The sequence below is a fragment of the Genypterus blacodes genome, unplaced genomic scaffold (assembly GCF_046128005.1).
Source record: "Genypterus blacodes isolate CSIRO-AG114 ecotype Tasmania unplaced genomic scaffold, CSIRO-AGI_Gbla_v1 ptg000111l_1, whole genome shotgun sequence".
In the NCBI taxonomy this organism is placed as follows: Eukaryota; Metazoa; Chordata; class Actinopteri; order Ophidiiformes; family Ophidiidae; genus Genypterus; species Genypterus blacodes.
Genome location: NW_027466915.1, coordinates 7,468 through 77,168, shown reverse-complemented (window position 1 = coordinate 77,168; position 69,701 = coordinate 7,468). Strand labels below are relative to the sequence as shown.

Genomic DNA, 69,701 nt, shown 5'->3' with positions numbered 1-69,701 from the left:
GCGCGCGTGTTACTGTTATCAGTGATCCAGTTCCTCAGATTAAGGGGTCATAGGGGTCATAGTCACCAAATGTAGTGCTGGATAATAAGAAATTATATAAATCAACCACACACTGCTTACAGATCTTCATGCAGCTATTTAAGAAATATTTCCATCTAGTTTGAGCCAAAATACTTCAGAGTGTAGAGAAGTTCCATAATGGTCTTTCACCAGCCTCATCTCTCGGCGGAATGTCTCATCGCTCTGTTATGACACCTCAGCCAAGACATCCAACGAGTGACGCCACCATCTTTCATTTTGAAAATCATTAAATAACAAAGGTCAGCCATTTTCTAATACAGTGGAGTAGATTACTATCAAGCTTTGACAAATAACTCTACGCCAGAAAACAGAGTGTTATTTCTTAAACACTTTCTTCACATGAATCTGCGTTGTTGTACCGAAGTCTTCCTGTGTGGCAGCTTAGACGCGTCAACCTAAACATTTATCCTGGCTGGGTTTCCTCTCACATCCCTCAGATCTGAGGGCGGGGCCTTGATAGATATCCAAAACACTCTGAGCAGCTGTGTTTGGACAGAAATGGTCGAAGGGTTTGGAATAGTAAAATACCCGTGCAGTTGTGTAAATGGGCGGACTGGGTCAGATGAGGCAACAGGAAACGTCAGCCAGTGGCACACAGGTTCCACCACCAAACATCTTCCTGGGATTGGGGCTAAGAAGAAAATGAAGCACCAAACTACAATCAAAGACCAGGGGACTTTGTCATGTTTGCGTTGCTAAGCATCCGCCATACGCTGCGCTGTCCGGTCGGGCAGAATGTAGCAGTTAGCTGAAGATTTGAATACTCATTAAAAAAAGAACAGCAAATACTCAAAGATCTAATTAATATGTGGAAAGTACTGATAAAACAAATGTTTGTAATTGAAGGTCACACTGTCTAGAGAATCGGACGCATGCAGCTGTGTATGTGGTTCACAGAACTTCAGCTGCACACACCCACTGAGCAATAATGCCACATAGGGGCTTCACATGGCTCAATGTTAGGCCCCCTGTTGTTCAGCGTTTACATTAATGTTTCATGAACCATCTGTACAAATGTTAATATGCAGATGTATGCAGATGACACTGTTGGTTCTGCATATGCTGCTCATGCTATAGGCTAGGATTGTTTGGAAACGGTGCTGCACAGGGGATGACAAATGACACAAGTGGAGGGGGAGAAAAAGGGCAGAGGGTGGGGGAGAGATGAAAAACGGACAACCAAGTAGACAAGTTACACAAGGGGGAGGCAGAGAGAGAGATAGTGGGGAGGAAGAGCTATGAATGTGAGGAGAGATGAAAGAGGAAACCAGAGAGCGAGAGAGATGCAGAGGAGAGAGAGGGAAATGGAAAGTGATCAGGACAGGAAGAGAGAGTATCAGGAAGGGTGGGCAGAAAAAGTGTGTTTATCTTTCCGTTCAAATCCCACTCTCCTGATCCTTACTTATTCATTTCCTCTCACTCGTCTCCCTGCACTCCTCCGTATTCATAACTTTGAGTATATGAAAGTAGAACTAGAAAATCCTGAAAAGTGACCCCAAGTTCGTACTCTGTCCTTTTATGATCGTAAACTCAATTGTCACATCTGTCAAAACAACTCCGCCGGGTAGGAGCAACTCAAATAAACACAGTACAAAAGAGAGATAGAGAGAGAATAAGGGAAGGAAGAGAGGGGGATTGTGAAAGAGTGAAACAAACGCCTGGCTTTGGCAGAACTGGCTTTCAACATGTGTGACAGTATTCAAAGCACTATGAGTATCAAACACTCGTTTGTTTTTGATGTTATTTGCTCTTCCAGTATATAGAAAAAGTGAACCATGGGTTGCAATCTGAACACAGTTCACATTAAATTGCTTCTAAATGAGTCTCAGCTCAGAGTATTGACTCAAAAACGACTGAGGTCAAATCAATAAATGACAGACCATATAGGGTTGCTGTGAATTCCCCCTACAGGAGAAATGGCAGGGCAATAATGGAAGCACAGAGTGAGAAGCAGCAGGAAGCAGCGCGTAGATGCACACCGTGTTCAGGATTCAATGGGCCGCTTCTAAAAGAGAACAGAAACCTTTCAGAGAACGTCGTCGCAGACATTCTGTGGTTAATCAACACTGGCACTGAGTGTTTCTCACGTGTCTGGCAACTCTTCCTCCACCTCATAAGTCGATCCCTCCCCCAACAGAGATGCTGCGATCGATGAAGATATTGTATTTTGGCGGGATTAAATATTGGATTGAGGGGAAAGTGGCCTCCCATCTTATGTTACTTGACAGAGAGGGTGGATGACGGATGGCAAAATGGGAAAGAGAGGCGTGAAAGACAGAAGGTGAGACAAGAGGAATGGATGAAGGGCAGGGGAATGGAGCAAGGAGGATGATGAGGGATAGATAGGAGTGGTGCAGAAAGGAGGATGTGGAGCGAGGGGAAGGGAGGACGGGACAGCGACAGGATGAGGCTGGTGGAATGTATCTGGAAAGAGAAAGACGGATATGGAAATATTACTGTGCGCCAGGGCGAGAGAGAGAGAGAGAGAGAGAGAGAGAGAGAGAGAGAGAGAGAGAGAGAGAGAGAGAGAGAGAGAGAGAGAGAGAGAGAGAGAGAGACAGACAGAGACAGAGACAGAGAGAGAGAGAGAGAGAGAGAAAGACAGAGATGGTGTTATGTTAAGTCTTCTGTGGTCTTCTTCTCTGTGCTTTCTCAGTATCTCTTAGCTGTTGCTCTACTAACACAAACTGTGGTTTCCTCTGTGGGCATGGAGCGCTCTGCCATCACCCTGGGTGGCCCAGGTCACGCATCAGGCCTACAGATCAGCTGGAGGCGTGAGGACATCAAGTACTCAGAGTAAAAGAGGAAGTACTCTTGTACTGTATGTACTATAAAATGCATTGTGTCATTGAGCCACAACAAGGTTCTTTTATCGGGACATTTTTTTCTTGACAACTTTCACATTCAATGTAAATCTGAATTTGAAAAGTAAGTTGATGTTTCCTGTTTCGTAGCACCTCAGATACTGAAAGACTGAAGACTGAAAATCAGGAAAACCTCACAACACAAGAAATAGAACTGAGAATATTCAAATAAACACAAACAGAATGTGTCCAGCTTAGCATACTTCCACCTTAATGTACAGACGGTAACAGGCCGGATGGTGTAAACGAATCAGAACATGGATGCTGCCTCTTTCCTGTGGGGACATACGACGACTAAAGACTTCCTCTCCTCTAACTTTACATCTTGCATAACAAGCTGTTTTGCCTGTGTGTGTGTGTGTGTGTGTGTGTGTGTGCGTGTGCGTGCGTGCGTGTGTGTGTGTGTGTGTGTGTGTGCCTTTGAACTCTTATTTCATACATACAGAAAAGAGTATTGATTTGTCTGCATGAATGTGTGCAAGAACCGCAGGAATCGTGCTCGCACCTCAGGTCAAGGGTGAAAATGAGAGCGTTTGCTTTGTGTTTTAACTGGGACAGATGTGGTGTGTTTGAGCATGTGTGTGTGTTTGCGCGTGTGGTCTCTTTCGTGTTTAAGCCAGCAGCTTTTCTTCATTACACTCCTATTTTTTTTTGAGTTATTTAATAGTTTAAACCTCTAAATATTTTGGTATCGAAGGTATTTTCTGGAATGCAAAAATGAGCTGGTGCAACACTTCAAACATGTTACATTTAAGTGTCTTTTCCTGCTCATCGAACAACTTTCACATACATCCGTCATGGCGCCTCCTCCATTACGGCCGCCATTTTGTATTAAATTTCTTAAAGCTGAATCCGTGTTACATAAAGTATTGGACAGGTTTGGTATTAATATTTTGGTATGTCCATTTAACAACAGATAACAAAAATGTAACGATTTAACAACATAAACCGCATCCCATTGAGTCCGAAATTAATTAAGTGTATTTACTAAATTCCTTTAACTTTCGCACCTTTCACTACGCAGGTGAGTTGGCGTTAGCGAGTTAGCATACAGCCCTTTATATCTATATACACACTAATACTCTTACAACCCGTTTCTCTGAACAACATTTGTAACAGTCTCAAGTACACGTTCGTCCCTTAAACTCCATGTATGTAAATTACAATAAAGGCGTAGTTACTGACCTGTGATAAAGAACAGAAGATGCGCAGGTACAGGATAACTTCTTCGTCTTTTGCCTCTTCTACACCACTCGAGCAACAATGCGCCATCTAGCGGTCGGGGTTTGAAATAGCAGCGCCATGACGTCAAATGCAATGAAATAACACGCGTGAAACCAGTGAAAATAATGAAAGAAATACGAATAAATGTAAGATTTTTACCTGCTTTATTTATTTATTCAGTTAGTGACATTTGGCCTCTGTTATATCAATCATTCTACACTGGCATTGATTTTTTTCAGCTTTCTCCCAGTTTACGTCGCTATCCTACAACAATTTTCTCCTTTTTCTTTGTGACATTTGAATACAAAAAGGACACAGAGGAAGCGTCAATAAACCATTAACAGTAGATTTAGCTGTATTATCGACGAACTGCTGAAGCATGTGCTGAAACACACAAACACACACACACACATATGCCACATAAAGTGCATGAATGAATTGTGACGCAGTGTGTATCAATGAACCTGATCTGGTATTTAACACATTTGAGAGTTTCATCACCTGGAGGCCTTTGGAGTGATCCAGCTGCTGATATCAATGAGGGAAATGCAAAGGAGTTTTACTTCTATAACCCCTGTGGCCCAAAATAACTCATCACGTGTCACTACCCGATATCTATAGGGACACTTAAAGAGATACTCCACCTTGAAATCTTTGGAACATTTAGTAAAAAGAGGAGGATCACTACAAGCCTTTCTGGCGTCTTTAACTTTGCAGTAATCCAACAAGCAAATGAACCTTATACGTCCACAGAGAAAACACCCACATGACACACAAAGATACTATATGTTGGTGTTAAGGTGTAAATAAATACTGACCTTGTCCTGCCAACTTCTTCCATCTGCAGCTGTCTGTCAAATGTCTGCCTCCAAATATATTCAAACATATGGAGAGTAATGCAAAGAATTTTCAATATACAGTAAACTGCACCGATAATTACTTGCAGCGATGTGTTTGTACACACTGTTTGACATTTCTGGGGTTTTCTGTGGTGCTTTGTCCAGTGCAGCAGCCTGAACTTAACTTAACCATAAATCTGACTCTAACTTTATCCGCCACCGCTGTGTTGCTCAGTCCAATGAAAGGTTGTGTGTGTTTTTCAAAAATTATAGGTTATAGAATCCAGGTCAGAGATCGTTACCGTTGTACTTTATGTCCCTCAACTGCAGCAGCAGCAGAGAAAAAACAAAAATCTGCGGTTGCTCTGTGAAATAATGGAAAAAAGAGTTCAGGAAAGATTAACTGGGTATATAGATGAGAAAAAGCTTAAGTTTCCCAGAGGGCATGCAGGCACTGTGCAGTGCTGCACGCTGGAAGCCAGTCCTTGCTCTCTGATTGGCTACTGTCCTGCAGTGATGTCATCAGGGCTTAGCATATAAAAAGGCAGGCGACTCAGCTGCTGCAAAAGTGCAAATGTGGCTGAGAGCTGAAAGAGTGTGTGTGTGTATGTGAGGGTGTCAGGAAAAGAGAGAGGTAGAGAGAGAGAGCGTGTGTGCGAGACCCTAACCTGCTGACAAACACTACCATGATACTGTGTGTAGTGGATTTCAAAGCGTCTGGATTATCGAATCACTGGAATATAAAGCACAACACGGAGCTGAGAGGTAAGAAAACTAACAACAAACCTGAGTTAAAAAAAACATGTGCTTCCTTTGTACTTCTCCTTCATGCATACATGAACAACATTAATCGACTCATAATGATGTCATATATGCTTAAAAGAAACTTGAAACTGGTTCACATGATTGTTCAAGCATAATGCATAAAGTGCAAAGTGACACAGCAGGATCAAGCTCAATACCAAGCAGGGAAATCTGGGATGACGACGAAGTCGATTTCTCCTTTACTGAACTATTTTATTGGGGTTAAAGCTCAGACTGATATCAACATTCTCGCACTGTAGTTCAGTTATAAGCACTGAGGCCAAATGATAAACGTTAACATTCGCTCCAGCAGGAGCCTCAGAGATACATTTGCAAATACAGTTATCAGACCCAAACTGAAACTCTGAGACTCCAAAGGGCTCTAATCCAACATTACCAGCATTATTTCAGTAATGTAGTGCCACGCGAGGTTCAGAAACCTCTTCCTCTTGGTTTTCGTTATCCACTACTTCTCCTAAGCTCTGCAAGACTTGTGTTTTCAGGTGTGCATGCATCTGCCCTGTGTTTGCGTGTGTACCACAGTATTACCACACAAATATCCCCACCGACCCACCGACCCACCTCGCCCTCAACATGCAGACAACCTAAGTCTTGGTAAATCTTCAGTGTTTGATTATCGGCCTCAGAGTTGGTTAAGTTTCTACTTTGTGTGTGTGTAACTGATTAAAGAGCGTATGTGTGAGTAACTGTGTGACGGCGTGTGTGTGAGTGCAGCTGGACTGATCCGTGGACAATTACAAGAACAAGCAGAATACACAGAGTCTGGGTCAGCTTTAGATGTTTTTGACCGACAGGCTGTGCAACAAGTGCGCTCAAAGTTCATGCACACACACACGCACACACACGCACACACACACACACACACACACACACACACACACACACACACACACACACACACACACACACACACACACACACACACACACACGGTGACATGTGCACATAGAAGAACAAACCCCACATAGCTGGATGGCATGCAGAGCAGACCATCATCATTTGTCAGGAGGACTCTGGACCCCCTGCTCACCCTGCATAATGAAAAATTTACAAACAACCCTGCTGTTAATTCGGCACCAAATTCATCATTTGCGCAACAGTATGTCATACCGCACACACACACACACACATACACACTCACATCAAGTCACTGCATCAACATTGGCAGATGTGTCTCAAACCCCCGAGTCCCAAAGGGGGGGGGGGGGGGGGGGGGGGGCGTGACAGGGGGGTCAACAGTTGAATCAATGTGCCTCTTCACAGATGGCATTGACGCGGGGCGCGAGTGTTTGGATTGTGTTGGAACACAGCCAGTCTACGTGTAAATCCAGGTGTTCCTGCACCCAGAGGATCCATTACAGCCAAACCAGCTGTGAAAGGAAGCCAGGGGCTGCGTTCAAGAACACAACCACTGTAAATGCTGTCTTAGTCCAAATGTGTGAAAACAGAAGCACGTGCAGCTCTGTCAGTAAGCAGCTGTGTCTTCTTCATTTCTCTTTTATAAAACACCAGGTGCTCCCCTTCATTTTGATCTACGCCTCCATTTTCTGTTCATGATTTTGAGGCAAACTGCAAGCCGACAGGAAAGAGCCCTGGGAGAACTTGATTGAATCCTGTGCGTAAAAGCAATAAAACTTCTGTGGAGTCCTCTGTGCAAATTCGTTAATGCAAATGGGAATGCAGGTAAATGCAAATAAGTCAATTGGAGAGTTGTTGTCAATCCTGTCGGTGAACAGGTGTACCTAGCCTAGCCGGTCAAAGTTACGACGTAACTAGACCGGCTGGGCTAGGTCCACAAAATACTTCAGACCGAGTGAAAACAAACAACCAAACTGCTCCTGAAATCAAAGAATCTGGGCTGTACCCGTGTTACACAATAACATCCTGTCTTGTGTGTAAACTCGTCTGCAGATCATGGCACTTGCGAGTCCTGTGTCGGCACTGGCTAACCGATCGCAGCTCAACGACTCCTCGCTGTTCTCGGGGTTCCCCCCGAGGTCTTCGCCGTACAGCGATGCGGAGATCGTGTTGCTCGGCGCCGCCATGGCCATCCTGGTTCTGGCCATCGTTTTCGGTCAGTTGTTACACTACAACTGCAAATTGATTGTTTATTAATGATTGGTGGATGTGTGCAGTGCAGCATCTCCGTCAATACCTCCTTCTGTCCAGGTAATGTGCTGGTGATCATGGCCATTCTGCGGTTCCAGCGGCTCCAGACGGTCCACAACCTCTTCATCGCATCACTGGCCATCGCCGACCTCATCATGGGCGTGGTCGTTGTCCCCTTTGGCTCCACCTACATCCTGCTAGGATCCTGGCAATTTGGAAACTTCATGTGCGAGTTCTGGACGGCGACCGACGTGCTGTGTGTGACGGCCAGCATCGAGACGCTGTGTGTGATCGCTGTGGATCGTTACTTCGCCATCACCTCGCCACTGCGCTACCCAACGATGCTCACCAGGTACGCTGGAGACATTTGGCTCTCAAGTGATATAAGTTTGAAACTTCCTACAGACGTTCTTTGCCATTAACCACCATTTTGCTGATTCATATACTTAAAAAACTGTTGCTGTTTTGTTTTTAATGGGCTCCTCTTTTGCTCTCTTTCCGTCTGTTGGTCTGCAGGCGTCGAGCCTTTGCGGTGGTCCTGGGGGTCTGGGTGGTGGCCTCCCTCATCTCCTTCCTGCCCATCCACATGAAGTGGTGGGTATCCGAGGATGAAGAGGCGTTACAGTGTTTAGCTGACAAATACTGCTGTGATTTCAACACCAACGTGCCATACGCCGTGTCTTCCTCCATCGTCTCGTTCTACCTGCCACTGGGGGTGATGATATTCCTGTACACCCGGGTGTTCCAGGAGGCCCAGAAACAGCTGGAGAAGATCCGGAGCAGGGAGAGGCACTTTAACAACCTGCACTACACTGCACAGCTGGCTACTCCCAGCGACAGCCCCGCCATGAACGCAGCCAGAGCAGGCGGCGAGGTGGGAGGACAAGAAGGACAGGACAGACTAAACATGGAAACAAAAGGAGGTATGGATGCCAACGGGGAGGATAAAGGAGGAGAGCAGAAGCAAAGTGATGGTGAGAAAAGGCAGAAGGCAGACAAAGGTGAAGGTAAATACTCAGCCACGAAGCGTCTGAAGTTCTGCCTGAGAGAACACAAAGCTGTGAAGACTTTGGGCATCATCATGGGGACCTTCACGCTGTGCTGGCTTCCCTTCTTCATCCTCAACATCCTAATGACCTTCCTCAAGGAGGCCAACGTGCTGTTACTCTTCAGACTGCTCAACTGGCTTGGATACTCCAACTCGGCCTTCAACCCGCTCATCTACTGCCGCAGCCCCGACTTCAGGCACGCGTTTCAGGAGATACTCTGCCTGAGGGGCCAGAGGGGCGGCCTGGGCGGGAGGACAGGGTGGCCGTGGTGCAGGGACAGAGACTTTTACTCCAAGGCGCCGCGTCGGACAAAAGGGGAGGCGGAGATGAACGGCGGGAGGGGGCTGGACGCTAAGCAGCAGTTAGGGTGGAGGGGGAGCCTGGATTCCTCTCAGGACAGCGCCTTAATGCTGGCTCCTCCCACTTCGCACTCTTCTCACGAGCAGGTCTTAGAAATGAATGCGGGCTCTACAACCAAAGGCCAGCCGGCGAGCAGCTCCACTAATGCAGCCCGCCAGGACAATCAGGCCTCCATTGCTTGAACTGTTGGAGCTGTTAGAGCAGTAAATCCAACCAGACGGAGCTCATGAAGTTTGTTTTTTGTGGAAACGATTGCAAATTGGCACTACTTCTACTTTGTTTGGACATAAACAAAGTAATGAGACAAAAGGAAAACCATTCTCAATCATGCTACTGCCAAATTAGCAGGAAAACTGAGCATCATGAGCCTATAAAGAGGTACTTACTGCAGGTTTATTATATTTATTCTGCTATTTTGCATACACAGTGACACGAGTCAATCGATGACAGATGGGGGGCGCATAACGGACTGCATATTAATGGGTTTGCTACTGAACCACAGGTGCTCCAATAGATAGAAGTGTTAGTGTAGAGGCGTACAAAAGCATGAATACAGCACCATGATAACAACAAATACACAAACATAAATAGACATCACGCATGCCCACACATTCCAAAAAAGGAGGAAGTCAGACACAATGAGGTCGCTGGTTCCTCCTGACTGCCTGCAGACTGGGAGGTCAGGTGAACATGGTGCCAACAGACCTGACACTGATGTTTACTGCTGACTCATCTGTATTTTAGAAAACACAAATAATGAAACTTCAGTAAGCTTGTAGTCACGTCTACTTCTGATTGTTTGGATCAAAAAATGTTAAAATAAAACAGTTACAGGAAGAGATTTGACCCTCAGAAAAGTATTTATTTAGTTTTTTTACAATGATTGAACATCAGGAAGAACTATAGTGCCATGCCACCAAAATGTTTGCAGCCTTTTTCCGAATTTGCCTTGAACTGCCTCATTTGCATAAGTTTCTCCAGACACACCAGCATGTAAATATTTATAAGCAGGTTCATTGTGACGAGTGTCCACAGGTGCTCCTGAACAAAACAAAACAAAACACAGCCAGATGTTCTCCAGCTGATCAGTTGGGCACCTGAGCAGTAACATGAAAGGAGCTTCAGACGTGACAAATAGTCAGAAAGATGATTATGGGGAAAATCATTTTGTGTGAATTTGGGCTTTATAAGATAAAAATCAGATGGATTTGGATGAGTGAGGTTCACCTGAACAGACGCCCCCCCCCCTCTCTCTCCATCACTCCCTCCCTCCCTCCCTCTCTCTCTCTGTCTGTCTCACTCTCTTTCTCTCCCTCTCTCTCTCCCTCTCTTGCTCCCTCCATCCCTCCCTCTCGCTCTTTCTCTCGCTCCCCCCCCCTCTCTGGTTGGGGCCTGAGCTCGGTGTCTTAGGGCAACGGGGAACAAAGGCAGACACAGTGTAAACGCTGGAAGACCCCGCTGCTCTTGTCATACGATAGCAAAGAATCCTCTGTGGTCCCGTCGCTACAATGGACAAAGAGAAACCAAAAGGGCGACAAACTCACCCTGAGGTAAAGAAAACACAGATGTCCACACATCCCACGGTCATCACTGAAAAATGAGGTGAAACATCTGAGACGTTCCAGTCTGATATGTGAGCCTCTCCGTCACGTGAACCTGCTCGGACGGGTAAACGCGTGTGTTCTGTTTTTCGTTTCTTCCTGGCTCCCTTCTCACGTTCACATTTGTTTACTGGCGTGTATCTTCATCCCATAAACATCAGAGGCCGGAGCTTGTCGGTATCATGACCGTCTGTACTTCTTTGTTCTACTCCCTCTCTGTTTGCCTGGGCCTCCTCTCCTCCTCTGTAAACATCTCCGTCCACACCCGCTCTTTCATTTCATCTGTTTAGCTTTGTTAAAGGAAGAAAAAAGTACTGTAATCTGACAGACTAAATTGAGGAGCTGCCCCCCCCCCCAATCCCTTAAAGTATGTCCTCAGATAACAGAACAAGTTTTTATGATACTTGGAAACTTAGTTGGACTGAAGTAACCTCTAAATTAAATGTACTGCATGTGGTAATGAAGTTGTGAGTCATATCTGATCAAGTGGGATCAATAATTGGTGATTGTGTCAATGATATGATGCAACATGTCTGTGTGTGTGTGTTGTTGTGTACTTGTGGTGTGAACATTGGTTATTTGTTTGTGTTGTAAAAGCTTGAAAAACATCTTTGGGTACTTCTGGTCTACTGTGTGTGTGTGTGTGTGTGTGTGTGTGTTTGGCAGTGGGATTACCATGGGATTATTATTGTTTATGTGTATGAAATTGAATTCATCTGGTCCTCATTGTAAGTACTGATCAAGCAGCACTGAGTCGACACTTTATGTTATTTTACACTTGTGTATTGTGGCTACAGAGACAGATTTCAAACATGTTGTTCTGAGGAAATTGTGTATTAACGGTGTATTTTCTAAAAAAAAAAGGATTCTTCGTTTCTTTCTACCTCCACCTGAGTCACATTGTGATCATCTCGTCTCTGTGCATATTTATTTGTAAGTTGTGTGTATACGTGTGTGATTAAATGTCTGGAAACTGTACGGCTGTCTGGCGTCTTTGTCAGTCTGAGCAGCTAAACGAGCGCGTCTGACCTCTCAGACACACTCGCGTTCGGCTGATTAGACACCGTTAGTAAATCCAGCGTGATTTACTGAAGCCGCTGCAACTTTTCAGCCCATATACCGCCGCACTGCTTTGTCTTTGTTTACCCGCAGTGTCTGTTATGTAAGTTATGTAATCGATCCGACCGTTTTGTCTGACTGTCGCCTCCTGCACACGAAACACAAACATATCAGTCTTATTTATATATAATATCCGGGCGTTGGCACCCGCTGGACATACTGAACTCGGGTTATTTGGCACCGCGCCAGTTGGCTAACTTGTGACAGTCGACGGGATGCCTCATTAGTTATGGACGCTGTCGAGCAAACAGAGCGCTCATTTAAAAAGTCTCCCGAAAAAGGCGTCAACGAAATTTCCATAAATCTGATGCTTATAAACTCTGAGGTACTTTGCCTCAAAAGGCTCTTTGTCGACGAACGCAAGGAGTTTAAGAAATGTGATCACACAGGACCTGTAGCGTTTTTGTCTACGATTAGAGAGAGGCTTTTTGTGCAAATCCAGTCATCCAGTTATTCCTGAAGCCTCAGCTAGTGTGTGAATGTGTGTGTTTGTGTGTGTGTGTGGCCGTGATAAGCAGCAACAGGTGCAAGCGGTCACAGCAGCTGCCATTCGCTACTGAGGAAACACAATCAGCTATACTGTCTCAACACACACATATATACACTAACCTAACTATCCACAGAGGAAACAAATGTGTGCATGTTCATATATCTGCTTGTGTATTTGCATATTTGCAAACACAAACACAGTGTAGGTAAATACATCACATCCTCGCGCATGAACAGTGCTTCCTTTCTTCACAGCGCTTGTGTAAATGTCATTCATCATGTTCAGATATTTTTCCACAGGGCACTACAGTAGCACTTTAAAAACAATCAGGATCATTGTCCTGCGAGTTTGTGCGCTGCATGTTAGTGTCCGCAGTGGAAACACATCGGCGGTGCGGAGGAACCATGTGAAAGTCTCTTTTCCCCCTTGTGTCTCCATGTTATGATTAAGACCAATTGTTTTTTTTTCAATTAATACTGGGTAAAGCCTTTGATAATGAACTCTTTTATCTCTTCTTCTGGTTGTGTTATGAAAGCTGTTCTGTTGCTCTACAGGGATGATGAGGCCCAACACTCATATTAAAACCAGACATGTTCTCCTCCAGTCTCTCCGTTCCCCCGTTTTCTCTCCCTCTGTTCTCCTCTCTTGTGCCTCCTCAAAGCTTGGCTGGTATTCATGGAAAGAGCATTTTTGCATGATGTGATATTTTTAAATGATTGAAGGAGGCTGGACTGGGAAGTGTAAATATTTTGCATCCTGCATCCTGTCACCTTCCTCTCTAACATCTGACTGGGCTGTCAAACGTTTGTCCGGGCGTGTCTGTGTTTTATCCTGTTATGAGGTGTTATCTGGTACGGTAGCGCTGTCAACTCATAAAGACTCACACACACACACACGCACACTTACACATTGTTTACATGCATATTAACAAGAGGGCACAAACACACATGTACACACACCCCTGTTGACAGATGGATAGAATGTAATCCCTGCAGATCAAAGCAGAGACTATGAGCTTTATCTCAGGCGGGTGTGAGTGTGAACAGGGCTGGATGTAGGACTTCAATATGAATGTGTATTTAGAGATTCACATATGTACATCATACACATAATGCAGGCAAACACACATACTATATTCACCTTCGTATTTCCATCTCAGAGTGAATGTTTAGATCCTGCGCAGATACAGTGTCCCGAGGGTGTGTGTGTGTGTGTGTGTGAGCACTGAGTGCATCTTATGACCGCCGAGGTTTCCTGGAGTTCGAGATTGTGTCGCTGTCTGAATTATAGCTGACCCTGCATCTCCTGCTTTCTCCTGAGAGAGACAGAGAGAGCCGTCAGATACTCTGTGTGTGTGTGTCCTTCAAACTCATCGTCAGAAAAGTTCTATACACTCAAACAGGATGCAGAAACAAGTACCGCAGAGCGCTCACCACGCGTAAATGTGCAGGATGTCACATGATTCCTCAGCAGAACCTAAACAAAGTGACACCCAGTGCAGTATAGTCATTCTATCCCCAGTCGCGTTGTTTCCGTCTCTAAATATGGAGACTGTGATCAGTGTGTGTCAGTGTGAATCGGAGCTGCAGATCATATGCAGGTCACATTAAAGTTTCAGCTCATCCCACAATCAAACACAGAGCTCCAGTTTCACTACCGCTAAACACAGCAAAGTCCAAGAGTTTGGCAGAGCCGAGAGTCCTATTTTGTTTTCTTGAGTCATTTTAAGCTCAAGTTCCAAGAGATATATGAGTGTGAGTGTGTGTGTCTGTGGGTGTGTCCCTGGGTGTTTTGATGGAGGCGTCTGGGAGCCACTCTGCCGTGCACTATACTAAAATAAGACTCTGAAATTAGCGACAAAGGACAAAAACACACAAAAGTGAGTGCCATCTGCGGGCCAATTGGAAGAGCCTGTATCCACATAGTGTGACCGGAAGTGCTACAGCATAGGAAGCACAGGTCACTGAGTATGTTTTTTTGTAAGTTGGAGCATTACGTGATATTTGGTATGAACTCACCGCGTTAGTTACCGTGGTGATTGGTGGGTTTGCAGTCTGATTGGAGCGTAAAGGGAACGTGGAACATGATCCATTTTATTTTCTATGATAGATTTTGTTGTGGTCATATTTGTACTCGTCCTATTGATCCATGCATGTTCCTTTTATTTACTTTACTTTCTGTTTTGTAGTAGTAGTTGTTAATCTTTTTGTAGAGGTCAAAGTCAAATAAATGAAGATAAGTTTGGAAGTGTTTGACATCGTGTGCAAATATCGTGCATATATCGTGGCACTTCCTGTCACACATTTGTGGTTGGAACAGTGTTTAAGAACACAGTGACCTCTCACTCTCTCTCTCTCTCTCTCTCTCTCTCTCTCTTTCCCTCTGCGTGTGAGTGTGTGACTGCGTGTGAATACATATGTATGCTCAGGCCTCAGTGTGCTAAAATGAGGCTGCAGTAGTGGAGTGTTAGCAGCTTCTAAAAGCTTTGCAGCTCATTTACCAAAACTTGTTCCGCTGCCAACATGTTAACATATGGCATCACAGCAGCTTCCTGGGCAGCCTAACCAACATGCTGTGTGTGTGTTAGTGTGTGTGTGTGTGTGCATGTATATACTGTATGTGGATATTGTCACGTAATGTATGTGTGTAGATGTGTTTGTGATGTCTATGAGTGCAAGACTGGTTGTAGCCCAGGCAGGTTGTGTATGTGAGTGACAGCGTCTGTGTGTGTGTGTGTGTGTGTGTGTGTGTGTGTGTGTGTGTGTGTGTGTGTGTGTGTGTGTGTGTTCATAGTAGAGTTCATGGGACACTCAGGAGGGTAAATATTCTTGATTGTCTTGCTGTGTTTTTATGTCCCACATGGTGAGTCTGGTCCGTGAGCCATCTGACCCAGGGCCGTCGTATGCAGTCATACTGAGGGGGCACCAGCCCCTTCAGGCACGCACAGCAAATTAAAAAACCTTCAATTTAATCTTCATGATCTTTAATCTTTGATACCTGAGGTTAAGTCTGAGATTAAAAGCCCCAACAGACCATGACCACCAGTTCTTTAGGTACCACTTTGAACACAGGAAACAGTTGCTTATGGCTTCCAATTGATTTGATGGCAGCGTAACCGAAGTGGTGACTGGTGGATACACCTCAGATATGGATCACCACTCTCATAAATCCAATCACTGCGTATTACAGCTGACTGGCATTAAATCAAAGCCGATTAGATTTAATTAGATGAGGATTGGGTCGTCGCTCACACACCCTGTCTTCACAGGCAGACCAGTGCCGAGCTGACAAAGAGAAGAGACTCTCACACACTTTCACAGCTCACATCCCAGGCTGCCGTCGCTCTAATCGTTTCATCGTGACTTCTGTTATCCAATCGTGCCAGGAGGCGTCAGGAGGCGACGCTGGCACCGACTTCATTTGAATCATATCGCCTTTGAAAAATCTGGACAAAACATGAAAACAATCCAGGCACCCTTTGTAAATTCTGTGATGTGTGAAGATAATCCAGTACTAACACACATCACATGCAGGGAGAGAAGTAAAAGCACTTAAATCCTGTCCTGTGGGCAACATACTGAGTTGTGAGCGGAATCAGATCTTTAAAAAGCACACACAGAAAATGCAACACTGGGGCTTCAGTTGGTCTTATCGCAAGCCATCCGTTGGTGAAAATGTTTACGCCTCTTTAATCCCTCCTCTGTCAAACAGGAGGCGCCGCTGGTTTGTTTCATTTTGCTGCTAATTGCTCTTTAAGCTCTGCCAAAGCCTGCAGAATTTTTTCCACCACCAAGACACTGCACTTATGCGCTTGTGGAGAGAGAGAGAGAGAGAGAGAGAGAGAGAGAGAGAGAGAGCGAGAGCGAGAGCGAGAGCGAGAGAGAGAGAGAGATTGTGGCAAAACATACATGGATGAATAAAAAGGGACTCTACCTCTCCTCTCCTCTACCCTGTTCTCTTTTCCTCTTCTCTCTTCTCCTCTACCTACCTTCCTCCCCTCCCCTCTCCTCTCCTCTCCTCTCTCTGCACCTGTTAATATCCTATCAGTGCACCGGGGTCACAACTACGCGGCTTTGACTTCGATCTTTTATGCTCGCAGTCTAATTTCCTGCCTTTTTATTTCATGTCCAAGTTATTGCAGAGCAGAGATAATGAAACATTGCTCCTCTCAGATTCATCAAGCTGTCAAATATTACCAATCATGGTCGATATTACACTGAATGCCATCTCTTCTTATTGCTGCTGATTAACTCTAAAGTCTCTGTTGCAACTGGATCCATATTACAAGGTCTGTTCAACAAAACATCAGATTTAAGCTATTTCATGATCACGTTCATCAAAGGAGAGAAGACGTAAATCAGCCACTTTGCACTCAATATTAAAGGGATTCCACTGCTCCCTGATGTATGAGTTGCATAATTGCAGCATGAGGAAAAGTGGAGGTATCTTATTGGGCTGAATACATACAATAAGATGTGCCTGAATGAACTGATTTCAAATCAAATAAGTCTGTTTAGTGGTTCTGTTAGTGTGACTTTGGGTTCACACTGTTTTCAGCCACATTGCGGTAATTGCTGAAAGTAATCAATTTATTGCCTACAGCATAATAAAGGGTTCTATATTTTTATAGATCCTTAATGAAAACGAAAGCCTGTAATGGCATGTCTTGCTCTCTCTTCAGCATAGATGTCAGAGTCGGTAACTTTCTTTTAAATGTTGAATTAGAAAAGACAAAATTACAAAGTCTTACGTAGCCTGAAACTAGTTTGTGTCAGACTATAAAGCTGACAAAAAATAGTGATGTCATCCAACTTATAACAGTGAAGTCATCAAACTAACAAAGTTAAAACCATGATGTCAATTGGCAATAATACTTTTACTCTGACAGTCCAATTCAAAACAGTAAAAAATGTTCTTATCCATAACACATTAAGAATTTATATAAATCAAAAACTCTGAGACAGCACTGAAACAAAAACCCAAGTTTCTGTGTGAAAATAAAAGATGGATTCCTTTGTTCTTTATTCAAAGGAGCAACTTTGTTCTTGAGCAGGTTTGGTGTTTGGATGTTCTGACCTCTTTGGTTCAGACGTAAGTGGGCATAAATCTGATGGCGTTGAGGTTAGTGCGATACGTGCCGAGTTCAGTCTTTGATACACTTTGATACACACCAGGCCGGTGAGGTTATGCAGCGAGAGTGATGTTAGGCGTGAGTGAGGATGTACATACAGGGCAAAGAATTCAATGTAAAGGTTCACATCAATAAAGGAATTAGCCGTGTTTACAAAAGCATACGGATGGAGGCGCTGTTAGAAAGTGCAGACACGTACACATGAATATACACATGACAGAGGTTTGACATGATAGATTGGCACTACTTGTGGGATTGTCTGTGTGTGTGTGTGTGTGTGTGTGTGTGTGTGTGTGTGTGTGTGTGTGTGTGTGTGTGTGTGTGTGTGTGTGTGTGTGTGTGTGTGTGTGTGTAATGGAATGATAAAATATACGAAGCCACCAGTGCCGCCGCAGTAATGCCCAAAATTAGTAAGAAGAGGTCGATTCAACCGTCATTGAACATCTCTCTCTTTGTCTTTTTCTCTGACTCAAAGCAGAACACACACACACACACACACACACACACACACACACACACACACACACACACACACACACACACACACACACACACACACACACACCTCTCATCCAAACTGCAATTACACCAGCACAGGATTCATGGTTTGTTGTAAAAGTGACATCTCCAAAATGGACGTTTGTGTTATTGCCTGAAATTAACCTTTTTACGACATCGCTGTGGAATAAACTTCAGCACCAAGTGTTTGTGTTCTTGAGGCAACACTGGATGGAATGATGATGAAAAAGATGACGGCCAGGGAGGATGGACGTAAAGTGGAGGGGCTCCAACTTGTTAAACACAGAGTCAATACGTTATATGAACAAAAAGGGTGCTTGTTGTTTATACTTGTAGGATTTTGCAGATAAGGTTCTTTACATGAGAAAGAGGGCACTTGACACGCGGCGAAGAAGTGTGTGGGCGCTCTCAGCTGTAGAGAGGAGAGAACAATAAATAAAGCCACATGTAGGACAGTTCTTGAGGAGAACCTGCTTCAGAATGCCAAACAGCTTACACTGAGGCGCAATTTATGTTCTGAGCAGTGACCTCAACATGCAAAGCATTCAGCAGCGGCTTGGCCTCTGAGCAAGAATGTGGAAGGGCCTTGAGTCTGTGCCGAGGTTTGAATCCCACTGAAAACTGGGGTGGCTATTCTTTGATATGAGGAGGTGTTACCATGACGGGACAAATCTGTGAGGAATTACTGGAGAGTGTTCCCAAAAATCCAGATGTGCTAATCCGATACAGATGAATTGATTGTTTCAAACCAGGGAGACAAACATCTGCAGCATCCACGATGATCCTGAACAGAGGTTGGACACATCTGGGGTTCCAACAGTGCGTAACTGCTCACACTGAAGTGAAAACATTATGAGTTGGTTTGGCTTCATACACAGTTTTGCATATTTTGTCCATATATTGTTTCAAAACCAGAGAATAATGAACCTTCAGATCAGTCAATCAGCCTTTCAGACGCCTCTCAGACGCTAAGCAGCAGTGTAACGTTGGGATGCAACCTGGAATTTGTCTCTTAGCAAGAACGCCAACGTACTTTACAGCTGTTGTGATGAACCTTTCAGCATGGAGCCAGAAATGCTCAGAAGACGGATTTCTGCTGCCTCCAACTCTCTCCCTCAGTCCGTTTGATTTAAGTTTTATGCAGCTGATCGCATCTCATCACTGAAGTGTAAAACGGTCTTGACAAGTCAAAGAGAAAAGATAATAAGATAGGAGTTACCCTCTAATTTGTCCTCAGGATTAATTTGACCTGATTTTCTTCATGTCTGCCTCTTCCGCTTCTTCACTTTGTCTCTCTTTCCCACTTTCCTATCCCCCTCTCTCCATTACTACTCTTTGTTGTCAAGGTGGTGGTGGTGGGGAGGAAGCGGCGGGGGATTGCAGTCGACTCTGACAAGGGAAGTAATAGCAAATCAATGAAAGGACAATCAGCTGTGTCCAGTCTGTCAGCCTCCTTCACACACAGCTGGATGTAAACTAGTTTAAAAGCTCAGAGCAGCACGATCATGCCACTCACCATCAAATACGGTGTGTGTGTGTGTGTGTGTGTGTGTGTGTGTGTGTGTGTGTGTGTGTGTGTGTGTGTGTGTGTGTGTGTGTGTGTGTGTGTGTGTGTGTGTGTGTGTGGTTTGAACCAGGAGCATAGAGCCTGACAGATAACAGCAAATCAATGGAACCACTATCAGCCCTATCTTCCACACAGATGGTGCTGTTGAAGATCTTCAAACAGCCAGACAATTGGAACGGGCACAGATGGATAACCGGGCAGATGTGAGGCTGCAGACTTTGGGTCAGACATTTAAGAATATTTCAATTGCAAACCTATTAACCCCTCGTGTCTGCCTCGGTGTGACAGGGACGGAGGGAAGGAAAGTGTGTAGGTAGCGAAGGATGCTGCAGACGTGGAGATAAAGAGAAATGCTAGATTGACACCAAAAAGTGTGATGGAAAGCAAAAACCTTTGTCTTGTCTCCGCCCGAGAACAGAAAGCCTGCAGGTGTGTCAGGGTGCAGCTGAACTTAATTTGTGTCGTGAGGCAGTAGCTCAGTGGGTAGAGCTTCCGCTTGGTGGTAATGTAATGTAAGTCGCTTTGGATAAAAGTATCTGCCAAATGATCGTAATGTAATGTATGTGTCAGTGGTTGGCGAGAACCGAAACTGCCGCAGAGATGAGCTCCGTGTGGTGACCTGCAAACATAGGCACAACAAAATGGATTCATCTCTTTTAATGACTCGCTTACGCTCATGTAAGTGATGTCAAATGTTCCAGATATGCAAGTTTGGTCTCATCAAGGTTCCTGAGTCTGCTGCTCGTTCTCCAGCACCATCTACTGGCTGAACCGCGCACCAACACAGAGCGACACCTATTATCGCTACTCCCGGTTACAGCAAATATGAACTCCACTGACCATAATTAACAAGTCAAAGGCTCATCACTCAAACGCATCATAGGGCAGGAAAATGTGCTGCATCAACGAATCTGATGAGGTGGTGATGAAGTGCTTTATACTCTTGAATTAAGAGAGTTAAGCAGCTGTATCCAGGTGGTTGAATCAGAAAAATATTCAATCAAAATACTCACATCTTACATCTCTATGAAGAAGATGTCTCAGCCCAGATTCATCCTTTGAAAACATCAATAGCTCTGTTTTCAGACTGTCACCGATAACCACAGGTCTCTCTGGTGATAATGGGCTTTTACTACAATCCGACTTTGTGATAGACAAAAACAAACTATTTTATTTTCAATACTATGTGTCATTTCATTTTTCTGTTGAATACAAACAGCACTAGATGTGACTGTAGCGCTCAGAAATGACCTCATCACACTTTCCATGCCCCTTTAAGACAAAATCCTGGGTAACATTTTACAGCTTACAGTGACTTCTGAAAAATGGTGACAATTGTGATTTTTAAACACAAAACCAGACCGATATTGTAAATTGTCACAATCCCTTTTTCCTAAGGGTATTGTGCAGAAACTCCATTTATCAACTCTGCTATAAAGTATATGCCAGTAACTTATTACATCACATTACATCATGCATAATGCTTTGACGGTGCATTTCTGTATGTACTGTATCTTCTTTTGGCTCCTCGCTGGGCCAAATCATTGTAATTCCAGACAGTAGTGTGGTAAAATGATCCTCGCTATCCCCTTGCTGCTGTGTATGTGTGTGACACAGAGTGCGCATTAACACGTGTGTGTGTGTGTGTGTGTGTGTGTGTGTGTGTGTGTGTGTGTGTGTGTGTGTGTGTGTGTGTGTGTGTGTGTGTGTGTGTGTGTGTGTGTGTGTGTGTGTGTGTGTGTGTGTGTGTGTAACAGTGTGTCAGATTGCACTCAAGTCTCTTCAGGACAGTCCTAAAGATAGCGACCAGGCAGGAGGCTTTTCGTTCGGTATAACATTGCAGCGTTTGGCAGCAAAAATAGACGGCGTGCTGCTACGACGAGCACAGAGAGACAGACAAAGTAGGCAGAAAGAATAGGATAGAATAGGATAGAATACAATAGAGTGGTTTAAGTGTGTTTCACTGCTTGAGTCTGCATCGTCCTACTCAACTCGTAATTCTCCACCCTGCCCATACAGGCCGCCTGCTTGTTTCAGGACTAATTTAAATATTTTATAGATTACTTCTGGCTCAGGATTACATATCAGAAATACTCTCCCCTTACAAACATACACACAGAAACCTTTAGGCTGTTCCAGCAGCTACATTTAACACTTTAATAGCTCTGCTTGTGCTGCCAGGGCTTCTGCAGCCTGTAACAACCCGTCTCAGGCTCGCCGACATGCTTTTAAATTACGGATATTCTGTGTCAATATGGAAAAATAAATTCCTCCTGGTTTATATACATTGCATCTCAGGTTTTATGTGAAATTTGGTGGGGGGGTTTTGTCCCTTTAATTGCTGTTTGCAGTCTCTGGAACATTGGATTGAGTTCTATATAGAATGAAATGTGTTGGAACTATCACTATTCCTACAACAGCCTTTTAAACCTGATAAAAACATTGTTCAGGGGTCCGGCGTTAGCGTAGGTGCTTTATTCCATTTACATGAAATTAGCTGTTTCGTTTGCATTACAAACTTATAGTAGTGAAGACGTAGCTGGAACCTTGCAAACCCCATCACGACATCATAAATGATGTCACAGCTGACATGAATATAACCACCTATTCAACCCTTGATCACATATATTTAGAGAACACAGGTTGAAGATATCTCAAGCAAACAAAAAGCCAAGTTCATTTCCAAAGATACAAACCATTTGCATCATGCCCAAGGAGAAGCGAGTGTTTGTGAGCCGCACTGAAAGGCGTCTGAGATCGACTCGTTTGAGCGAAGCTGCAGGAAATTCAGGTATGGAAGTGCAACATGTCAGTTGTCCCTGGAGAGAGATTGTGTTTGATTTCTATTGGCTTGTGTTGTATCCAAATCTCATATGTATGTTGCTCTGGATAAAAGCCAATTGATTAAATGTAAATGTAAGATGAACATGGAATCAGTTGTCCAGGGAGAGATTCTATTTGAAGTTGTTACAGGCTCATATCAGGGGTGGGCAAGACTTTCAACGAAAAAGCTCAGGTCACAGGCTTCCAATCACCTCCAACCTCGTCACAAAGATTAGTTCAGGGGTCCGGCATTTGCATAAGATGCTAAATTAGTTTCATTTGGTATTTGCATGACTAAATTAGCAGGAGACATGGATGGAACCAGCCTAACACCCGCCCACAATGTTTATTATTTAATAAATTGATTATTTTGCACCCTCCCTGTTGACTACAACCATGAGGTCATTATGGTCATGATGACGTCACGGTTGATGTCATAGCTGACACGAATACAGCAACCCAAGCAACCCCAGAATGCACTACTTTCAGCGCAAGTGGGAAAAAAAACAAGCCACATTCCTTTCCAAAGATAGATCATTTGCATCATGCCAAAGAGGAAGCAACCATCACTGTCAGGAAGCCGCAGTGCAACGCGGCAGAGATTGACTCGAGCAAACCGAGGTAGGTCAGGTAAAGATGTGCAAAGTGTCAGTTGTCCCTGGAGAGGGGTTGTATTTGAAGAGGGCCCATAGAGCTGTGAGGACCTTAAGATGTACGAGAGCACTAAGGCTTTCAAACAGGAAAGTTCAGGTGAGTGGATTGCTGCTATGCTTGATGTCTCAAGCTACACATCCTCAAGAAAGGTCAGAGAAACCTTTGCCATCATCCTCCACCCCTGACAGCCCTCAGAGCCTGAGGAGCTATTTGAAAGACTCTGGGACCAGCTCAGGGATGACTTTGTCCCCGAAGAGGCCTATGTGCAGAGATGCACTGATCTGATCAAAACATCCAGTGGTACTCTCCATCCACGATGAACTGTCACAAATAAGAGGTGGTCAAGAGAACCTGCAGAGGATGAAAAGCTGACTTAAGTCTTCATGTCGGAAAGCTTCAACAGAGAAGAACCAAGAAAAAGGTGTTAAATTGTAGAGTTGCTTTGTCTGCTGCATGAAGAATAGCTAACAGAATAGAACAATTACATGCGATTAAAGCAGCACTAACAACAGGGGGTCTGCTGTGGGGCCCCTTTGCATGCAATGAAGAATCGATCATTTGAACATAATGTGTCTGTTAAGGACAACAAAGAGCTGTGTCACTTAAACGCAACACATGGAGCACAGCATTGGCGTGTGTAACGTTCAAACGCACCATCATCACCGGGGGTCTGCGTGCGTCCTGCGCTGCTCCGCTCTGCCTCCCTGTCCTCCTCTTTCCTTCATTCCTCCCTTCCTTCCCACCACCTCTCTCCCCCTCTTCCTCGCCTCTCCCTCGGTCACCTTGTGGTGATGTGAGCCGCTCTCTCTCTCTGCTCAACCGTCCCCGCCGACGAAGACGATGCCCGCTGCGCTCCGCCGACGCTGAGGGGGGAGAGGAAGAGGGGAGGAAGTCAGGGAAGGGAAGGGAAGGGGAGGGGGGAAGTGACAACCGAGGGAGAGATAGAGAGAGAGTGAGAGAGAGTCAGAGGGGCTAGTAGCTGTAGCTCTAGCTGTGGGCCGGGGGGTGAGCTACCTAGCCCGGGCTGCTCTGCCGAAACATCCATGGGTGGCTGTGTCGGGAGCCACCACGACTCTTCTGGCAGCCTGAACGAGAACTCTGACGGCACTGGAGGTAACTTACTTTCCCGGGGCGTGTGTGTTCGTGCCGGCGGTGGGTTGCTTGTGATCGGCTTCTTGTGGGGGGTTTCTGCACGCTGCCCCCGGAGGTCTCTCTCCCTCTTTTCTCCGAGCCGGAGACAGACGCTGGGCACGGACGCGGCAGCCTTTACTCCTCTCGCCCCCACCACCCTCCCCGCTCCGTGGCCCCTCAACCGCGGGCCTCGAAGCGGGGAGACGACGCCGTGTCAGTCCGCTACTTTGCGAGCAGAAATACGTGCGGAGCGACGATTCCTCCCTTTGTTCTTTGGCGGAGCTAAGCGGCTAAATGTAGCCCGGCTAGCCTATTAGCTTTCTGCACAAATATGGGTCACAGGCGCAATTAGGCACAACGCGAGTGATGCAGCCTGATTTCAAAACGAACCCACTACTTTAAACTTACTCTTTGCTTTACTGCATTTATGTTGTTACGCTTTGCGGGGTTTTTTTAATTCCTTGTTTGCGTGCGTTAGCGGCGCTGGGAACAGTTGGAGCGATGATGCAAAGTTGTTCAAAACAGCTTGGAAAGGTTAAGTTATGGCGAAGGACCAAGAATCCTGAGCGGTGGTTTAATAATGGAGGAGATGGTCACAGGGCTTTGATCAGTAGGAGACACACTGCAATGTAAACAAAACTGCCAGGATGCAACTTAAAGTCAAATCCTCATGACATCTTGATAGGAACCTTCCATTGATTGAGCACTGACGTCATCTCTCCTCCAGCTGATAGGAGTTTGATTTTGGAGAATGTGAAAGACAAAGAGGGCCGCTCCAGATGTCTGTGGGCAATTAGGATGAAGTAGGCGGAACCCTCCTGGAATCGATTACTTTAATTGTGAAATAAACAGTGATGCATTAAATGTCTCACTGTTCAGAGTTCCAGTTCGTCATGGCGACTGGAGCTGCCGTGTTTTGTTGCTTGGCGAGAGGAAGATTGATATCAAGCATCAACTGTAAGAGGTTGTGGGTCCCTGGGAGACTCTGGTTCAACTGCAGTGTAACATGAACTCTGCCAAAGTGTTGATTATTAACTCAATATTCAGAGGTTTGAATTAATAAGCGTAACTTTGCTTGGCAGGGTTTGTTACTAGATACTGATGTCTTCTGGTTATCGGGTCTAAATGGAGATAGAGACGAAAGGAGTTGTCCTTAGGGGCTGTTTTACCCGTGCACCAGGCTGTCTACCTGTGCAGATATCACACACACACACACAGGCCTCGGGAGTGTGTAGCAGCAGTTGTAGAGTGAGATCGCGCAGTGTCAAAACAGGGGTAGACAAGCAGCTGTTACTGGACACCGCGCCATGACGACAACAGAGACAAGGTTATTGGAACGAGGGCGCAACATGAATGAAACTGCTTTCACTCGAGCAGCCGTCGTAATACATTTGAACAGCGTATAATTGTGGATAAATAGGGAGATTCTGATGTTGTGGACAAAAGGAAAAGAACAAATGGACTTGTTTAATACCTCCATTGAGTTGAAAGTGTGTGTTATCAGACTGTTACGTGATCATTGGACTACATGTGTACGGACTTAGAGGCTGTAACCTAACACCTTGGTCGACTCGACTCTCCTCTCCTGTGTTTTGTACACACCTGAGCACGCGCGCACACACGAACACACACACACACACACACACACACACACACACACACAGAGGCCCTGTACCTGTCATCCCCTTCAGTAGGAATCCAGATGGTGTTGTTCAGCGGCCATTCTGCTGCAGATGGAGCCTTGATATGTAGTATAACCTCAGCCTTCTAACTGGGTGTAGTGATAAGGTGATTCCAACTTAATTTCTGCTTAGTGTGTGTGTGTGTGTGTGTGTGTGTGTGTGTTGCCTATACAGTTGTGGTCATATAGGCTTCATGTGTAAACTGTCATCTGACCTACGACAGCAATTTGGAAAACCTGTTTCTGATGAAGCCTGACTTCTCTTTGCATCTCATCCCCCTCTCTTGCCCTCTTCCTATCCCCATCTTTTCTTCTACATAAACCACCCTCGTCCTTTTAACTCTATTCCCTCCTGTGTGTCTCTCTGGGCCATTCCTCATTTCTCACCCTTCCCTATGTCTCTCCTGCTCCTTTTCTCTCCATCCCTCCATCATTTCCCCTCTCTCCTCCCTCCCAGTGGCTCTAGGGCGTAACCAGCCCCTGAAGAGAGAGCGGCCTAAATGGAAAAGTGACTACCCGATGACTGAAGGCCAGCTGCGCAGCAAGAGAGATGAGTTCTGGGACACGGCGCCAGCGTTCGAGGGCCGGAAGGAGATCTGGGATGCGTTGCGGGCTGCGGCCAGCGCCTTTGAGAGCAGCGACCACCTGCTGGCCCAGGCCATCCTCGATGGCGCCAGCATCACACTGCCACACGGTAATGCACATGTCCACGCACAGCAACTCCAGAAGCGGCAGTTTTTCCTCTTTGCTTCTCGGAATATCTGCTGTTTGCAAAGTGTGTGTCTGGCGGTGGCGGCGGCAGCGGCCTCACGTTTCTTCTTCCTCTTGGCCGCTGCCCGTCTAGTGCATCATTTATGTCTTTATGGTCATCGTATCTGTGGTTCCTCCTTTAAGTGGGTCATTGGATTTCATTTTGACGGAAACAGAAACAAAGCAAATGCAAGAGAAAGATGCCAACGGCCACAAGAGAGCATTTTAATGTCAGTCAGCACACGCAATCATTTGCACGTTAGTCCAACATAGCAAACTGGTATCAACAAAGCTCCCCAATCCATCTAATGCAGTCAGGAGTTTGAAATACTTCCACACAACTAATATTCAGGGAAAGAAAGTAACTGCAGCTCGGATTGTAATCGCTGTATGTGTGTTGCAGTTTTGATTTCGTCTGCAGGCCGAAAGTGAAGCACGGGCAGTTTAGTTCTGGATATTTTGGTAGATGGATGTCGGGCAGAACAGTCGGCAAGGGAGCGGCGTTGCATTTATCCGCTCGGGTGTAGAAAGGCTTCATGTCAGTGTCTGAATGAGAGAACTGTCAGACATCTGCAGTAATGTGCCGCCTAAATGGCATCGGCCTCACAGTGATTCATCCCAAAGCTCTGCCAGACCACAAGTAGCAAAGCAAAGCATTTGTCAGGCGGCTTTGCCAGGCTGGAACACTCCTCTGCCCTCTTGAGTCCTCCGCCCTTTGCATCCAAACGCCACAAAACAAGCAAACAAGAGTTATTCAGTAAAACTCCAACTGCCAAATAAATACCGTAGGAAATCTCTGGGATAAAAGGTTTGACGCAGACAGTTTAGAGGGTCTAAACAAGATGGTAATCTGTTCCCAGGAAGTGTTACGCAAGCCTTTCAGTAACTATCATCTGATGTTGGGAGTTTGTAAAACAGGAAGTGAAGAGCGCCACGTACTTGTGTACGTGTGTGTTTGGGTGCCTTTTTGCTTTCTTATATAAAACAATTCCCTCTGTAGTGATTGTGGATTACATTCCTCGCAATCACAAACTCTCTGTCTCACGGTTTTAAAGGAGTAGTCCAAACATAGTGTGCACACACACACACACACACTCGGGGGCGTTCACAGAGACAGGGATTCGATTCAGGATGTGCAGCAGCTACACACAGTAACTATCAGCCACTTGTGTGTCCGTCTGGTGGGCGTGCGTCGTACACTTTGTCTGTCATCTGTTCGACCTCAGTATTCACGTTTGTGTTCTGGAGATGTTCAACTAGACATCTGGGTTTGTGTCTGTGAAGGACATCTCTTCTCTTCATAATTCACACTGGCGCTGTATCACAGATCTGTTTCCATGTCAGTAAATAGCGCGGTGGTTAGCAGCGTCTTACTGGCACCGCCTTATAGTTCCTGTTTATCAATCGATTTCATATTGATCAGCCAGACGGGGAGCAGTAAGCTGGCAGCGGCACTTTTCTCATACTTCTCCGCAGATGTTTTTCACTCCTCTGCTCGAAAAAAGCTGGGAAACTAAAACCGTGAACTCTCGAAAGTCCCCAAAACCTCCAGCTGAACAGATTAGGAAGCGGAATCCGCGGCTGATAGCTCCCGAGTTTGTCCTCGCGCTTGAACACAGCCGGCGTCTGGTCCCGTCTCGTCCCGCTCGCTTCCTTTTTCCAGTTTGGCCAAGGTCAGATCGGATCCCGCCGAGCTGCAGCTGTGGATTCCCCTGGCCTGATATCAGGGTTACACTCCAGCGGACGCAGCAGCCGGATCACTTTCACGTTTTTATAGTAGTCAGTACCGCACCCTGAAACGCATTTCAGACCCAGGAAACGGCTTTGTCATCCTCCTTTCCCCTCCGTACATCTCCTGTTAGTCGCTAGGACCAAAGTTGAGATGGATGTTTGTGTCAAAACTTTGGTCCAGATGTTTCACCGATGCCTCCATTCCATCTTTATCACTCAGTTTTCCGTACAGTTGGTTGGTTTGCGGTGACGCTTCTTTATCTCCTCTCATCTCCATCTGCCTTTTAGTAGAGTCGTAAAAGCAGAGATCCACTTACGTTTTTTTTTTTTAAACACTGTGAATGTTTTAAATAATGTATTCAGTATTGACGAGAGCAAGTGCAGTTCTTTCTTGATCGTTACTTAAAGCAGATGGTACCAACCCCCCCCTCCCTGAGCCTTCCTTTCTAGAACTTCTCCTATGATTCGCTGTGTCTGTGAAGCACAAATGTGGATTCCGTCCCACCTGCAACAAATGAAAGCCCTCGGTCGTGCTCTCTGCTTCGCATCAGAGGCTTTGGATTGGATTTTGCCAGAATATTTGGCCTGCAAAGAAATGTTATTGTCTTCCTTTGATCCTAAAATTAAATCTCTAAATCTCTCTTGGGTTCAGTCAGAATCGCTCTGAATTCGACCGCGGGGACGCATGAGCAGCACCTGGACTTGATTGTCGTCCTGCAGCCCGGTACATAAGTGGCAAGGAAGTGTCGGTAATCCGCGCCGTGACCTTTCGTCTCTTCCGTTGGCCTTTCACGAGGGTGTGAATGGGAACGCGATCTGGGTTACACGGCCTGCAGGCAGAAGGGTGCCGGCTTATATCGATGTTCCCTTTACGTGTTAAGCCGCGCTTCGGCGTTCCGCAAATTGTTTGCTTGCGTAAACAAAGAGTTTGTCGCTCCGTTCAAAAAAGTTAGTGTAGACAAAGTACTAATTTACTACAGTTACTCTGTATACTCTCCATTTTTTTCACCGCTCCCATCTCCTTCTTCACTCTGGCATTCTGTCTCTCTCTTCGTCTCTTTCGATCTGCTCTTACACTCATCAGTCTGTCTCGCTCTTTCTCTCTGTCTCCCCCCCACACTCACACACATCCTCCCCCCTCCCTCTATTCCATTCTCTCTGTTTTTGCACTTTCTCTCTCTCTCGCTGCATTTCTCACTCTCGCCTTAACGTCCTCACCTTGACCACAGAGCAGCAGCATCCTGTGGAAACATTCAGACAGCACTCTCTGTGGCCTAGCTTTAAGTCATAAAAATAAAACAACACGCCGCAACCTTTTAACGCTCTATTGGTGAAAAGCTGCTGTAATCATTCAAAGACCTCGGGTGGGCTTCTGCTGACCTGGTGGGAGTTTCTTTTCACGCTGGTGTTTTAGGTATATGGCTGTAATTTCTGAGATATTCTGAAGGGTAACATCAGATGTTAGAGGACCGTCTTTGTGAAATGTGTATTGTTCTTTATTGACTAACCTTTTAAAAAAGACCCCTAACCACAGTGCAGTTGCTAATGGGAGTTTTCAGGTGTGTAACGTTGTATTGACATGGCGCTGTGGTGCGCCGGGAGCGCTCTTAAAATCCCCCCCAGCGCACCCCGGGCGTCCCCCCTGTTCCCCTAACCTCCGTGCTACTTTCCCTTTCTCCCACTCTCTGTATACTCTCAGTGTGTGAATCATGGTGCGCGCCCCCCCCCACCCCCCCCGCCGTCCCAAACTCACTCTCTGATGAATCCTTCAGTGTTTGTCGGCAACTTTCGTTTCTGCATTCCGGCTTTCTACCGCTCAATGCGGCATTGAGGTGGAGTTTTGGCTTTGGTCTAAGAAAAAAAATTATGTAAGCCTTTGACTTCCACTTAATGGACTTTTTGGGATTTAATATTGAAAATACTGATTTCAACCACCTTTATTTAAGTATAGCAATGGTGTTCAAACAGACAATTTACAAGTATGCCAATCCACGTGTCTTACTGTGTGTAAGTCACGTGGATTCCCTTTTGACTTCCAAATAATCGTCCTAGATCACTTCTCTTTCTATGACCAAAACTCAGTTGTGTACCAGTTCTATAGCTTTAGAATGAACTTGGTGAATAAACTAACTAAGCGACTTAACTAATTTGAAAACAAACCAGTTTGGACTTTGGTTGTTGCCCTTAAAATTCATTACATTTATTGTTGTTTCAGGAGTGTTGACTGAATGTTACGATGAACTGGGGAACCGTTACCAGCTGCCGGTCTACTGCCTCTCCCCTCCCGTCAACATGATCGAAGAGCGCTCCGACGAGCCAGACGGCTCAGATCCAGACTCCGGGGCCGCGGACCCATCCACGGGGAGTGGCAGCGACCCCGGCTCAGGCGGGGAGTGCCAGCTGCGGCTGCGTCTCTCCACGGGGCGAGACCTCCGCCTGGCCGTCCGCTCCACGGACACAGTGGGCATGATGAAGCGCCGCCTTCAAAGTCAGGAAGGGGTGTTGTCCTCCACTCAACGCTGGTTCTTCTCAGGTCGGCCATTGACGGACCGGCTCCGCTTGGACCAGCTCAATATCTCCAGGGACTACGTGGTGCAGGTCATCCTCAGCCAGCCGCCGCCATCACCCGAATCAACACCGGGACATTCATCAGGGGCCCCGGGGCCAACGGCGGTGGAGTGTGTGGCTGTGTCGTCAGAGGAGCCTGCACAAGCAGAGGAATAGCTCTCAACAGGACGAGCAGGATGATGGAGGAAGGGAGGAAAAGAGGTGGATCTTCACCTCTGTCTTTTGGTTTGCACTGCTCTCTCCTCATCCCTTCTCTTCTTTCCTCCCCTCTCCTCTCCTGTCTTCTCTTCTCAGTCGGGCTCTGTTTGGGACGAGGCTGGCTGCCAGCCGGAGCAAAAAAAAAAGACTCTTGAGAAAAGACTCGTGGTTTTACACTTTGACCTTTTTGAAGTCTTTTTAAACTGTTCCTATGGAAACCAAACAACAACAAAAGAGAACTTTGTCAGGGGGTGATAATGTTTTCAAGGGTTTTTTTCAACACTGCTGTCTGAATGTTTCTCTTGTTTCAGTTTCCTTTCATGTTCTGCTCTCTGGCGACGCTGCCTCACCGGGGTTCTGTTTAATGGCTACAGGGTTATACGTTCCATTTTCAATCCATGGAAAATAAAATGGCTCTATTGGGAAATCACTTATTCCTAAATAAATGTGAATCGGTCCATTTATTTTTTGATTTTCTTTGTTGTCATTCATCTGCTTTTGAATACGGTTTGATTCCTCTTCAGTATTGGCTGAACAGTGCTGGAAAATACTGCGGAGGTGAACACACACATATAAATACCTACCATTTAAGTTGCTCTGTCACCATCGTCCCCTCGACCCAGACAAGCCACCATTCACCATTTTTGGGGGGGATTAACTCAGCATGCTAACAGCCAGTATTACTCGTTAGTAAATGGTAAGCCGCCTTCCTTTTGTCGGTACGCAGCGGTCAAGAGAAGAGACTGGGCCGCTCGCCGAGCTGTTGCTGGGTTACATATTCAGAACAATCAGAAACGTCATGTAATAAGCATTAAGTAATCTGCCTGTGTCTGTGTGTGTGTGAGTGTGTGAATACCTATTCGTGAGTGAATGTGTTCACATGAATGTGTTCACATGATACACGCGCATCCATGCTTGCTCATGTTGAATGGCCATGAGAAACACAGTTACATATTTTGATGAAATAGACTGTTTTTAATTAAATTGATCATTGTTTTTATTCCTGGATCTCTGTGTGATTGTTTACTTTGAATGTTATCAGTGTTGTATCAGAACGGTATGACATCATGATGGACGTAATAATCCATCCAGGAGTAGTTGACCTCACTTCTTGTTTGGTTCATCTTCTGCTGCTACATCTAGGTGCGTTTCTTTCCACACAGATTTGGTTTAATTCCTGGTTCCCGGAGCAAATTTTGAACCTTTGTCAGAATTGCTGCCAAAAAAAGTGGTTTAGAACTGAAAAAAGTGATTCCCAGCAAGAACCTGGAAATGCTAGGACCTGAACTGGGGACCGTTACGACATCATGACTGCTCCATGTATTACTCTGTCTAAGCAATACTGAAAATGCAACGGTGCAATGGTGCCTGGCCCCAGAAATTTGGCATTAAACAAAAGAATTCAGTAGAAGACACCAATGCATTACTGTCAGTAGAGACATTCAGGATGAGTTGGAAACTTTGCAATGAAAAGTGAAGATGTATGAAGAAATTTGATCTGCTGAAGAGGCAATGTGATGCACATGACCCACAAAAGAATAAATTGGATGAATAAATTCAACAAAATTCAGATGTAGCCTCAGACTAGGAGATGACTTTGGTCACATGGGACTTGTGTTTTTCACATAGACATGAACTAATGAGAGAAACATCCCTCATGATAAAGATCTTTGGAGAGGAAGCTGTCTTGAATTATTCAGAAGGTCGCAAAACACCGAAATGTAAAGAATGCAGGCCGCAGGGTATACAAGCATTTGAGGGGCTGCTACATACATGAGGGAGGGGCTTGTGTAGTGGAATGGATGCACTTCAGTAGTCTTACATGTCAACGGGATAATAAATGAACACAGCTCGTGTAAACAGCTTGGTTCAATTCAGTGTCTCTGAGGATAAACGCTGGCCAACATCGAGCCTGAACTGCAGTGAATCACTTCTGCTATAGGTTTTCCGTATATAATCCCCACTCGTCTTGGCACCACAGATCAGAGGGAAGTCTCATAAAAACACGGAATACTTAGGAACAGGGCAGCTTCCCATTTCCTTTGATTATTTTCCAGCTTCCTCCTGCTAATCCGCCTACCAGACAGAGTGAGGAAACTCCCTAAGTAGCACAAAGAGGCCTTCCAATGGCAGAAAGAGCCGTAATGGTGATTGTGTTTAGAAGGAAGCACTGTTGTAAGACTGGCATTCCTGGCTGGAGAACAAATAAACTGTGACGTGTGCAGCCCTGCAGGGTAAAAGATCTATTGATAGGAACAGGAAGGAACTTCTACCTGTCTGCCTGCCAACAATCTGTCAGTCACCTCTCATTTATTTTTTTTAAAGTTCGAGAATTCATTAATAGGAAAAACAGGAGTGAACCATCCCCTTCAGTGCCATCATATATGAAAGGTCCTGCAGTGTGTGAGTGACGGGCGGTGTGGAAGCAAAGAGCAACAGATAAGGTCAGCGTGGCATTAAACCTGCTGTCCTCATAATTACCCTGCAGTCTTAACACGGGTCGCAGGAAATCCCTCGGCGCATCACACCTGCCCTAGAGAACGGCCACAGGCTCAAGTTCACACATCCCAAAATAGACACACTGTTCACTTTTCACTCTGACAGGTGAAATGCACTCAGGGATGGTTTGTTGAAATGAGGGAAATTTGTGCACACTACCAGGGAGGCAGTGGCTTAGTGGGTAGAGCTTCCGCCTAAGAACCGGAGGGTTGCTGGTTCGAGTCCCTGCCGTGGTGCCCCTGAGCAAGGCACCCCTCTCTGCAAAGGGTGGTAATGTAATAATGTAAGTCGCTTTGGATAAAAAGCGTCTGCTAAATGATCGTAATGTAATGTACCCACCAACCTACAGTATCATAGTCATATCCATAAAACCTACCTATGATGGGGCAACAGTCATATCTTGAAACAAACCAAGCTACGTTGACTGATGTTGTGTGTGTACTTCTAAAAAAAGCTCCATTGATTTATTAGAAATGCAAAGGTGCAGTGAATACATTTCAGTGAAAGACCTGTGGGTTTGTAGGGAAGTAGACAATCATTTATAGAGTAGGAAGTTCTCTTTCAATTGAAAAGTGATTCGATCATTTCAACATTTGATTGTGAGAAATGGAAAACTCCAATGTGTAATGTGTTCCCTCCACGATCAGTTCATTCAAATACACACAACAGTCAAACAAAAGATCAATTGTCCCGGCTGAGTGACTTTTTTTTCAGATGCAACTCAATCCACTTCTCCATTCTCCTCTTGCTCTTCCTCCAATATGACTCCGCTCTCTTTTCTGCTCTTTATGGAGCTGTCGTCACCGAGAGTATTGATTCGCTTCTGCGTGTTCCCGAGAACAAAGTACCTGTTGAGAAGAAATCACCACGCACTGTCATGTGTGTAACGTAAGCCTTCCCAGTTCCTTTTCCTAGGAGGTTTCTGTCTCTTCTTGTTGTTCTGACTTCCCTTAAAACAATCAACCCACAATACCATAATGACACAAAAGCTTCTTTAAGCTTCTCCACATTTGTCATCACCCTCCTGACTGAGTGAATTAAGGATGAAGAGCAATAATGTCTATGATAGAATCTTTCACAGCTCTTTGAGTAATGACTGCTAAATATATTTGGGATATGAGAAGATGTGTGTGTTATATCGCAGGCACTTTAACTCAGTCAGTTCATCATATAATATTACATATAACCAGAGGCGGACGGAGTACACAGCTTCATTACTTAAGTAAAGGTACAGATACCGCTTGTTAAATTTTACTCAAGTACAAGTAAAAGTACTACAGTCAGATGTGTACTTAAGTAAAAGTACTGAAGTACTTGTTTTTAAAAGTACTCAAGCACCAAGAGTACATTTTCTAAATATTGTATTATTACTGCCTATAGAAACCTCCTGGATGGAGTTTTTATGGAATCTTTAATGTTAATACCTTGAAGAATGTCACAAATTATGAAAATAAATTTGTGCTTGAATGAATGGGTTTATATGCAAGAAGAAAAAAGAAAATGCAGCTAATTTGTGTGTATGTGTGACAACACGCGCGCACGCACACACACACACAGTATTCCTAAGCCTATGTGTGACAAGTTGATAATAATTAATGAAGATAAATATTACCCAACAACAGTGGTGGTAAAGTCTTGGCCTCTGATAAGTTTGACTTTCTTTTTTTATCAGTGTTCGTATGTCCAGAACACTTCGGTTTTGCCCCGGGCTATTATATTTCGACTGCCAATGATACCGAGGGCTTCTTTAAGTGCCTCCATGCACGAGAAACAGTGAAAACTACCTTTAAACAGGACATGACAGACTACCTACATACGCTTTTACAGGGTCGTATTCGCTCGGGACTAATATTATCTGAGGTCGCTTTTTCCGAACCGTTTTTCCGAAGGTAAAAGTCCCCGTAATTTTTTCTGACATTCTCCGGATTGCTGATAGGCTGTCCCTGTCAGTGGCACCTGTACAATCCAATCACGTTTGGGAAGGAAACAACAAAATACTGAATCCACAGGTTTTTTTTTTTTAGAAAAAGTAACAAGTACTTATGGTTATGGAAAATATGGTTATGATAGAAATGTAGCGGAGTAAAAAGTACGATATTTTCCTTTCAAATGTACTTCAGTAAAAGTCATTAGTACTCCCCCAACATGATACTCGAGTAAAGTACAGATCCCTAAAAAGTGTACTTAAGTACAGTACTCAAGTAAATGTACTCCGTTACTATCCGCCTCTGCATATAACACACACACACACACACACACACACACACACACACACACTCACAATTCCACACGTGGGCCTCTTAGTGAACAGATACAAAGTGAAGAGGAAGTCCTCCTCAGGTTGGGGTTTTTCTACCTTCTGCTTCTGTCCTACATAAATACATCATCGCAGACAGTCTCATCACACACTCACACACACTCTCACAACAGACATCTCAGCTCATCGGGTCAGCACTCATCTTTTTGTGAGAATTTTGTATCTGCTCCAGTCCACAAGGTAAGACACTGTAGCTTACTAATTAACTTAAGGAGAATTTCATAGAAAGGAGCTGACAAATTGTATTGAAAAATGAAGCACAGTTTAAAATAATTGATTTGATTGACACATATTTCACAGTATTATAACATTATGTATTTTCAGTATGAACTTACTGTCATATCTCATTCTGTCCTGTCCTCCAGATGCTTGCATTACTCCTTATGGGCCTCTACATGGCGCCATGCTGTCAAAGCTCTGAGAGTCACCAAGAAATCATAGAAACTCTCATGGATCATGGTGGGTAACTGATCTCTCGCTTCTGAACATTCACACCATTTGTCTCCTTACTTCATTTGGTGAGTGTGTGTCTGGGTGTCTTGTCCACTAGTTCTGGTCCTGCGGGTGCCCCACGATCTTCCTACCACGATTGATGTTCCTCTGATCTGTGGAGAAGCCCATCACAATCAGGAAGTGTTTTGGAAGAAAAACGGTAGTAAAATAGTTTTTATTACAAATACTACCACTACAATTACTACTACCACTACTACAACACTTAGGTATTAAATACTGAAATTCTGTTTAATAAACGTATGCTGACTACAGAAAGATGTCATGGAGTAACAAAGACAATGTCTCCCTTTGAAATATAGTGAATCATGTATCGTAAAGAGGAAACATTCCATTAAAGTAGCAACATTATTATTAGTTTATTTTTTCAGGGACAATGCAGCGCACATTATTACACACATAGCCATCACAAATCAATGCATAACAGAGTAGGTAGATGTGTTACATGAAAGGTTTCTATCCAGATGGCTAATTTGCAACCCCAGTCCCTGGGGTGTCTTTTACTTATGTTTACAAAAGAAAATGTCGACTAACCTTATGAATTAGCTCTAACAATCTTGCATGTGTCAGGTGTGGAGCCCAGTCCAGCTCTGCAGGGGAACAACATCACAGTGCCGGTGCTGGAGATGGATGGAGGGAACTACACGTGCCACCTCCGTTCAACCGGGCAATACCTGAACCACACTCTGGTCCTGGTGCAGCTGTACCCAGACAACCACACAGTCATCCTGGAGAAGAAATCCCATGAAGAAGGTGAGATGTGGTGTGTGAGGAAGGATGAGAGAGATGGTGATAACATAGACAGTGATCCAAAACCAGACAAAAGATGTGACTAGAAATGCGCTGTGATTGCAGTTGCTGAAAGGTTTTGTTGAATGATTGGAAAAGATTGAACCCTGAAGGCCTGAAGAATGTCCAAATGGTTTCTGTGCAAGTTACAAGCAGTTTGAGTGACAGCGAAAGCAAAATCCTTCGAAGCTGTCCATTTTTTACAAACAACAGGCACAGCCGAGCTGAGTCAGTGTAAAGGCAGAAAATGCCTGAAAACCACATGTCGAACAACTGGCTCTCACGCAAATACCATAACTGCTATTTGAAAAAGGATTGGACCGTGAGATGAAGGAGAACTTCTTGAACGTAGAGATGTATTATTGTCCAAAAAGGCCAGAAAATAACAAAATAACAGCGAGTTCAAAAACATGTAAAAGATATTTCTCTGCTCAAAATTTTACATGGGGCTATATGAGGAAATTTCAGCTTCAACTTGCTTCCACTCTAACAAGATGCAATACACACGTATGGGGAAGGCTGAAAAATCTTTAAAATAGGAAATATGAAACTCACGATATCTGAAAAACCGCTGGGGGCCATCACAGCAATAAAGTGATCCTGCAGCATGGGAGAAGGGAAATGAGATAAGAGAAGGGCCGGAGGTAAAGTAATAGCAGCAAGGGAAGAGACGCTGTCCTGAAGCTACCTGTTATTTTAACCCTTAGTATTCTAGTTCTGTTATTTGTCCGTACTGTGATAAGGCACAAATATAATTACGTCGATGATGGACGCATGAGGAGGAGGCAAACTTGGAGTACTGAATAAATGAATGGCATTATCTTTGTATGTCATGGTAAACATATTTCCATTACAACCTGTACCCATAAACAAACTATAAAGTGCCAGTGGTCATGGGTTTTGCTAACTCCTAGTGTGGTTCTAAGGTACTAGCTACAGGGTATAAATGTTTCGTATTTGTGAGCTAAGCCTTCGCCATAGTGAGAGAACGTGCTGCTCTGTGGTGAGAGTCTTAACCACCATGTTTCTGAAACCTTATTACGTCACTGTCAATTTCACACCTGCTGTGCTAGCGGTGTAAACAAAGGGCAACCACGGTTAAGTTAGCGTAAAGAGAAACCTTGTGTTTGGCGCAGATGTTTGTTCTACTTATATGATGAACATTTTAAAGGACATATTTCACAGGCCTTTATGTCGTCTTCCTCACATTGTAAGAATCTGTGGACGCTGTGTGTTTTTTTGAGCCCTAAAACAATTAGGCCAGAGGTTCAAACGTCTAAGGATAGCAGAGGCTGCTATGTACATATTAATGTTAAGTGTTCTCGTCCATCGACAGGTCACATCCACTGCTGGGCACTCAACTACGAAGGCTCCTTCCACTGCAGCTGGACAAGAACACACTATCGATCCAATGCCGCCGTGGTGCTGGTGAAGGCAGAGCGGTGAGGGCACACGTTTACTCACCTACATTTGCTGTAGTAACTTAGAATGACATATAGTGATACTTTAAATGAAATTGGATTATACAATATCTCCACGTGTATTCTTACTTTTAAAAGATGAGTACATTTCTCGGCTTATATTAAAATTTACTTACCTACACTTTAGAATGAAAGATCTTTTTTGGGGTGATACTTGCTCATTGTGTTTAATCAATGTCCCGATGCAGAAAGTCTGAAAACATAAGCTGCGAGCTGAACACTGACGGGTCAAGAATTGACTGCCAGGATGCAGACTGCCAATACAAAGAGGAGCAGCATCGCATCTCTATCACTGTTTACCTGCGTAGCTACTGGCGCCTGGAGGCCTACACAAGGGAGTTCTTCCTGAGAGATATCGGTAACACATTTGTAAAGCAGAATATGGCGATATCCCATTCTTCCCTCCATCCACTTCTCCACTAACAACCACCCCCCTCCTCCTCTATCCTCTTCAGTGAGGCCGGAGCAACTCCCGTCTTTGCGAGAGGCCGAGGGCGGCGTGTTTAGCTGGAACTACCCAGACTCCTGGGAAAAGCCCTGCACCTTCTTCCGCCTGCTATTCCAGGTCAAGATAGTCCACCACAGAGACTCCTGCGACGCCATAGATCACATCAGGGTAATCAGTAAATGCATGATGTATGTTGTATGTGCAGTATGAAGGTTCAAGGTTAATTGTTTGAGTCCTACTTCTCTCTCTTTTTGCCCTGGGTAGCTTGACACCACAGAAGCAACTACATATGAGGTCAACATCAAAACCAAGAAGTATGTTTTCTGCGTGCGGGCACAAGACAAATTCACAAATGGACCGTGGAGCAACTGGAGCCAGTATGTGTGAGTACATGTATTCAATTGTTTAGGCAAAATAAGGGAAACAAAATAGGGATGTAGATGAATTTATGATGGATAAGTCATCTTTTATACCAAATAATATCAATATTCATAACAGGAGCTAACATCTAATCTGCTCTGCTCTGTTCTGCAGGGTGAACAAGCACAGAGCCAGCCGCTAACTTCTGTCTGTGGACCGCAGAGCTTCACACGTCGTCATGTAGTTTGCAGGAAGTATTGCGATGAATGTGTACCTGTACAGTATTTATTCAAGATATTCTTTTACTTTGTCTTTGTGGAGCCACAGTGTCAAACACACACCTGTGACAATCAATCGTCCATGTGTAATTTATTTCTGCTTGTTGTTGCATTTCAACGCACAAATGCAGCTAAAATTCCCTCCCTGAGGATCTTTAAATAAAGTCATGCTTGATATCATATAACTTTTTCGTCTCTGCTATTCAAAACAACACATTATTTGGGGATCTTGTCAATGACGATACAAAGGAAATGCTTTATCATGTGGGATTTATTATTGTCCACGGTACAAAATGATCAACAAAACACAAAAAAGCTTGTTACAAAAAAGGTTGTTTTTATTCTCATATTTACATGTCAGGAGGGCTGGGATGAGTACAACACAAAAAGGCAGGAAAACACCAAACTGAAATCTGAAAAATCCCTTCCCTGATGCTCCACAGAGGTTCAGGTTAACAAGATTTCCTTCTTTAACCCATAAATTAAACCGCCATTAATTGATATGTTTACATAGTGGGTTGCCTACGCTTTTTTGTCAGTTAAAGCAAAAAGCTGAACACGAGCTGAATGCTAATTCTCTGTGTGTTTCGGGGACTGTGAGCGGATCGCTTTACATCACAGAGTCTTTTCATCCGGTGTTAAGATCAGAATAGTGCTTAATGCAAGGGTTTACAATCCACACTGCTCAATGTGCAGCCAAGGTACAGGAGAGAAAAAAAGTAAACTTATATGAAGACGACACCTGCCTGTACGCCAGTGTCCGCGAGTGTGACTCAACTTCTTGTATTTCCAGTCGCCGTCCCTCATTAGTCATTTTCGTAAACATAAAGGAGGTACCAAAAAACTTCAATAAAAGCTCTACGCAATGTACAGAATTCCATAACTTCTGCATTAAAAAATAGAAATGATTCTTCACGTACGTCCGAGTGTGCGACCGGCGACAATCAAAATGCAGACAAAAACACACGGGCCTTTTCTCTGCGCTTTAGGCTCACACACACACCCATCCTCCCACGGCGGCCTGACCACCTACACATACCGTATGTACGACGTCCTACAACTCGCGGGCCTCTGCGACCCCTACATGTAACAACAAGTAACACTAATTTTTTTTTCTCCCCGCAAAACACGTGTGCTTCCACTGTCAGTCTTTTGATGCGATGTGTGTATCACTCTTTACCTCAGGAGATGCGAGGATTATTGCATAACGGCACAAGATAAATAGTGTGTGTCCAAATTGTAGCTGCTTATGCTGGAGGGTTTTTCTTATGAGCTTTGAGTTAAAACCGTCAGTGTCGGCGGGACTAGTGGTTAAAGTCTCACCCGTCTCATTACTCTTGAGTGTAGTGAAATTGTATTTGCCTTTCTAACACCAGACGGCTCTGACGCTTACAGGACAGTGAAAAAGTGTTTTGGGGAGGGCAACGTTGCACCGTCTGCGATGTCGAGCTGCTGAAATGTCACCCAGCTAGATTTTAAGAAATGTTTTCAGGTGTGTATGTGCGTGTGTGCATGTGTGCGTGTGTGCGTGTGCATGAGAGACGGGAGAGAGACGAAGAGAGACGGAGAACATGCAGATATATAAACAATGAAAGCCCATCTCAGTCCTGAGCTTGAATGTTGGTAACTGCAGGGTACGGATTTGGGATAAATGAGTAGATCAACCTGTGTGTGTGTGTGTGTGTGTGTGTGTGTGTGTGTGTGTGTGGGTGTACTGAGCGGCGGGACAGTTGCAGCCGACCCAAGTCTCAATCCCGATGGAATCCGTCTTCAGTGATGCTGCCGCTTAGATAAGTACCTGTGTACATGCAGAAGGTTATCATTTGTTAGCTGCTACGACACTGATGTGAGAGGGTATTCCTGCTTAATGTGTGTGTGTGTGTGTACCCACCTCTCCCAGTGTTTATGGTTGAGTCCTGTCAAGTCCTCGAGCTTGGCGATTTCTTTGAGGTACTGGGCCAGTTTATACAACTCCCTGTCTTTCTCTCTGTTGAGGTGGGCCTTCATGAAGGGTCGGATCTGACACACACACACACACACACACACACACACACACACACACACACACACACACACACACACACACACACACACACACACACACACACACACACACACACACACACACACACACACACACACACACACACACACACACACACACACACACACAGTGTTATTTGATGAAGGAAGAGGCAGCTTCAGTCACGTTGACGCACAGTGTGTGACCTTACCTTCAGACCGTTCTGTGGGTTCATGAGGAAGTTTCTTCCAATGTCGTCAAACATTATGGTGTTCTTCCTGCTGTAAAACTCGGCGTACTTCCCCCATATGACGCCCAGAGGCTTCACCTGGAGACGCAAACGCACGTTAACGCTGTCACCTCATCACAAAGCACCACATACCTGCTAACTCAGGCAATGATGGCCAAATCAAGTGTGCAGGAGTCTCCACAAAGTGCAGTGAAGTGGACAGAGTGAGGGGGAATGACACACTCACCTCCACCACGCCTCTCTTAGGGGTGTGAACTGTGATCATGGCCGCACTGTCCAACATGAACGTGACCTTGTAGTTGGGGTTGTCTGTCACTCCCAGCTCCTACACACACACACACACATAAATAAATAAATACAAACAGAGTGTGTCAGTGGGCTCCGTTGTTCTCCAGCTACAGAAAGACCAAATAGGTTCTAATGATGAACAACACTGCCACCCCTTGGCAATTGTGGGTAGTCGGTTTAACAAGCCGGTGGTAATAACAAGAAGAAAGGACAAAAGAAATGGAATCCTTACTTTCATTTTGGCGTCGATCCACTTCATACTTGTGGCAGCTAAAGGAGAGAAACAATGATGACAATGTGGCATGTATGGTATGTTTCAATGGACTGCATCAAAAGAGAGAGGAGAGGAGAGGAGAGGAGAGGAGAGGAGAGGAGAGGAGAGGAGAACAGAGGAGACATACACCAGATCACAATGTCGTAGTCTTCGTAGGCTGAAGTCAGAAACTCGTGAAGGTACGGCCTCATCAGCTCTTGACCCGTTTCCGCACACGACTTGTGATCTAAAAACACACACAGCAAACAGACATGAACCACAATGTTTCTAACCACTTCCCGTTAGTTGTGCTGTGTGTACAAAAACCATTCACTATGTCACGTAATGTACAGCTATGATTTTACAGGACAGGAGGTTTAGTGATGTACGGAGAGACGCCAGAGGTCCTGTCACTCACCAAACAGTGTGTAGTCCACATCTAACACCAGGAGCCGCTTTCCTTCTCTGGGAGGATTCATCTCCTCCACCTTGTAATCTTTCACCCTACGAGCAATCTTAGCAAGGTTCTCCTCTCTAGAAATGTAGAACACACACGCTACTCACACACTCCTCCTCCACCACCACCACCCTGCTAAAAGTCTTGGGAGAAATCACATCTGACCTGTTCTCCACTTCAATGACCTCCTCCTCAATGTCAAAATCGTTGACCACGTCGTCGTTCTCTGGGGGAGGGGCTAACACGTCTTCCTTCACGAGGAACACAAACACATGCACGGTTACAGCCGCAAATTCAAGGACTTTGTCGTGTCATTCAAGTCCTCACCGGATCGCCATTCCACTTACCAGGCCCTCCTCTCTGGTACCCATCATCATGATCTTAGTGTTAGGCTTCAGCTTCAGAGAGCCCAGCTTCACCTCATCCTCCGCAGGCTTACCTGAAGGTGGGGACCAATGAGTAAAGAAGTAAAGAAGTGTGTTACATTTGATTGAAAATCAGCATCCAATCAGCATTCAGAGGTTAATTGGATACACGCAGAAGTAGTAATTGGCCAAGCACTAATGCTGATACTAGACCTCCTGTAAGCGTACATGAAATACTACTAGTTTACTACTACGACTACTATTACTACTTGGTTCAATAGTAACACGTCTTCTATTGTTCCTAAGTCCTAAGTCTGTTTCCAGCCCCTCAGTGTGTCATTTCTGAGACCAAGCTGTAGGCGTTGACAGTATGCAAATGGCCACGGTTCTGATTGAGTTGTCCACAATGGAACCTCTGAAAAACAGGTTCACAGTAACGTGCGGTCCAAACACCCATACGTGTTATAAGCTCATATTTTGCCTCATTGCAAGCTGTTGGTTACATTTCTATTTCTTTATATCGCGGTCCTACTGTGACCCAACATTCCAGATTGTTCTGGTCAAGATGTCCCACTTCCCTGCTGACACAAACCCCAGTGTCTTCTCACCTTTGACTTTGAGTCCCAGCAGCTTCTGTCTCTCAGGCAGAACCCCCGTCAGCGTCTTAATGGACTGTTTGAGATCCATCACAGTGTCCTCCTCTGACAGCGAGCTGATGGAGTACTCCTGACCTCCCCACTTTATGATCACCGACACTGACATAGCTCACACGGGCTCTACACACATGTACACACACACACACACGCGCGCACACACACTGCTGCGGCTGGAGTTAAATAGACAAGCACACACACTTCGGAGCTACAGACACAAACATGCGCGCAGACACCTGAGGAAAAAGAGGGAGGGGGCAGAAAATGACGGGAGGTGTCAGGGGGAGATGACCGACACATTGGCCGCACAGCTCCTGATGTCTCCGGCATGACACGGCTAGCATCAGTTAGCAGCTATGGATCAACTCGAGCTAGCCAGCCAGCTAGGCTAACGTTAGCTAACAGAGCTACGCGGTTTGGTTGCTCTTACCTTGTGTCGTAAAGTAGCAGGTGATGGTCGCCAAACGCTGTGAAATGTTTGTGAAAAGTTAGATGATTGAACGAACTTAGTCCAGTTTCATTCATCGACAGATACACTCTGCACTTCCTGCAAGCTTGCCGGAAGTGACGTACGACAAATGCTTCGTTACCATAGACACTCCAATTGGAAAAAAGAATAGATTCTATTACGATGGAAAAAAAAACTTCTTATGAATCATTTTATGTAATGACATGTAATGACGTCAGAACACTGAGGTAAAAAAAAATAAACATGAAACATTACACCCAAGTTGTACCGCTAAAAGAAAATCACGTTCACGGTTTAGATTTATAGGGGTTACTTTATAGCCCCTATACTTTATAGCTACAATCCGGTACTATGCAATGTTGTTAAAGATCCCTGATAAAAAAGATGATGAAGATTGCATGTCGATCAAATACTGGAAATGTTTGCATCATATGTGAACACTAAAAGCAATCTCTGCTCCAGTGACACATGAATGTCTTGTTTGTCAAATGAAATGATATCATAAAATTGAAGCATAAAGTTTAAATATTATCTAGTTACACAGGTCCTAGTCAACATTTATTACTTTTCTCATTCCTCTCTTTCTCCCCCCCCTCCCCCTTTCTGTATCAAAATCTCATAAATGTCCCATAAAGGTATGCTCATTGTCATGTCATGTGCTTTCCTCAATAATAGTAATAATAATCATAATAATCATAATAATCATAATAATCATAATCATAATAAAAATAATAATAATAATCTAGTACTTAACCCCTGATTAACGCCATTAATTATATTGCCCCTTGATGGAATTGAGGACCAACAAAATGCTGTTTCTTCATTTACATTAGGAAGTAAGAATTTATAACGCACATTTATAAATTCATTTACTGCACTGTTGAAACTGGAGAATAATTATTTAAAAAAAACTAGAATAGATTTCGTGGGGTAATCATATTGCGCATGCGCAGTACATTTTCCTCAACACTTGCTAATGGCTGCGAGGTGAGATGAGCGGACGGGCCGCATCTTCGGAGTCTGAGACGCTTCCATCGATGGGACCGTTAACTCGGGTGGTGCCGAGTTAAAATGGTTGATATCCGACCTGAAAAGCACCCCGAAAGTGATTTACACACTGCGAAAATCGTCCGTGAGATGTAAGTTTGACGATTTGTTCCTTATTTGTCGCTAGCTCGGAATTTCTCGTAGTGCTAACTGGGCTGGCTAGGCTAGGCTAACTTTATCTGCCCCGGCGCACGGATGGCGGATTTGTGGCTAAGAGCAACCAGTTAGTGCTTATAATAATAAATAGTAATATGAGGTTTTGTGGCGTCGGCGATGTTTAAAGCGCTCCAAACACGCTACATTGTATAAGTTGTGTTGCTATTTATGTTCCGCAGTGTGTTAAGTTAGCTTCGGTGTTGACAGCGGCTAAGTGTTGGCGCTGTGCCTGCTGACAGCTCGATGCAGCTCATCACCTCGTCACAGCTTGAGTGCCGCTTATTTAATCGTCTCGTTTACATTTCCAGCCGATCGTGTTTGGAGAAGTTTTAATCACTCGTCTGGCTTGTTGGGTCAAATACTGACAGTGTTGATAAGTGTTGCAGTGTTCCGGTGCAGCGGGGACAGGAGGGGGGCGGGGGGGCCCCAGACGATGGGGTTACTAGAGTTCATGTCATCATTAACTATGCAGCCTCACACTACCTTCGTAACATCTCAAGTGCAAATGTCTCAGTTAAGCGAATAATGTCGTGAATGCCTCCAGCCAGGCCGAATCCGACCGCATCGAAGCCCGGAGCTGCTCACGAAATACGGCAGGTAACAACTCGGTCAGTCGCGTTACATAAGTTCAGGTTCGAGGAAGTGATTTGTCTCCTGTTACGGAAAGTCGCGGTGGAAACACAGTTACGTAAGGTTGATCAGCAACCTGTCCTGGGCTGCGGGGATGTGAGTGGGTGGACACACAGCCGTTAGCAACCCGGATAAAGTTAAACTGCTGGAAGCGATGCCTTGTGTTAAAATGCCACATCAGAAGTGCGAGATGAAGGGATGCAGCTTTGCTCTGTGATGCGCGGAGCAACTTCACACGACGCCCCGCTGTGTTTTTATGAGGACAACATCATCCCGAAGGCTAATTCTCCCCTTCAAAACGAGCTTCAAACAAGGAACCGTGTGTGAAATGACCTCTAGCAGTTCGTCAAGCGCAGGGATGTAAACAAAATATTTCCTAAAACACTGCAGGAGCCCTGCTTGGTTGTTAGTGAGAAGCAACGTGTTGCACTTGCACTCCTGCGGTGCAGCGGATTTACTGCACTGCTGCTGGGTGAGGGAGCGAGAGAGAGAGAGAGAGCTGCTGTGTGGTAACGATGATAGGCTTATCAGGATGTGGAAGGAGGTAAAGCTGAAACTGACACGAGTGTGTATGCAACCTGCAGCTTTTGATGACAATGAGAACATTTTCACAACTTCACAGCTTACCTTGCAACATAAGGTATCATTATATTAGTGTGTCTGTGTGTCTACCTGTAAACACACGCTGCTCTCTTTGGGAACACTAAGTTAATAAGAATGGAATGGATGAAGAACATTTATAAGGCTGTAGTGTTTCACTTCAAGCTTCTAAAACATGTATTTCAAAAACAAAAACAAATATAAAGGTATCAGTAAAATGAACTGGTACTTTGTTTCACTTTGCTCATGAATGCAATGCTGTTTCGCAATTCATTCTTAGCCCGGCGGACACACTGATGTCATTCAGAGAAGTAAGGTCTAGATACATGAGTACACATCCTTTGCTTTGTGTTTAACAGGGTTATAAACACTTCTGTAAAAATAAAAAAATCACAAAGTGCATTTAATCTGAAACGTTGTAGTAATGGAAATGTGCATGCAAATAAGTAACGGTCAGCGTTGAAGCTGTGTGCATGCAGCAGGTCATTTAGGTCTGGATTCATTTGGGTACACTCCAGACCTGAGTGGTGGTTGGCTGATAGATGTGAATATGCAAATGAATGTTTTGGTAGAAGGTGAAGGCCACTTGTTGTATGTAAACGACTGTAATTCATGGCTAGACCTCCAGCCTAGTTATTGTTCCAGGTTGTTACTGGCTGTATTCCACACAGCTACTCTCTAAACACACAAAACAAAAGCGCCAGAGAATCGGAAAGAGATCGACACAGAGAGAATTCAGTCTCCACCCGTCTTCCTGATTTAACATTGCTTCTCATAAGACTTTATTTACATTTATTTAAATGTCTTTGTTGTTGGTATATTGCACGTGAAGCCAAACACCAAGTGGAAGACATTCACTTTGGCCAGGGTGAACGTATGAATTGGCTAATGAAATGATCTGCATAACAATTGTGATCATGGTGGAAATTCAACACCACCCACTTGCCAAATGTTGGCTGTTGCTGGGTAGTTTAGCCTCAGTACATTACCAGACACGGTGGCATACGAATCACTTTAGTTATTGGGAAAGTGTGGCGTGTGTGACCTAAATATTCACTGTTGCCTGTGGATGAAAAGCAAATGTGCTGATTGTGCTGAGGAGGAGTGCTTCTTTGCTTCATCTTTACCGGGTGTGTTAATGAAAACACAACAAGGGGTTGATTGATATGGACACTAGAAATATTGCTGATGGGTTTTGCCAACTGCTGAAAAAGTGAAAGGCCTGAAGAATGTTTACATGGTTTCTGTACCTGAAAGTATGAAGAAAATAAAAGGACCTGAAAGTATAAAGGCTCTTTGGGACATTTGAATGTATTTTAATAGGCTGTTAGTAGCTAGAGTCATGTCGTCAGGTAGGAACACTCACTCATGTGTCCTCCAAACAAATGAATCCTGGTCCCCAATGAGCCAAAGATGTAGCCTGAAAGAGGAAGTAGAAATATTTCCATATTATGACTTCTGTACAGTTGCTGTGTCATTATCAGCTGCTTGCAATACCATGACTGTTCCATTTCTGTGTCTCTCCTCAGCGCACCCACTGTAAACGTCCCATCTTAGTGGTCAGTTCTGCCTGCTGATCGGTCAGAGGTTAAGCTGAGGCCATGGCACTGAAGGGCCGCATGGAGGCGGTACTCAATGTGGGTCTGCGCGTTCCCAGCATCATGCTGCTGGACGTCCTGTACCGCTGGGACGTCAGCTCTTTCTTCCAGAAGATCCAGCGCTCCAGCCTGTCCAATAACCCTCTGTTCCAGTACAAGTACCTGGCGCTCTACCTGCACTACCTAGGTCAGTGATGGTCTGATTGGAAATGTCATTCTCACACACGCACGCACATGCACACGCACACGCACACTCTTTCTCTCTCTCCACCTCCACAAGAACAACAACAACAACATAGCTCGTTTTGCCATTGTTGACAAAAATGGAAATGTTGTCAACCACCGCTGTTGTCAACCGCTCTCTTACCTCAGCTGACAAATGTTTACACATGGTGCCAGACTGCAAATCCTGAGCACATTCTTTGTAAAGATTATGGCAGAGTGATGGGGGATTGTAGACATTATGAAAATCTGGCATTGACAAAAAAAAAAGCCGGAGTTCCCAGGTGTTACCACAGAACAGACTGGTGCAGCCTCTGCCTTTCCTACAGCTTTCCTGTCCCAGTGGTGGCGTTCTGACAGTATGACTAAGCTCTGCCAATGAGGATTAATGTGACCTTGGTCTGAAGCATGCAGGTAGCTGCTGCCAAACTACTAAGAAACCTAACTAGAACACAAACTGGGGAAAAAAAGCATTGCAAAAAGTCTGTGGAGGTTGATTTCAGTCATCTAGCTAAGCAGCAACAGCAGCAAACTGAAAGGCATTCTGGGGGTGAAACCTTCTTATCAATACAGAGCTAGATTAGGAAGATGTAAAACAACACCTGGTTAGACTCGGCACAGAAAGCCAGTAAGGGAAATGTGCGGCAAAGCTCATCCAGAGTCGCTGAATAGGCTGATGAGGTGAGGTTAGAGATCCTGCCAACTTCTGCCAGACTTGGCTGCAGTTGGGTAATGACCGGCGAGTGTATTATATTCTGATGACGAGCGCTGTGGGGACAGTAAACTGGAGGAAGAGGATGTCACGTTGTTGCTGTAAAGAGGCTTTTGCTCTCGTGGCTTTTAATTGACTGTTGTATGATAAGCTTATTGTCAACAGAGACGAAAATAGCTCTCTGAAATTACATAAGAAACATCTGTCTCTCTAACACACACACACACACACACACAGTCACGTACAGCATCTTTTGAATGATTCAAAAGATGCTGTGGTTAAATGGGAAGTATATATATCATTACCACACACACTGACTTGTTTGTGTGTGTGTGTGTTTGTCTCTCACAGGTTACATCTTGAGCTTGGTACTTCTGACTCTGCCTCGTCAGCATCTGGTTAAACTGTACCTGTACGTCCTCACGGCCATGCTGCTGTTTGCTGGTCATCAAGTCTCCAGGTACAAACACACACACACACACATATCAAGCAGTAAATGATTGCTGTATTTGTCCCATTTGTACATTTTAGTTATTATTATTATTAATTAAGGCTGTAAATGCAACCTTTTGTTAAATGTGTTCTCCTCTGTTTTGATCTCTCTTTGCCAGGGATTATGTCCGCAGTGAGCTGGAGTCTGGATTTGAGGGACCTGTATACCTAGAACCTCTCTCCATGAACAGATTCACCACTGCACTCATAGGTACACCATCACGCATGAGGAGACACGAACACGTGATCAGGGTCGACTGCACCGCGCACAAACATGAGCATGATTACGCAATCCAGTAGCTCCTTTCGTTTGGCCAATAGAAGAGTGGAAGTCGCTCTCTCCTTCAATGTGATCTCCTGTACCTCTTTCTGCAATTATTGAGATTGCAAATCTGAATGAATTGCAGCTAAAATGTTAGTTTTGTCGGAGGGATGAAGATTTTTTCCTGCGTGGGTCTGAAGGCCCTGGTTGATCTGCCTGGAGAGAGGAGAGGGAGTCTCCTGTGTTATTTATAGCACAGTCAAGTAGCGAGTTCACTGCACAGTGAGAGCTGGAGGAAGCGAAAAATAGCTCGGTTACTCTGACAAAGATGCACTGCTGCAGAAAGACGGAGAATATTAAAGCTGCCAAATCTGAAACTGGTCTTCAGCCAAATGGCCACTTAAGATCTCGTCTCTCTTTTGAGTGTTTGTCTGCGAGGCATAATTGTTACCATCGTGGGACAGATATAGATATTCTCACACTGGTAGCATTTGGGCTCAGTTGAGACTACTAATGACACACGCACGCACGCACGCACGCACGCACGCACGCACGCACGCACGCACGCACGCACGCACACGCACACACACACACACACACACTCTCTAAACAAAAAACAACATGTCAACAGAAACGGCTCCTAAAACAACAACACTGCCTCCTCCTACAGGTCAGCTGGTGGTGTGTACCCTGTGCTCCTGTGTAATGCAGACCAAGAGGATTTGGCTGTTCTCCGCTCACCTGCTCCCTCTGGTGGCCAGGCTGTGTCTGGTCCCCCTGGAGACCATCGTCTTCATCAATAGGTTCTCCATGATCTTCACTGGACTGGAGGTCATTTACTTCCTGGCTTCTAACCTGCTGGTTCCATACAACCTGGCCAAGACGGCGTACAGGGAGCTGGCTCAGGTACTGATGACACTGGATTCTGACGCTACAACCTGATTCTGCCTAATGTCCTCTGTAGGGAAATGTGTGACGCACTATCATCGTGTGATCTGTGTGTGGAATGGTACGACTTGCTGATGTGCACTTATTCTCTCAATGTCCCAATTTCCCCCATTCTCTTCTTTCCTCTCTCTCTCCCTCCCTCCCTCCCTCCCTCCCTCCCTCCCTCCCTCTGTCTCTGTCTCTGTCTCTGTCTCTGTCTCTGTCTCTGTCTCTGTCTCTGTCTCTGTCCCCCAGGTGGTGGAGGTGTACGGACTGCTCGCTCTCGGCATGTCTCTGTGGAACCAGCTGGTGCTTCCCGTGCTGTTCATGTGCTTCTGGCTGCTGCTGTTTGCGCTGCAGATCTACTCCTACTTCAGCACCAGAGACCAGCCTACCTCAAGGGAGCGGCTCCTTTTCCTCTTTCTCACCAGGTAGGATCATATGGGACAGTCCAGACTAATGAGGCAGGAGGGTAGGAAGAGTTATTGTTGCTTTAAGAGCATTAGGTAGGTAAAGGTATGATCTGGTAGATTGTTATTTGTGGGGCGGGATTGTGGTATGGCGAGCTGAAGATGCACAAATACTTTCTCCCCCCCCCCCCCCCCCCCATCTCTCATGTTTTTCCCTTCTTCTTCTCTCTCCGTAGCGTTGCAGAGTGCTGTAGTACACCGTACTCCCTGTTGGGTCTGGTGTTCACCGTCTCCTTCATCGCTCTGGGAGTCCTCACACTCTGCAAGTTTTACCTGCAAGGCTACAGGGCCTTTATGAATGACAACACCATGCACCGGTCAGTCAGTGTGTTAGCCTGTGTGTGTGTGTGTGTGATGGAGGTATATGGTCTATAAGTTTGGTTTTGAGACGTGTTCTCTATGATGACCTTTAATCGTTCTGATGGTGTTTGTTCCCCGTCCGTCTATCCAGCGGGATGACTGAAGGCATCACCCTGCTGATCCTCGCCGTGCAGACCGGCCTCATCGAGCTGCAGGTCATCCACAGAGCCTTCCTCCTGTCCATCATCCTCTTCATTGTGGTGGCTTCCATCCTGCAGTCCATGCTGGAGATAGCTGACCCCATAGTCCTGGCCCTGGGGGCGTCCAGAGACAAGTAAGTGTGATGACGCTGCGGCTGCTTTGTTTTTCAATGCGTTAAAATGTCGTTGACCTCGTCCTCCATCTCTCCCCTGTAGGAGTTTGTGGAAGCATTTCCGAGCCGTGTCTCTGTGTCTCTTCCTGCTGATCTTTCCGGCCTACATGGCCTACATGATCTGCCAGTTCTTTCACATGGACTTCTGGCTTCTCATCATCATCTCCTCCTCAATCCTCACCTCCCTGCAGGTAACACACACACGTCTCATCCCCTCTGTTCTCTGTGTGCACTGCCGAGCCTCTTTTAAGTTATCTTTAATCTATGACATTGATGAACATGAAAAGGCTCAGACTCTCTCTCTGTCCCCCTCAGGTCCTTGGCACTCTGCTCATCTATATTCTCTTCATGGTAGAGGAGATCCGTAAAGCTCCTGTAGAGAACATGGATGAAGTTATATATTGTGTCAACGGCACCTATAGATTGCTGGAGTTCCTGGTGAGCATGGACACACACACACGATGCTGCGCTCTCTCATGACAAAGGCAGACATTTCACACACAAGAGAGCGTCGATGTCATCACGTTCTCTTTCTCCAGGTGGCAGTGTGTGTGGTGTGTTACGGCGTGTCGGAGACGGTGTTTGGGGAGTGGAGTGTGATGGGTAGCACCATCATCCTGGTCCACTCCTACTACAACGTCTGGCTCAGAGCCCAGCTGGGCTGGCAGAGCTTCCTTCTCCGGAGAGACGCCGTCAACAAGATCAAAAGCCTCCCGACGGCAAGCAACACGCAGCTGGAACAGTACAATGACATCTGTGCTATCTGCTACCAGGTGGGGACTTGTGTAGTGTGTGTGTGTGTGTGTGTTTATCTAAAGAGAGCACTTAGCCAGCTTCTGTGTGTCTTGTGTGTGGAGGAGAGAGAGAGAGAGATCTGTGTTTACCTCTTCTCTTAGGCATCTGCTGCTAATTAAAGAAGGATTCAGGGTTAAAATGAAAGTAAAACTAACAAGATGTTTGTGTGATTAGACTCAACGCAGACAAAAACAAAGTTCAAGTGACAATAAATCAGAATCCGAGTCATTTATTAGCCAACTACTCTGTGTGTGACCCTAGGGAGTGAGCCTCCATGCTTCGTCTTGTTACAACAGCTAAATCAAACAGAACACGTGTGATCAGCTGAATATGTGCAGCTTACATCTGAAAATGTCTCATACATGCACATACACACACCTGCATGTGCTCCTAATGTGTGAAACTTCATCCTGTGTGTGTGTGTGTGTGTGTGTCCTCTCTCCCTCTGCAGGACATGAACAGTGCAGTGATCACTCCATGCAGTCATTTCTTCCACGCTGGCTGTCTGAAGAAATGGCTTTACGTCCAGGAGACGTGTCCCCTGTGTCACTCACAGCTGAAGAGCCAATCACCTGCTGCTGCTGCCGGAGGCTCCGCCCAGGACGCCGCCCCCGTAGCGGAGCAGAGCCCAGCCGGTACAGAGAAACCTTCAGCAGACAACGAGAAGGACTCTAGTACTCCTGACGACAAGCGCAAGGAGGAGGAGGAGGAAGGGGAAGAGGAGGATGGAATTAACAGACCGACCACTTCAGCTGGACTAACCTCTTCCTCTAGTGCGGCCTCATCCTCAGAGGGCTCGGCTAAGACTCCATCATCATCATCACCGCCTCCTCCGCCTCTTTCCCACCCATCTCACTCTCTACAGGGCCCGTCGGTTCTCCCCTCTTCGTCTTCCTCGTCCTCCCTGGACACGGTCCCTTCTCCTTCATCTCCTTCTCGCAGCGTCTCGCACTCTTCCTCCACCGCTCATCACTCGCCATCGCAGCCCCCGACCCCAGCTGAACCTGAGCCCGCCCCTCAGCTGAACCCAGGCTTCCTATTGGACAGCCAGCAGTCGTCCACCCAGGCTATTGGTCCCTCACTACAGCCTGACCCGCCCACCTCCCCGACAGATGAACAGTCTTCTCCTTCATGCAGCCTCTGAGCCCCTTCTTAACACACTCCACACCCACCCACACACCCACACATACACACATATGCATGCACATTGACTAATACGCTGCCCTCTGCTGCCTCCGGTGGTCCCTTCAACCTTTCAACTCACCTCCCAAACCCTTGATGTCCATTGTAAGGGCAGAGGAGACGACCCCATGGCAGATATCACTCAGGTGGTACTTTGACACACAGAGAGATGATTCCATCTTTTGTAGTCGACTGTCTTAGAACGGTTTCTAATGGAAACACGGTTCCATGATGTTTTACATTCATGCCAGCAACGATTTCATGCGTGTGGGCAGAACCTTTCCCACATGTTTGGGTTTTTGTGCTTTTTGGACTCAACACCTGCGACCACATCCAGTATGTAAGGATGTGAGCGGGGGAAACGCAAAGAAACCCCAGGGAAGTGGAATATACTGGCTAATAGATGAGGGTTCTATATCCTATTTAGAAATGTGAACTGGTGACAAACTGAAGTGTGGCATCACAGTATTGGACTTTTCCACACTTTGCGTTGACATCAGGCACGTAGCACAGCCACGTCTGTCACAATCATTTCAAGCGTCGTCTTCATTTCAACGTCTCACGGTGTTGCATGCGTGACCGTTTGCGCAGCTTTTCATGTTTCTGCTGCGGCACAGTTCACAGTGTTCGGGAGGTCGTTCCCCTCTCTCCGGGTCACGGGTTCGAGTAGGAACACGGCGCGACTCCAGGGTTTGTATGACTGGCGAGTCAGAGGTTTCGTTTGGTTTGTTTTCATTTCAGTGAGAGTTTTGTTTTGACAAAGGTTACCCGTTGGGTGACGGACTGTGTGTGTCGGTAAGGACTTGGCATTAACTGACTGATTGTTGTTCCGTGAGGGCCGTCACGGGACCTGAAGCCCGGTGCTGAGCTGAGGAAGGGGCGTGGCCTATATGCAAGTGTTACAGTGGGACCCCCCCTCCCCCTCCCCCCCGGTGGTATTGACCCCCCCCCCCTCCCCGCGCTCGAGCTCTTTCATTTCATCTCTATTATACTGCTTCAACATTTGAATCCTAATTGTTTGGCTGGTCCCAGCAAGAACAGTATCTCCTCGTCATCGCCAGACTTTTGTATAATTGTTAAGGAAAACGTTATTTTTCGGGTACTTTTTACAGCGTTACTGCTTTATGGAGGAACCGGAAGGGGGGAGAGGGGCGCTGACAGGCCAACATGTATCTGAGCCTGCGTCATGTTGAGAGCGTGGAGGCGGCCAGGAAGTTGAAGCTTTGGGGGGGAGGCGTGTTTTCTTTCTCGATTCCTCGCTCACACACTCGCACACTCACTCCCTTTTGACCCAAGCGATTGTTCAGATTGTTGTCCCAAGAATGTGGCTTTGCCTCCTTTTTAAACCGATCACATCAGAGACCAAATCTTCATCATCATCCTCCTCTTCCTCAGCCACACCAAACACTTCGCTCCACGCAGTGATTCTACCAGCAAATTGAGCCATTTGATAGGAAAGTGTTTTGTTTTTTTTTGTCTTCCCCTCCATTCACACTGTAGTACACTCTCACACACGCACACAAACACACACTCGATTGGCAACTGCACCCGTGGGTGGAGGGGAAGCAAAAGTGTGTGATGATAGTCTTGAGTGTTTGATTGGGAGACTTAAAACTTGACAATGCTGAGTCTTGATGCACGCTTTTTACGTACGGCTCGCACGCTGCCATTGTTTGTCACGCCCTCCCCCTCCCCCCCCCCACCCTCCCCTCCCCCCCACACCCTCTAAAACTTTTTGCGACTGCTGTGCGTCTTTGGGCCATCGCTGTCTTTTGAGTTGCGTTTGCACTAATCTGGTTTCTACTAGCAGAGGTCCAAAGCTGTGGTGTGGCTGTCAGTAACCAAATCCCCCTCTGATGTGTTGGTGTAGGAGGAAACAGCCCCATATGTTTGTGTGTAAATGTATATAAACGTCGCTCTATACGGCTTCTATATTAAACCAGAGGAGCGTTGATGTATGAATTAGGTCGAGGCTTGATTTCGCCCCCCCCCCTTCCCTCAAAGCGATCTTGCGCTTGAGTGTTTCCTTTATTACTTTGCCAATGATTGAGGAGTTGTTTTGGAGGGCTAAGACGCTTTTCGGGGGAAGCGAGCCCGGCCTCGCGTAAAGACCAGCCAGTGTTACTGCGTCTCCCACGTCTGCATGACGCGGCCTCCAGCTGGTGTGATCACTCCGGTGCCCTGGACTGTTAGGAGTGGGAACAGCTCGGCCGCAGAGTGACGGGAGACGCAGGGGTAAAATCCTTAAACAGTATTACTTAACCCGCCACTATAACTCAAAAGGTCTTATCAGCCGTTCCAGTTTGCGGGCACTGGGCTGCAGGGCTGAGAATGAATACATGATGAATGTAGGAGCATCAAACCTGCAACCCAGCCGCTTCACTGTTTGTGTTCTTTTTCCTTTTTTTTTTTTTTTTTTTTTTTTTTAAATTGAAGATGAAATGTAGAGTTTGATGTATTTTGCACATGTTCCTCTGAGAGACGGGGACATATGGACTTTACTCTCCAATGATTTTCTCGCGTTGATTTTTAGAATACGGGCTCCATAGTGTCGACCTCGGTTCACGACATGTTCCACGCACGTTCCGGTTTGGTGTGGTCGTGCGGAATGTTCTCCTGCGATACGACGACGGTCACAGGCAAACGTGTGTGTGTGTTCTGGGAATAAGCATCAGTGTTAAATCATGAATAACGGCCCCAAAAAACTCAGCTGTTGATTCGATCTGCATTTGAAGAGGAGCTTGCTGTTAAACTTCACATGTATGAACTTCATCCAAGACCATGTAACCTTGTACACAACATAATCAATATTACAATTACAGTTCTACCTGCCACAAGCTTTAGGAATTAAGACAACAAATCTGTCTTGCTCACGTGTATAAAAAAATGTTTTGGTTGATGCCTCCACCAAGGCCAAACAAGCCAACATTTCTCTTATTGTAATAAAATATTTTCTTATTGCATAACAGCTCTACTGTGAAATTCTTACTCTGAATTAGACCGTCCTCAGTCAGCTGTGTCACCATGTGGTCCTAAAGCGTCCAACAGAAAGGCCCAGGACATAAACACGGCCCTAACATTTCCTCCTGTACGTTTAGACGCCACTACTTTGTCCTTTTCTCCGCTGAACACCAGGAGAAACTCATCCTGGCGCTGGAACTCATTTACTTAACGAATGTTGCATTAGAATCACCAGCTGCAGATTGTTTCTTCCCTTATATATATTTTTAATGAGCGTTGACACAAAAGTGCTGTCCAAATACCTTTGCCTCTGACTGACACACACACACACACACACACACACACACACACACACACACACACACACACACACACACACACACACACACACACACACACACACACAAACAAACGCACATTATGTGTGTTAAGTTTTGTATTCTCCCTGTAAAGGCCTGATGGTGTTCAGAGCTGCTCCGCTCTGACCCAGCCTCCATACAGTTTTGTGTACTTGGATTTGTTTTCACACACACACACACCTACTCTGTAAACCCCCCCGCCCCCCCTCTGTTAAATGCTCCATGGTTTTGGACTCTATGCCCGGCATCGCCTTGGTTATTTTACAAAAACTGAATGTCAAAAATAAAATGAACCATCCACTCTGGCCTCAATCTCTTTTCAATGATTTACAACAAATAGTTAACTTCATCTAAGCAAGTCCATCACATACAGCCTGTTGTGCTGTTATATTAGACTAGATGAGCATTTCTTCTGTAGCTTTAGTTTCATTTTCTACCTTGTACGTTCAGATGAAGTAGAACCATAGACCTATGCAGGATAGAAGTGCACTACGTTTAGTGTTTTTATGAAAATCTCCCTCAAAACTATTTTTATTTTACTTTAAAAGCCACAATGACAGAAATGAAATGATCCTAAAATATCACTGGTTATTTATCCACATTTCAGGTAGAATCAGAGGAGGTCAGGTCGTCTGTTTACAGTGTTTTCAGTGTCGACGCGATTTTACTGTTCTGGTGCTGTAGTTCTAGAGTTTGGACACACGGGGGTGCCGTTGTGTGCATTTTGAACAGAGCGCTCCTGATCATGGGAGTCCTTTCACCGCTGCCAGAGACAGACAGAGCAGCTACACTGACTCTGTAATATTCATGTAGAGGGACTTCATCTGTCCCTGCGTTATTCAGTGAGATAAGAGAGGATTCAAGTTTTATTTTATTCATTCTGTTGTGTTTAAGTGAATGTTAAATGAGCGCGTGCGTGTGGGTGGGAGGTCGTTTTCTTTATATTATTATTGTGGCTTATTACTAATAATAATTCATCTAATCATTCCTTTTAATTCACTCTGTTTTTCTTCTCATCGCAATAATTTCGAGCGTTACATTTTTCAACGCTTATGAGCATTTTCCTACTTTGCGTTGCTATTACCGTAACATTCTAATTAAAGTGATGCATCAGCTAGTTTGGGCCTATTAAAGCCTCTTGGCATGTTTACGGACTATTGGACAAACTTTAGAAACGTTCGACCTTATGGGACTTATGGGTCTCTATAGAAACACAACGACCTTATTCTTATTCACACAATCCAGCAAAATCCACTTAACGCCTTTATGCAATATGAGGAGTTGTAGTTTTGCGCACTAAAAGTACAATTTAATTAATTTCCGAGGGAATTCTGTGACGCCGAACATTTATTCTTTAGTATTGATTACATTTCTTAGGTTATATTTTGATTCTCTTTTTTTATACATATAATTACGAGTGCCGGTTAACTTTGCTGAACTGATATTCAGCTGCATCTCTTAAATTCTTCATCATTTTTTTTATTTGTTATTAATCCTTATGCGTTTCATCCGCTTGGGATCGATCGTCGGCACCTAAACGCACCACGACTCCTCCGCTGCGTTCTTCTTCTTCTACTGTGTGGAGAGAGAGAGAGAGAGAAAGAGAGACCGTTACTCTGCCTAATCAAGGTCAAGAGCGTTTTTCAATCACCTTTGGGAATTCCAGGCTGGAGCGGCGCCAGTCAGAGCTGCCAGTCATCTTTACAGGCAGCTGAGAATATATTTAAAAAAAAAACCCAACTTGTTGACCCTTTGCACCCTAACTGATCAATACACTCATATACCTCTGCTTTATTCTATTAATTAAACCCAGACTCGACTCAAATCTGTGTTAATATTTGCGTTTTGTTTTGATTCCTGCACTCGGCGGCGTGGCGAGATAATTCTCTTCCAATAACAGATGGTGCTGCAGGCAGAGACAAAGCGGCGAAATCTGCTTGCAATTATCCTCAATTATGTTCATTGTTATTTTGAGCTAATTATTGTTATTGTCACTTTTGTTTGTGTGTGTTGCGGCGCCGGGCTGCACTGAGCGGGGCCTGCGGGAGACAATGGGACCTGGAGATGTTGTGACTATGAAATATGGTTCGTCTATATAAATACGACTCAGATCTAAATGTGTGTGTTCTCATCATATCACATATTTACAAAATGCCTGCTGCTAGAATTAGTCCGATAATGTGTCCACAGTGTTATTAAATATGATGATCCATTGTCTCCGCTCATCTAAATTACACACTTGGCAGGAAAATCATCCTCAGAAATGTCGTAGTTGCGATTCTGACATATGAGTGATGAATTAAAAGTGAGGGGATAAAATGTATTTGTTGTTTTATTTTACTCATCATATCGGCTCGTATTTCTCCCATGATGCCTTTTGGTTTCATCCTCTGCGTCTCTGCGCCTTTAGATCGTTTCATCGTGAGACACCTGCTGAAGTGCCGCTGAGCAGAGTGCCACCAACCTGCCTGAAGTCCCTGCAGACTCCCAGCAGCACTCTGAGGGGACACACACGGGACCCCGGGACAGGACGGGACAGGAAGGGACAGGACAGAGGGACAGGACGGAGGGGACCGGGGAGGAGAGCCCGCGGAGCTCCGTGGACATGTGGTGAGAAGCGGACTCCGCTCTCGCTTTTGTTTGGGGGGGCGGCTCCTCTCCTCCAGTCCCGTCCCCTCCCCTCTGTCCCCCGAGGCGGGAGGAGAGCCTGTGTTTGGTTCACACAGAGAGAGAGAGGAGTGTGGGGGGTGGGGGGGGGGGGGGAGAGAAAGAGAGAGAGAGAGAGAGAGAGAGAGAGAGAGAGAGAGAGACTCCAGAGCTCGGGGATCGTCCAGGGGGAAGCAGCGCTGCTCTGGACTCCACAGACACTAACGCGTCCTCGATCCTCGCACTGAGCCGGGGGAGGAGAAGAAGAAGAAGAAGAAGAAGAAGAAGAAGAGAAGACAAAAGAGGAAGAAAGACTTGTCCGATGATGATGACATGTGATCTGGGGCGCTAGTTGATCTCTCTGTTGTCCCCTGACAGCTCACAGAGGAGCGCTGTGGATCTGCGGACGCACCGGGAGACACTTTTGAAACACCTTTCCACGCTGGGTCAGTCCGCTTCCTGCCCGGGGACCCTTTGGCAATTTCAATCAGTGTTTGAAGTCTTTTAACGGTTTGGAACCCACCACTTCGACATGCTTTTCCCTCCGTTTTAGCATCCACTCCCACCTCGGAGCGAGAGTTACGCGGACACACAGAGTCGCTGCTCGGTTTGTTTCAGAGCGGCAGTAGAGCAGCAGCAAAGCAGCAGAGCGGCGGCAGAAAGCGCACCCACGCTGCTCCTCTCGAACCCCGAGATTCGGAGCGGGATCCACGGGAGAACAAGTGCGCAGAGAGGCGGGTATCGACCCCGAACACAGGAGTGGCTTTGATGTTTGGGATCCAGGAAACCATCCAGAGAAGCGGCGGCAGCCTGAAGGAGGAGCCGCTGGGAGGCATGAACGCTGTCCGGAGCTGGATGCAGGGGGGCGGCGTGCTGGACGCCAACACGGCCGCTCAAAGGTGAGCACTGCCCGGGGTGGAGGCGGACATAAGCGCCCTCCTACACCTACGGAGCCCCGGGGAATGACAGGGTTCCACTCCCGGGACTCCAGGCTGCGTTAATGGGGAAGATTAAGCCCTCTAACCGGGGGACTCGTTCTCTGGCGATTGGGAGATTAAAAATGGATTTAATTGCCCCCGGGGCGGCCCGTTATGTCCGTGACTGTGGGGAAATTAAGATTCTCATGCAAATATCAAACCCCACGGTAACTTAAGTAGCCTGTGTAATTTTAAAGTCAAAACTGATGAAGAGTTAATGGCAACATGTGTTTGTGCTGTAAATGTTTACGCACAAACTCTGCACCCTCTGCTCATTTTTACTGGCTGCTTAAGTTTTATTAACTTGAACTCAAGTGGATAAATAATATAAATCTATTCCGGGCCTGCTGTGTTGTTTAAAATGGAAGATTGGTGCGTTTTTGTCAAACACCTTTTATCATTTTATTGTGTTTGTAAATCATGGTTTCTCACTAAAATTTGAATATATTTTCAGAAAATTGCACTTTGAGGATATTTCCACTATAAGCTTCAATTTCTTTCTCACTATCTTGAAAATCTTTAATTGTACTTTTTACTTTTATTTTTTACATTTTTTAAAACGTTTGTTTACTCTCCCTTACATCCCTGCACCAAGCTTGACTTTTTACTCGCTTATACTCTTTAAACTTTCTATTTAACCTCCTTGCAAAACTCTTCACACACCGACTCCTTCCGCGCCTGTGTGTCCGCAGCGGAGTGGGTCTGGCCCGGGCTCACTTTGAGAAGCAGCCGCCCTCCAACCTGCGGAAGTCCAACTTCTTCCACTTCGTCCTGGCGCTGTACGACCGTCAGGGCCAGCCGGTGGAGATCGAGAGGACCTCCTTCGTGGACTTCATCGAGAAGGAGAAGGTTTGTGCAGAAACACGACGATGATCCACTTACTGTGTTCTTTAAGAAGTCTTTAATAATTTACAATACAGATAATCTGAAGGCCTTGACTGATAAAACTGATATCAATTTAATTTTTCACCTTTTAAATATTAAACATTTCTCCAATATTTTATCATTATTATCATTATTATCATTATTATCATTATTATCATTATCATTATCACTATTATTAGTATTATTATTATTTAGGTAAAATACAGCGTTGTGACGTAACACATTTTTTTATTCCAGCACCTTCGATCTATTGTTGCGTTTGAAAAAAATCGGAAATCTCATGTTTACTCTGATTAGTTTTAATTTACAGCTCCGCTCAAACAGCCACTTGTTCTATATAAACTGCGGCCGCTCTCCTCATCAATTATGACGCCGTTTAAATGAGACGAAACTGAGCTGCAGAGTTTAGTGTTCGGATTTATTCGCCTCCCAAACATGAGCGCTAATTACACAGGAATTAAAACGCCACAATAACAGCGCGGAATTACAGGGCCGCCTTGTACTTTAATGTGTCCATTATGAGCATAAATCACACGAAGAAGAAGAAGTAGAAGATGGAGACGAAGAAGAATTCAGTCTCCACGTGCATAGAGTGAGAGAGAAAGGGAGGAAGTTGAGGTTTATAATTAATGTAACTTTATTTACCTTTTAATCTGTGTGTGTTGCTCTTTAAAGGAAACGAGTGGAGAGAAGACAAACAACGGGATTCATTACCGGCTGCAGCTGCTTTACAGTAATGGTGAGTGAGGAGCCTGACACACACACACACACACACACACACACCCTTACATCATCATCTCAGGCGTCTTTGGACATTTTTTTGGATTATTGTTTTACCGTATAAAAAGCTGCTCCTGACCTCAGAGTGGTCATCTGAAGTGTTGCGCAATAAGACCCCCTGCAGCCTTTATTTGGGCTCCATTGTTCCTCAGCTGTGAGACCTGATTGATTTCTTGGACCAACATTTTTTTGAGGGGGGAGCTATTTTAGGGCCGCGACCACAGACCAGAGCTTTAACCGCTTTTCTAAACCAATTGGTCCACGCTGTTAAAGTGTTGCACACGCTAACACAGTTACACACTAGATGTTTCATTATGTTTAGCATGTGAACACACACGTCCTACCTGAGCCCAAAGGTGAGCGCAAGCATGGTTCTGTGTTTGAATCCCAGCCAAATTCAGTCAAAAGTCAGATTGTCTCTGCGTCCCACCTGCACAGACGTCCTCCTCTACAACAAACACAATCACATGGTTCGACTGATCTTCGCCTCTGCAGCTGATCGAGGTGTGTGAGGGTGTGTGAGGTTGTGTGTTCTAAGAGCTTTCTCTCTATTTTGCATTCTGACAGGAATCAGAACAGAGCAGGACTTCTACGTCCGACTCATAGACTCCATGACTAAACAGGTAAGAGTATCTCAGAGCATTTAAAATACACACACACACACACACACACACACACACACACACACACACACACACACACACACACACACACACACACACACACACACACACACACACTGGGGTCTGTCACCTCTCCTCCTCCTGTTACCTCCCTGACAATGGGCCGCTCCAACTGATCTGCCTGTACTCCGCCGCCCTCCCGCATCCGTGTGTGTGTGATTCCAGAGGCTGTGGGTGGGTGTTTCCTTCGTCTGTGTGTGTGTGTGTGTGTGGGTGGGGGCGCGCACACACACACACACACACAGTGCATGGCTCCAGGCGTTTGCATGCGTGGTGTAGCTTTCTGGCCGTGATTAGAGCAGCGTGGAGGGAGAGCCAACGATTCTGCCGCTCACAGTTGGAAGTGGAAAGATATAACGGCACCTCTGGGATTTGGTCGAGCGAGGCAGCAGGCGTTTACTGATCAGATTCAATTTTTCTGTTAGTGTTTATGTTTTTTGAAATACATAAATGTGTGTGTGTCAGTGCTCTGGGTTCTTCAGGTAAACAGTTCAAATTAAATGGGGTTTTTTTTGTTTTTGCACAAGAAGGTGTGTGTGTGTGTGTGTGTGTGTGTGTGTGTGTGTGTGTGTGTGTGTGTGTGTGTGTGTGTGTGTGTGTGTGTGTGTGTGTGTGTGTGTGTGTGTGTGTGTGTGTGTGTGTGTGTGTGTGTGTGTGTGTGTGTGTGTGTGTGTGTGTGTGATGAGGAGCCAAGCAGCCAGACTATGCACTGAATACTCACTAATGTGGCTCCATGCTCCGATAGTCTCACACCGTTGCTGCCACTCCACGCCACATGCTGTGTGTGTGCGTGTGTGTGTGTGTGTGTGCGGGCGGGCGGGCGCGCGCGCGCGTGTGTGTGTCGGTCTGGCAGGCCTAAGGGACCACACTGCTCCCTAATAACTGTTTAGTTTGAGCTTGGTGAGGTGACAGCCAGTTGCACACACACACTTCCTCCCTCACTGCAGATAGAGAGGGAGTTTTGAACCCCCCACGCAGACACACTATTTATTTTCCGGCTCACCACCATATGAAAAATGAAATACCTGATTTTTGTCCTACATAAAGACATTTTTTAAAAAAGAAAGGGAAAGCCGTTTTTCCATAAGACGCTGATGCATGCAGGTGTCTGCTGCACCTGTAAGCTTTTTGCATAAATGTGTGTGTGTGTGTGTGTGTGTGTGTGTGTGTGTGTGTGTGTGTGTGTGTGTGTGTGTGTGTGTGTGTGTGTGTGTGTGTGTGTGTGTGTGTGTGTGTGTGTGTGTGTGTGTGTGTGTGTGTGTGTGTTCTGGTGTATGAGTGTGTGTGAGTGTGGGAAAGATGGAGAGAAGCTGAGAAATGAAGAAATGGGCAAAAGGATGTGTGTTTAGTGCTACACACAGCATGTGTATCAGCAGATTAGGCAGAAATGCACCAAAAGCAATAAAACATGCTTGTACGTGTGTTTCTGTGTGTGTGTGTGTGTGCGTGTGTGTGGCTTGAGGGACAATGGTCATGACATCACTCGCCAGTTAAGCCAACCACGCGGCTGTTTTGGTTCGACCACCTGTTAGTGTTCCATTCCACTGCCACCACTGGGAACACACACACACACACACACATGTTTGGCATCTATCTAATATTAGTTCACATCTGATACGTCCTCACGGTTTCCAAACATTAGAAACTTTGACAAATTTACAGCAACACGATCTCAGTGAGAAACTCTGCTCATCTATGCGTTATAGTGTGTGTGTGTGTGTGTGTGTGTTATGCAGTCAAAGAGTCACTGAGAGTTTGTGTTAAAGTTTGGACTGAATGAGACGATTTGTGGAGCTCAACCTGATTTCCTGTTATAAACCTTTAATGTACTCTGAGTGTTATTGTAGTATCCTGTATACATACAGTACATCCACAGTGTGTGTGTGTGTGTGTGTGTGTGTGTGTGTGTGTGTGTGTGTGTGTGTGTGTGTGTGTGTGCGCAGCAGTAATTGTGTTAAAGCGAGTCCTCGTCTTCTCACACTCGGCTCCAGTCGATGGCGTCTCACAGAATAAAGCGTCCTGTCGCCCTGACGGATCGCTACCTCGCTCCCCGACCTGACACCAACACAGGCGGGGAGTGTGTTCACCGGCTTAACAGCTCCCTGTTTACATGCCACGCGTGTCACGGCGCCTCAGAAGAGGAGGAGGAGGAGGAGGAGGAGCTGGCAGAGATGCAGTGCGGAGGGGCCGGTGAGGCGGAGAGAGGGAGGAGACGGAGGAGGAGAGGGCAGATAAAAGAGGGGAGCGGAGGTGACAGTGCGGCGGGTGATGAAGAACCTCAAACAGATGCAGGGGGACGGGTGGCAGAGGGACACACGCGCGCACACGCACACACACACCAGTCTGACACAGATGGTGGATCAGAAATTTTCTGCACGTTATTGCGTCTCTCACTGCAACAGATGGAAGCGCGGACACAAAACAGCGAAAAACAAAGGAAACAACACCTCAATGTACACACACACACACACACACACACACACACACACACACACACACACACACACACACACACACACACACACACACACACACACACACACACACACACTTCCTCTTCTACAGTATAGACCATGAAACAAACTGGAGAGAGTAACATGTAGTTCAACCAGAGGGCAAAAGCTAAAATACTTGAAACATTAACTGAAACCTCTTAAAGTGATGTTGAAAATGCGATGTAGCAGCATTTCATTCTGTGAACGCGTCAAAAAAAACAGAATTTCTATCTCACATGCGTGCAGAACTTAAACTATAAACCTCATTTTCCCCTTTAGAAAGTAAGAGAAGCTGTACGACCGTCGTTTGCTGTATTTTGAGTAAAGGCATCTAACCGTGCTGCACACACACACACACACACACAGACAGACAGACAGACAGACACACACCTGTACGCGCAAATTCAGGACGTCGCTCAAAGTCGGAAACGCGTCCGAGCCGACGCCCGGCAGCACTTCCTCCCTCCTCCGCGGCCGTGCAGACTGACCTCTCTCTCTCCCGAGGTGTTTTAGGGAGGAAGGCGGCGGCAACATCAGTCCCAATTCTGTTCATAAGATAAATGCACTCGCCCGGCCCAAGGTGCCAAGGTTCTCTCTCTCTCTCTCTCTCTCTCTCTCTCTCTCTGTGTGTGTGTGTGTGAGACAAAGACAGAACAAAAGAGCAAGAGAGCAAAAGAGTGGGAAAAAAGAGAGGTTGAGATGACATTGATGCATGTTGGTCTAAGGTAGGAAGCAAGTTCAGAGGGAGCTGCTTGGCCCACGCGGTTCCCATGGCACAACGCGCAGCTCTAATCATAGACGCAGCTAATGGTTGTAAAGTATCTGCCTGTTCTCCCTTCGTCTGGGCTCCTCCGCTGCCTCATTTGTGTGTATTAATACACGAACGCGGCTCAACTTTACCGTCTCGTCTGACCCGTTTCAGAGCAGATCAGCTCGTCTTTGGTGTTTCGCCCAGTTGGAGGCGGCGGAGAAGTTTTTCAGCCTTGATTCCGCGCTGTTGTGTTGCGATTGTTGCGTGGCTCGGCGGCGCGTTCAGGAGTGTTTGTGTGTCTTTGTCTCTTCTGAGGTCCTCGCTGGGTGGAGGTCATGATGCGTTGTGGTCTGGGGGTCACTTTGGTGGACTAATGAGCAGCTTGCGTGGTGCTGAATCAGTAGAGTGTGTGTGTTTGTAGTATTTCAGCCGTTTCTGTCTCTTTAGTACAGCCTGAGACACATTCTGTCCAATGTTGGGACGTCTGACCTCTAATCAGCGCGCATTTCCTCCTGAGTTATCTGAACAGATGAATTATCCCCCCCCCACCCCCCCCAGTGGCTGAAAATGCCGACTTGAGCATGAATCTCTTTCCTGCCGTGGTGTCTCACAGCTCCTGCAGGGAAATGGACTCCAGGCAGACACGCAGACACGCTGCATTAATGCAGCACCCCGGGGCCCTGGACCACCACGAGGCCCGCAGAGTCCAGGTTCATGTGTCGATACATTTTCAGCAGGTGGTTTCCAATTGAATATGAGCCCATGCATGGAAAATTATAATTGACAAGGACCCCAGGCCCAGAAACAAACGTGGGGCCCAATCCCAGAGACGTCCAGGGTCCTTGAGACAACCCAGCTATTAGTGTAACATCCTTCAGGGCTACTACAGTTTCTAGTTCAACAGCAGCGTAATGGGGCCCTGGCAGCTCCCGGCCGCGGCCTCTGCTTCACATTAATGCTGCACAGCTCCCAGCGACGGTCTGAAGGCTGAGGGAGCGGCGGCTCGTGTGCAGGAGGGGCTGCAGATCCGGCCCCGCTCGCCCCGGGGGCCCCACGGGGACAGTCAGGGGTTCACATGCAGCCAGGATTCGTACTCATTTCATGTGATCACTTAAAGGTTCATACAGCATGAACGTCACTCAACCTCACCGCCGAGGCTTTTTAAACCTGTCTCATCCTCCGCTCCTCACACTTCTCCTTTGACCACCAAAGACCATCGCTATGTAAACTATAGATACTGGAGGGAAGATGGGCGTCGCATGTAGTTTGTAATGTAACTATAAGCAGCCGAGGTCAGATACTCATATAGAATATCTGTGTTTAACACACTGAAAGCTTTTATTGGACATGTGTAAGAGGATCTAAGGGTGTGGAGGGAGACTCACCTGCTGATCGCTGATTGAGAACCACACCTTGATCATGTGACCCGATGTGTGTGTGTGTGTGTGTGTGTGTGTGTGTGTGTGTGTGTGTGTGTGTGTGTGTGTGTGTGTGTGTGTGTGTGTGTGTGTGTGTGTGTGTGTGTGTGTGTGTGTGTGTGTTTGTGTGTGTGTGTGTGTGCGCGGTGAAGTGTATCACCTGCGGAAGAAGTACTTAGAGATGTTTCACTTCTGCTTTCATATCTTTGTGGAATTCTGCATAATAGAGGAACGTGAAGCCGGCTTCTGAATGTGTGTGTGTGTGTGTGTGTGTGTGTGTGTGTGTGTGTGTGTGTGTGTGTGTGTGTTTTGCTTTGCTTTTCTCACCTGTGCAAATGAATATCGCATTTTCACTTTGTTTGTCACGTCGGATACACCTGATCAGCATGTCGTCGGGAGGATTTGTGGCATGAGACGAGGTGTGTGTGAACAAGGTGTGTGTGTGTGTGCGCGCGGGGGGGGGGTGATAGACGCCCCCACGCAGGGCTTGTGTGCGAGAGAGAAGTGGAGGTGTTGCTGTTGCTTGTGACGCTCAAGCCGAAGTGGTTTGGAAATTGTTCCCCAACAACACTCTGTAACGAGATGGCGTCCCTCCAGTCTGACATCATCATCCCTACCCACAATGCACTGCAGCTACATTCTCATCCACTCTCACCCAATTTGTTGCATTTGTTAAATGCAATGCAACAGATGATTATGTACCAATGCTTGATGTTATCTGCTGGGTTAAATTATGAGTTACAATGTGATTTGAAGTTAGGTCTCCTTTTGCAAACTTACCTGTGACGGTGTGAAGAGGAAGACGATACGATGTCATCCTGCTTCTCTGGGTCGCGTCCCATCCTTTCACCAGGTCTCGTTTTGTTTCCTCCTAAAGCAGAGAAACAAGTGAAAACATACTGTCACTGTTATTTTTGTTATTACTTAAACGCTTAGATCCTTGAAATCTGCCGCGAAGGAGCACCGTCAAAGCAAAACCGTATCTGCAGCAGAGAAGCCTAATCTGTGTGTTCTCTCTCTCTCTCTCTCTCTCTCTCCCTCTCCCTCGCCCCCCAGCCCATTGTGTATGAGGGACAAGACAAGAACCCAGAGATGTGCCGAGTGTTGCTGACACACGAGATCATGTGCAGGTGAGAACAAAAACATCAGCCTCCTCCTTCATCCCAAACCTGCGTCTCATCTCCTCACCGCGAACCTCTCAGCGTCTCTTTCATCCCTCTCCTCCT

At 45.7% G+C, this 69,701-nt stretch overlaps 6 protein-coding genes and 1 long non-coding RNA gene across 10 annotated transcripts in view; 5 read left to right on the top strand and 2 right to left on the bottom strand.

Moving 5' to 3' along the window:
• The first annotated feature begins 5,562 nt into the window (after positions 1–5,562).
• On the top strand, positions 5,563–11,930 carry adrb2b (adrenoceptor beta 2, surface b). Of its 4 annotated transcripts, none has more exons than XM_076161309.1 (5): positions 5,563–5,773; positions 7,346–7,516; positions 7,745–7,907; positions 8,003–8,294; positions 8,459–11,930. In XM_076161309.1, exons 2-5 carry the CDS (start codon positions 7,499–7,501, stop codon positions 9,531–9,533), a joined length of 1,548 nt encoding a protein of 515 aa, XP_076017424.1. In that variant the 5' UTR covers positions 5,563–5,773; positions 7,346–7,498; the 3' UTR covers positions 9,534–11,930. The 4 variants fall into 4 exon arrangements, with proteins under 4 accessions (XP_076017424.1, XP_076017422.1, XP_076017423.1 ...); XM_076161307.1 differs by having other exon boundaries at positions 7,097–7,516; XM_076161308.1 differs by having other exon boundaries at positions 5,563–7,246.
• Positions 11,931–21,029: 9,099 nt separating this feature from the next.
• LOC143009302 (uncharacterized) lies at positions 21,030–24,763 on the bottom strand. Its single transcript, XR_012964680.1, has 3 exons — positions 24,378–24,763; positions 23,910–24,118; positions 21,030–23,606 (listed from the first exon to the last, which is right to left on the bottom strand). It is a non-coding gene; the product is annotated as an uncharacterized LOC143009302 (long non-coding RNA).
• Positions 24,112–32,314, top strand: ubtd2 (ubiquitin domain containing 2). Its single transcript, XM_076161390.1, has 3 exons — positions 24,112–24,368; positions 26,525–26,761; positions 30,764–32,314. Exons 1-3 carry the CDS (start codon positions 24,299–24,301, stop codon positions 31,270–31,272), a joined length of 816 nt encoding a protein of 271 aa, XP_076017505.1. The 5' UTR covers positions 24,112–24,298; the 3' UTR covers positions 31,273–32,314.
• A 3,894-nt stretch (positions 32,315–36,208) lies between these two features.
• Positions 36,209–40,163, top strand: il12bb (interleukin 12B, b). The gene is made up of 9 exons (XM_076161321.1): positions 36,209–36,310; positions 36,496–36,589; positions 36,681–36,782; positions 37,211–37,393; positions 38,766–38,871; positions 39,099–39,268; positions 39,366–39,526; positions 39,623–39,741; positions 39,893–40,163. The coding sequence occupies exons 2-9, from the start codon at positions 36,496–36,498 to the stop codon at positions 39,918–39,920; spliced, it is 963 nt and encodes a 320-aa protein (XP_076017436.1). The 5' UTR covers positions 36,209–36,310; the 3' UTR covers positions 39,921–40,163.
• A 103-nt stretch (positions 40,164–40,266) lies between these two features.
• ublcp1 (ubiquitin-like domain containing CTD phosphatase 1) lies at positions 40,267–44,872 on the bottom strand. Its single transcript, XM_076161436.1, has 11 exons — positions 44,716–44,872; positions 44,241–44,521; positions 43,615–43,706; positions 43,433–43,518; positions 43,229–43,344; positions 42,959–43,057; positions 42,790–42,827; positions 42,496–42,594; positions 42,231–42,347; positions 41,888–42,015; positions 40,267–41,794 (listed from the first exon to the last, which is right to left on the bottom strand). The coding sequence occupies exons 2-11, from the start codon at positions 44,392–44,394 to the stop codon at positions 41,767–41,769; spliced, it is 957 nt and encodes a 318-aa protein (XP_076017551.1). The 5' UTR covers positions 44,395–44,521; positions 44,716–44,872; the 3' UTR covers positions 40,267–41,766.
• Positions 44,873–45,704: 832 nt separating this feature from the next.
• Positions 45,705–57,899, top strand: LOC143009213 (RING finger protein 145-like). Its single transcript, XM_076161244.1, has 12 exons — positions 45,705–45,893; positions 48,717–48,972; positions 50,071–50,179; positions 50,331–50,422; positions 51,144–51,379; positions 51,656–51,831; positions 52,047–52,187; positions 52,322–52,504; positions 52,587–52,734; positions 52,859–52,981; positions 53,083–53,316; positions 53,790–57,899. Exons 2-12 carry the CDS (start codon positions 48,789–48,791, stop codon positions 54,480–54,482), a joined length of 2,319 nt encoding a protein of 772 aa, XP_076017359.1. The 5' UTR covers positions 45,705–45,893; positions 48,717–48,788; the 3' UTR covers positions 54,483–57,899.
• Positions 57,900–60,664: 2,765 nt separating this feature from the next.
• Positions 60,665–69,701, top strand: part of LOC143009175 (transcription factor COE1-A-like) — a gene marked incomplete at its 3' end in the record, with an annotated part of 14,125 nt that continues 5,088 nt past the window's right edge. The window contains exons 1-5 of the mRNA XM_076161188.1: positions 60,665–61,385; positions 62,156–62,312; positions 63,024–63,087; positions 63,696–63,751; positions 69,532–69,605. Coding sequence (XP_076017303.1) covers positions 61,255–61,385; positions 62,156–62,312; positions 63,024–63,087; positions 63,696–63,751; positions 69,532–69,605 — 482 coding nt within the window. The remainder of the gene's footprint in view (positions 61,386–62,155; positions 62,313–63,023; positions 63,088–63,695; positions 63,752–69,531; positions 69,606–69,701) is intronic.

Coding starts and splice junctions, on each gene's coding strand:
- il12bb (XM_076161321.1), top strand. CDS start 36,496: ATGCTTGCATTACTCCTTATGGGCCTCTACATGGCGCCATGCTGTCAA. Junction 39,527..39,622: donor ACGCCATAGATCACATCAGG/GTAATCAGTAAA, acceptor TGCCCTGGGTAG/CTTGACACCACAGAAGCAAC. Junction 39,742..39,892: donor AGCAACTGGAGCCAGTATGT/GTGAGTACATGT, acceptor TCTGTTCTGCAG/GGTGAACAAGCACAGAGCCA.
- adrb2b (XM_076161309.1), top strand. Junction 7,908..8,002: donor GGTTCTGGCCATCGTTTTCG/GTCAGTTGTTAC, acceptor CCTTCTGTCCAG/GTAATGTGCTGGTGATCATG. Junction 8,295..8,458: donor TACCCAACGATGCTCACCAG/GTACGCTGGAGA, acceptor GTTGGTCTGCAG/GCGTCGAGCCTTTGCGGTGG.
- ubtd2 (XM_076161390.1), top strand. CDS start 24,299: ATGGGTGGCTGTGTCGGGAGCCACCACGACTCTTCTGGCAGCCTGAAC. Junction 24,369..26,524: donor GAACTCTGACGGCACTGGAG/GTAACTTACTTT, acceptor CCTCCCTCCCAG/TGGCTCTAGGGCGTAACCAG. Junction 26,762..30,763: donor CAGCATCACACTGCCACACG/GTAATGCACATG, acceptor TTGTTGTTTCAG/GAGTGTTGACTGAATGTTAC.
- LOC143009213 (XM_076161244.1), top strand. CDS start 48,789: ATGGCACTGAAGGGCCGCATGGAGGCGGTACTCAATGTGGGTCTGCGC. Junction 51,380..51,655: donor CGTACAGGGAGCTGGCTCAG/GTACTGATGACA, acceptor TCTGTCCCCCAG/GTGGTGGAGGTGTACGGACT. Junction 52,188..52,321: donor AATGACAACACCATGCACCG/GTCAGTCAGTGT, acceptor CCGTCTATCCAG/CGGGATGACTGAAGGCATCA.
- ublcp1 (XM_076161436.1), bottom strand. CDS start 44,394: ATGTCAGTGTCGGTGATCATAAAGTGGGGAGGTCAGGAGTACTCCATC. Junction 42,828..42,958: donor CTACGACATTGTGATCTGGT/GTATGTCTCCTC, acceptor TCTCTCCTTTAG/CTGCCACAAGTATGAAGTGG. Junction 41,795..41,887: donor AACCATAAACACTGGGAGAG/GTGGGTACACAC, acceptor GCATGTACACAG/GTACTTATCTAAGCGGCAGC.